This window comes from Macrotis lagotis, chromosome X (genome assembly GCF_037893015.1).
Source record: "Macrotis lagotis isolate mMagLag1 chromosome X, bilby.v1.9.chrom.fasta, whole genome shotgun sequence".
Classification (NCBI taxonomy): Eukaryota; Metazoa; Chordata; class Mammalia; order Peramelemorphia; family Peramelidae; genus Macrotis; species Macrotis lagotis.
Window position 1 is genome coordinate 402612730 of NC_133666.1, and position 72089 is coordinate 402684818.

The 72089-nt window shown below is 34.9% G+C and overlaps 1 protein-coding gene across 3 annotated transcripts; it reads right to left on the reverse strand.

Moving 5' to 3' along the window:
• Positions 1 to 8650: 8650 nt before the first annotated feature.
• GDAP1 (ganglioside induced differentiation associated protein 1) lies at positions 8651 to 48121 on the reverse strand. 3 transcript variants are annotated; one of them, XM_074203761.1, is made up of 8 exons: positions 48057 to 48121; positions 47021 to 47092; positions 41839 to 41952; positions 35326 to 35518; positions 17187 to 17360; positions 14856 to 14950; positions 13586 to 13700; positions 8651 to 12217 (listed from the first exon to the last, which is right to left on the reverse strand). In XM_074203761.1, exons 3-8 carry the CDS (start codon positions 41902 to 41904, stop codon positions 11835 to 11837), a joined length of 1026 nt encoding a protein of 341 aa, XP_074059862.1. In that variant the 5' UTR covers positions 41905 to 41952; positions 47021 to 47092; positions 48057 to 48121; the 3' UTR covers positions 8651 to 11834. The 3 variants fall into 3 exon arrangements, with proteins under 3 accessions (XP_074059862.1, XP_074059863.1, XP_074059860.1); XM_074203762.1 differs by lacking the exons at positions 47021 to 47092; positions 48057 to 48121 and adding an exon at positions 43738 to 43867; XM_074203759.1 differs by lacking the exons at positions 41839 to 41952; positions 47021 to 47092; positions 48057 to 48121 and adding an exon at positions 36312 to 36458.
• Positions 48122 to 72089: the final 23968 nt, after the last annotated feature.

Sequence of the window (72089 nt, forward strand, 5' to 3'; positions counted from 1 at the left end):
GCTGGGTGGCCTGCCTGGGGCCACATAGCAGGGTGATCTTTGGGTGTCTGGGGCCGGATTCAGACCCAGGTGCTCCTGGCTCAAGGGCCAATGCTCTGTCTGCCACCCAGCCACCCCTACTATTATTACTATTTTATTTTATTTTGGGTCTTTTTTTTTCTTCTTTTTGGTTTTTGCAGGGCAGTGGGGATCAGGTGGCTTGCATGTCACATGGCTGGGTGATTATTGGGTTTTCGAGGCTGGATATGGACTTGGGTGCTCGTGGCTCCAGGGCTGGTGCTTCGTCCATTGCACCACCTGGCCATACCTACAATTATTACTATTTTTTTTAATTTTAATTTTTTTTCTCTCCCCTTTACTTTTTCGCCCAAGCAAGTCTATCTATATTCATGGGGGGGAGGGGTATTTTGTTTACTTGTAAACAAGTATATTTTATTAATGTAAAACAAAAACATTTGTACAAAATGAGAATAAAAAATAAAAAAAAAACACTGAGCTTGGAGTCAAGGAATTTGTCTTTTAATCTAACCTGAGTGCATACACACATCCCCAGTTCCCTACCCTGACTAATAATGAATGGTCAGTACTTCCTCATAATAATTTTTCACTTTTCATATGCTACTAGAACTACTACAACATTTATTTGTTTGCCCCTAGTAGCTCCAAACCTCCAAGTTCACTGATAGGAGAAAGGGACTTTAAAATATATCTATGTATATGTATATGTATATGTATATGTATATGTATATGTATATGTATATGTATATGTATATGTATATGTATATGTATATGTATATGTATATGTATATGTATATGTATATGTATGTGTATGTGTATGTGTATATGTATGTGTGTATGTGTATGTGTATGTGTGTATATGTATGTATATATGAGTATAGGCTGTCTTTCATCATCTATTGATATAATCATATTATTTCTGATAGGTTATTGATATAGTTAATTACACTAACAGTTTTCCTAATATTGAACCAACCCTGCATTCTTGAGATAAATCCTGCTTGGTCATAGTGTATTATCCTAGTGATAACCTGCTGTACTCACTTTGCTAAGATTTTATTTAAGATTTTTCCATCTATATTTATTAGGGAGATAGGTCTATCATTTTCTTTCTCTGTTTTGACTCTTCTTGGTTTGGGTATCAGCACAATATTATTGTCAACAGAAAGAGTTAGGCAGAGTTCCATTTTCACCTATTTTTCCAAAGAGTTTATATAAAATTGTAACAATTGTTCCTTAAATGTTTGATAGAATTCTCTCATTAATCCATCCGGCCCTGGAGATTTTTCCTTAGGGAGTTCAATAATAGTTTGTTTATTTCTTTTTCCGAGATGGATTATTTAGGTATTTAATCTCCTCTTCATTTAACTTGGTAAACAAATTTTTGTTAAATATTCATCAATTTCACTTAGATTATCAAATTTATTGGCATACAATTGGGCAAAATAATTCCAAATTATAACTTTAATTTCCTCCTCATTGGTGGTGAGTTCACATTTTTCATTTATTATCCTAGCAATTTGGTTTTCTTCTTTCTTTTTATAATCAAATTAACTTGAGGTTTATCAATTTTATTGGTTTTTCATAAACCAACTCTTGGTTTTATGTATTAGTTCAATAGTTTTCTTGCTTTCAATCTTATTAATTTCTCCTTTAATTTTTAGAAGTTCTAATTTGGTATTTAATTGGGGGGGCTTAATTTGTTCTTTCTCTAATTTTTTTAGTTATATATTTAGTTCATTGATTTCCTCTTTCTCTAATTTATTCATGTAAGCATTTAAAGATATAATATATCCCCTGATTACTGCTTTAGCTATATCCCATAAGTTTTGGTATGTTGTCTTATTATTATCATTTTCCAGGATGAAATTATTAATTCTTTCTAAAATTTGTTGTTTGATCCACTCATTCTTTAAAATGAAGTTATTTAGTTTCCAATTAGTTTTAGGTGTATCTCTCCATGACCTTTTATTACATTATGATCTGAGAAGGATGCATTTACTATTTCTGTCTTTCTGTATATGACTATAAGGTTTTTATGCCCTAGTACATGGTCAATTTTTCTGTAAATGCAGAAAAAAAGTATATCTATTCCCATTCAGCTTTCTCCAAAGGTCTAGCATATCTAGGCTTTATAATAATCTATTTACCTCTTTAACTGCCTTCTTGTTTACTCAAGGTGGTTCTGGTAACTGAGATATTTATATTTTAATAAATTAATCTTAGGGTGACCTGTATAAGTATTAAAACATCCCCACAACCAACCCTAAAAAATAGGACTCCCACAACCCTGATCCTTGAGAACTTGACCACCTACCAAAGGTCTATGCCTTCTGTTTATTCCAATTTCTGACCTCATTGCTGTATGCCTGGGAACCTGGACAGTCTACAAGCACCATGCCCGGAAACCAAATTGCTTCCATTTAAATTGTCTTAGTAAGATTCTGAAGATCACCTGGCAGGAGAAGATACCAGACACTAAGGTCCTTTCTCAGGCTAAACTGCCAAGCACTCAGTTTCTACAGAGAGCACAACTATGATAGGTTGACCACATTGTGAGAATGCCAGACATAACCTTGCCAAAAAGATTATTTTATGGATAACTCACACAGGACAAGTGCTCACAGAGGGGTCAGAAGAAGCAACACAGAAGAAGCAATACCTGAAAGTCTCTCTTATGAACTTTAGAATTGATTGTGCAACATGGGAAACACTGGCACAGGACTATCCAGCATGACACGCCCTCCTTAGAGAGAGAGTGCTGCATTCTATGAGCTAGGTAGAATTGAAGCAGCTCAAAGGACAGGTAAAATACCTAAGCCTCAGGTGTTCACATTTAACTATTTGTACCCAATCTGTGGGAGTATTCCAAGCTCATATTGGTCTTATCAGTCATGGTCAGACACACTGTAATTTATTTCTAACATAGTAATATCATTCTAATCTTATCCAATAACAAAGAACACAAATCAACCAACTCCTAGATTGTTGTACAATATTCACTAAATTCACATTTTCAGAATTTATTAATAATTTACTTTGTTGGAACTTGGACAAACATTTACCTTGACAAGAAATCATTTTGCACAGATAAAATATTAAGAGTCCTGCCTATCATTACCGCTATACACATCCCTTCTTCCCCATACCAGAATACTAAATTCACTTAAATATATAAAGTTTATAAGCTGGCTTTTTCATTTAGATAAATGTATTTTTAGTAGTATGCCTAGTAAAGAATAATTTTCCTTTGTTATATTATTTAAGAAACAAAACATTTCTTCATCTGGGTTGATCTATAATGCAGTAACTTATTTGACTCTTTATATACTAAAAGGGAGCTAATCCTTAAAATAGGTTGTAAGATAATTCATATAGAGGTGGGAGGAAACCAATCACCAATCTGTGAAAATGGGGTTTAATTCCCCCTCAAGTGACTAAGGCCAATAGTAACATATTTCTGCATCTATCCAACACTCTTACACATGGTAGTTCTCAGTAAGCTTTGTTGAATTAAAATTAATATTTTGTTAATATATACTAACCCAAAATAAACCCTTTTTTCATAAAATGTTATGATTTATTAAAGGAAGTGATTGATTTTAATACTCAAAATAATTAGATCTATAACATAAAAAACAATGCTAACAAATTAACATAAAATAGTATAACTAAAATTTTAAAGACAGTTTCATAAAAATCCATGATTAAATATTTGTGTGTATATATATATATATATATATATATATGTATGTATATATATATATACACACACACACAATAAGATGTAAAAGAATGAACAACAATTGGTAAACATTAAAAATATAAATGACTTTTTTCTTTTAAAAAAACAGTCATATAAGAAATAGATGTATATAGGAAAACTCCATGTACTTTAAAAACCTTTTGAGTTACCTGTCACTACACAAATTTTAATTTATACCAATTTTGTTTCTATAAAAGAATGCTTTATTTAGCTCTATATAAAATATAGAAATATATGATATAGTAATCCACAATAGGTTAAAAAACAAAAACAAAGAATGAAAACATATCTGTACAGGAGTATATTAAGTCACAAGAGTATAGTAAGTCAAGAGGAATGTCCACTTTGCTGGCTTGTTGCCTTAGGAGGCAGTGATTCGGGAGCTCAGTAGAATATCTAAGATTCCACAGTAAATCACTAGCTAGAAAAATAAAGATGCAAGCTTCAAACTTACCTACTTCTTACAAAGTGTACATGTTAATCTTGGAATTACTGAAGTGTACCTAGAACCCTCTTGCACAGTTGTAACAATATGTAGTATAAGTGTCCTGAACCAATCCTTTCCCATGATTCATGACAGATGACAAATCGTAGACATAGCAATCTGATCTGAGGGTCTTGAAAATCTTTCAGTAACAACAGGGATCCATGTTTAGAATTTCATCAAAACCAAAATATACTCCTGAGACAGTTGGTGATACAATAGATAAAGTTCAAGGTCTAGAGTCAAAAAGACTCATTTTTCTGAGTTAAAAATCTGGTCTCAAACACTTACCAGTTGTATGACCCTGGATAAGTCACTTAACCCTATCCTCATCTGTGAAAAAAGCTGGACCAGGAAATGGTGAACCATTCTAGTATCTGTACCAAGAAAACCCCAAATAAAGTCCTGAAGAGTCAGATACACTCAAAATGATTAAACAACATGTATTCTAAGGCTTCAGTTTCTATGAAGTTTGTTGATGTTTCAATAACCAAGCAGGGACACTATCAAATCATTTTTTTCCAATTAAGTGGTATCTTTCAGGAAATTCCAGGACAGGTCTAATGTTCTGTGGTATTTGATCTATTATCCCATGTAAGACAAGCAACCTGCCACATCCAAGCAGCCATCTTGCAAGCTTACCAACATATCCAACCACAGCTCCAACAGCAAAAGCAGCAACCATGGTGAAGAAGTTTCAGGCTCAGGTGATGAGCTAGGGTGATAAGGGACAGATAAATTTTATTTCTCAGGTATAAAGTTATTGCATTCAGACTCTATCCCAGTGGATAAAAAGCCCCTAGCAAAGGAGAAAACTAGGATGTCTATAGGGGGTGAGGGAGTGGTCTACATTCTAGAAAGGGTATAAGATTCTGTGCAGGCATAGAGCAAAGAATTATGTCAGAGTATTCAGGGGTAACAAAGAGCTAACAATTTGCTATCACGTTGGACTTCTGCCTCTATTTCCCTGATCTGGTAGACTACTCCCTGTGGTGGGTTCCTCTCTATTTGATAGAAATAGGGTACCCAGAAGGCTATTATTAATTCAAGGTCTGGTATAAGGGAGGACTTTCTCAAGAGTGGTAGCAAGCTTTTCCCATTAACATTATTTTTGTATAATCTACTTTGCACAAGGTCAACATAGTTCATGATATAGTCTACTCTTAAGGCACAGAATTTAACTATTTGCTTTCTGTCTCTCATTTCCATAGCAACAATGGAAATGGAGGAACTAGTGCCAGATGAGACTTTGAAGTCCAAGGTCATTATTTTACAAACACATATGTTTTTTTCATTGCTTTTTACATTGCTTCCTCTAAATTTCTATAGGTTTCCACTCTTAGGTTAACTTTCATTTATTCTTTAAGTATTTTATATCTATCTGTTTATAGATAGATATAGATAGATAGATAGATAGATAGATAGATAGATAGATAGATGATAGATAGATAGATGTACGCATCAAATGAATGAATAATAAAAAAAGTTATTAATCACTTACTATGTACCAGACTATTCTAAGTACTAGGGATATATATATATACATATATATACACAAAAGTGCTTCCATATTCTGAACTGTAGAATTCTACCCAAGATATAAGGCTACAGATGCAGTATTAAACTCTCAACCTATGTAAGATGAAGTATGAAAACACTAATAAGCCACAATAATTCTGAGAAAGAAATTATAATAAAGGAAAACTGAGATGAGATAAATAAACCTTTTTAAATGCATAATCACTGGAAATATGCTTTATGTCATTTGAGGATGTATTATGAAGCCTTAGCAGAGAAAAACATTGGAAAACAAAGGATTATGACTGATGAATAGCTAAAATGGTTAAATCAAATGAAACTAACATAAAGTCTACCAAAAGTGTACCGCTCAACAAGAAAGAAAATAACTTTTCAAATTCCATATATGATCAACAGGCTAACTTAAAAAAATAAGAATGTATATCTAATTTACCTTAACTATTTATAATCAAAAACATCTGGTTTTCATCTGTAATGTTATTTTTTCATTCTAGGAGGCATAAACTTGAAGTTACAAAGAAAAATCATCCTCATGTTATATTTGTGAGCAATTTCTGATGTCTTCTATGATTGGGGAAACTTACAAAAACCTAAAGGAATCTGAAGATTTTCTGTGCTTTTTTTATCCCACAGAATAAAAATGTATTATTTGGCTTTAGAAATAATTGTTAATACAGCAACATTTTCTATCTGGTGAAAAAGCACTAGCTTTGGATTCAAGGGATCCAAGCTCAAACTCTATCTCTAGTACTATGTGACCTTAGGCAATTCACTTAATCAGTGAATCAGAAAACAACTTCTATCACTGCTTCTATCTGCCTCAACATTCCCAATCCCCAATTCTGCTCTCTTTTCCTGATGGTCATATTGTCTGTCCCATTCAGTTTGACCTGCTTCTCTTGGTGTCTCAAATCTGTCTATCCAACTTGACTCATGTTTGATTTCCACAGCCTATCTGATCCTGTGAATTTAGTTTTTCTGGAACCCTTATCTCCATCCTCAAAAAAAGCAGAATACTAACCTCCTACAAAAACTTCTGTCCTCTGACCCCAGGCTAGAGTTACTTTGCCCCTTAGTCTCAGCTGCTCATCTCTGACTACACAGTGGGGAGGGCTTTGGCACTATTAAGAGCTCTCTTCCAAAGTATTTATTTCTGCTGTGTTAAGAGAAATTTTGCAGAAGAAAACCATATTAGTGATCGCATGCCAGTATATAAATGTTCTAAAAAAAAACAAAACAAACAAAGACAAAAGAACAGAATCAGAGTTGCATCTTTTGATTTAACTTTAGGAAAGGGGGTTTAAGGTAAAGTGTCAAATCAGATTGCATACTTGCATGAAATTGAGACAGTTTTGGCACCAGATATTAAGATTGGCTTTCTCTGCACCTCAGGCCCTGGTTGCTCCTTTGCCTACACTCTGTACTCTAGTATCTTTCCATCTGTCAGTCCTTGGATCAAACTGAGGTCAGGGCTCAGCTCTTGAACAAACAATATGCTTTTCTGAACCTGAGTACTGCCCACCTTCCACAGCAACCCATGGCTTCTGAGCTCTCCTCTCTCCTCCCCTCTCTTCATTATCAGTCTATTACCACCAACGCTTTGCTTTCTCATTCTTTAGAAGGGCCTCTGAGTATGAATTTTCCTCAGTAGATGTGGGGGACCTCATTCCCTGGTTAAACACAAGAAATTTAGAAATGTAGGTAGGTGTTGCAGCAAATGGAAAAGATCAGGCAACTCCAGTGTCATAAATATACAAAGGAAAACATTTTTAAAGTCAAATCACAGCATAGGCAAAAACCAGTTTGTGAAGATATGGCTGTGCCAGAATCAGTATGGGGTGCTGCTCCATGTAGAGTTGTACTGTATTATTTCATTCTTAATTCAGTAGAAGGGAAAAGGAATGATCAAAAATAGCTAAAAAGAAGACTTGAAATATCTTAAAATCTACCAGAGATAAAAGAATGTAAATTACTTTAAAAAATACTTCCTTGTTAATATGCTGATATTTGTAGTTTGGAAGGAAAGAATAGTATTTTTAGTTAAGATCATTTGTTTTAGACTTCCTCTTCTTGTCTCCTCTTGTTCTCACAACCCTTTGATCTCAAATGCCTTTTCTCCAAGGAGGATTCAGCTCTTCACCTCTACAAGTCATGCCTTTGCATTTATACTCTTGATCCCATTTCTTTCCATTTTCAGCAGCAGATCATCCATGCCTTTGATCTCTCTCTCTCTCTCTCTCTCTCTCTCTCTCTCTCTCTCTCTCTCCTTCCCTCCATCATTCAATCTCTCCTCCTTCTTCCCCTCTCCCTCTCTCACACATTTTTCAATCCCTCCCCCATCTATTAGTTCCTTCTCTACTTTCTATCTACTGGTCCAAGTATCCAGAATCCTTAAAAATTTTTCACTAGATCATATTCCCATAAGTTTATTCCACATTTCCTCTCCCTTTTGCAACCAAATTCCTAGTACTTCTATTTAGTGAGGTGACTCAATGGATAGAGTGCCAAGTCTGGAATCAGGAAAAACTCTTCTTCCTAAGTTCAAATATGGCCTTAGACATTTAGTAGTTGTAATGACTCTGGGTAAGTCATTAACCCTGTTTGCCTCTATAAAATGAACTGGAGAAGAAAATGAGAAAATTCTCCAGTATCTTTGACAAGAAAGCACAAAAATGAGATCATGAATAGTCAGACATGACTGAAACAGTTAAATAACAACAAATGTCAACTTTGTCGGCTCTCATTTTCTCCTGAACTTAAAATCTTAAATGTCAGTCTTATTCCCAACACAGTACCTTTCATATAGAAACTTAACAAATGGTTTAATTGAATCAAGTGTTTAGTTACTTTATTTCCTCTATTTCAATATTCGTTAATTTACAAAATAACAATGAATACCTTTTATGGAAGTAGTAATAGTGCAAGATAAAGAATTAGAGACAAAAATACATAAAGTCCTGCTCTTATTATTTATTATCTGTGTGACTTTGGATAAGTTATCTTTCTAAGTTTCCTCTCTGTTAAATGGGAGCTATAATTATCAAATGAAAGGAAGCATCTAAATACCAAAACATTGTTAATAATAATAATAATGCCATTTATAGAATACTTTAAGATTTGAAACATATTCACACAAATATTATCTCACTTTATTCTCACAACAGCTCAAAGAAGGCAGAGTTTAGGTTCCCTTACTCACAATAACAGTTAGTAAGTGTCTGTGGCTAAATCTGCACTCAAGTTTTTCTGACTCCAAGTCCACCGCACTATCCATTAGCTTCTAACCATAAAGTATTCTATATGAATCTGAAAAATAATCTACTACAATGATTTTTATTTTAAAATTCATGTTTATTGGCCAATTACACCTAAAGGGATTACACTGAAAATATTACCTAGCACTTCTACTTTTTTTATTTATGTTGTTTTGTTTAATCAAGAAGAGATGACAGAAAAAAAATGGCTGAGGACTATATCTATTCCATAAGTGATCATCAGCACCCAGAATCACCAAAAATTGCACAAGAGATTCAGAAAATAAAACCAAAATATGTGTAACTGCAAAAGCAAGAAAATGATATTATAGTGATGAGACTTCAGCAACCAACCTAAAATGAAGTTCCTTCTCAGTATGTTCAATATTTTACAACCTTTGATCTTTAGGGGACTTTTTTTATATTAAAAAAAATACTGGTGCCTCAGCTGTATGAATTGTGTGCTAATTAAGCCAAGTCCATACTCCTGAACAGGAACATGAATAAGGAGTTTAAGGCAAGCAAAGTTATTCTGATTACAATTTGTATAGATAACAGGTATTGGGTATTACAACGGTGCAGTACAACTCTGGGTTTTCCAGTGTGGAAGTGCCTTTCTTGAGTATGAGAAATGAATAGCACTTGTGGTCATCTAATAGTTTGATGTCAAGAAAATGTCTGTCCCTTTTAGACCAACTCTAGGGAAACCAGTGCTTCTCTTTTGTTTATCCTGATTATCATCTGAGTAGTACTAGATGAAGAGCGACATCTTGTGGTTATTTCAATCCATCAGCTAGTTACTATATAACTTGTATCAAATGATATCCCAGAAAAGAGGTCCATGGCATCAATCTTTGCAGGTGGAGGACTGCAAATTTTTCATAAAAACACTATTGGTCTTGCCTTGACCATGTTAATAATTAAAAACTGGGAGACTAACCTGCACCAAATAACTACTCTATGTCCTAGTCAAGGAATTTTTTTAGTGAAAGTTTTTTCCTGATTTTCATAAAAATAAAATTTTATTTTGCCATTCTGAAGTTCCCATTTTTAATATGACAGTGACCTGAATAGGCAAGAAATAGTGCAAACAACTTACTAATGCCTACAGTGATGGGTTACATTATAAATGCATGCAGTAAGATTTTCCAAAGGTAAAATCAATACAGATGCATCATACATAATACATTTTGATACAAAGCACAAACATAATATTGTTGGATTAAGTTTAGTCTAGAGGCAGTATTCAGTTTTTGTAAATGGGACTATATCCAATTCATCAAGATCTCCCCAGTTATTGAATCATGCCATGGAATTACAGAAATGTGTTGTTTTTACCATTAACAAGAAAATATAGCTTTCTAGCACTATTCATGAAGAGGAAGAGAGAAGAATAATTTCATTGTTTGGCCATTTCTATATGACCAGCCTGAAGCTGACATGGGGCAAATTTTTCACAGAAACTTTGGAGCCAAAAGAGACCATAAAGATCATATAGTCTCATCCTCTTTTTTAAAGATGAGATAACAGAGGCCCAGAAAGGTCAAAAGTTTTTACAAAGGCAAAAACTGAAGTCTTTTAAGTACAGGCCCACAACTCATTCCATTACACCAAATTACTCCTTACTGAATACCGAAATATACTTCAGTTCAGATTTCTTGTATTTATTCATGGTACCCAACACAAGAAAAACCAAGAAACTTCCCTAAGCCTCTCTTAGGCTCAAGTTTGGAAAGTAAGACTGCTTTGCTTCATCACTAATGGAAATATAACCCTTAAACAGACATGTTCCACTGTTTTTCTAGGCAAGAAGAACATATTCTGTTTGGTAATCTTAGCCAAATTTCCAACTGGAAAAGCAATTGACATTATTAAGATTTGAATGCATTTCTTAAAAAACAAACCAGGTTTAAATGCAATGTAGAGGTAAATTTCATACTCTTCTCCAAACCACTACCTTCAGAAATACTTTCATCCTTTCTATCACAAGCCCAAGAGCTCTAGTGAGACATCTGGGTAAATGTATTATTTAGGCAAGGGGACAAGCAACTTCTGGCCCTGGTGGACTAACAGAATAAACTGCTTGTCCAAACATTCCACATGGTGATATTTGTATCTTTTTCTTCTATTTACCTCTTATTTCTTCCCCCCCCCCCATTTCTACCTTAGGTATTTACCAGTAAATTATCAATGATATAAAAGGGTATAAGTGAGTGTTTGATAGCATTCCTGATGACCCTCCAAGCTAAGGAGGTGGATATCAACTGGCCTTAAAGCACTGGAATGAATTTCTGGTTTATATGGATAATGCTCATTGATGTGATATTACAAGGACAAATGAAATCAAGTTCTGAAAGCACTTTGAGATGCTCAGAAAAAGGAATGCATGCAAGCACAGGTTACTACTATTGGCTGCTTACAATAATAAACTCGGTAAATAATTCAGTAGCACATCCTTTTATTTATGTTGCAAGGGGATATTGCAATTTTGAAACACTGGTCTAGCTCTATATCTTTTAAATAAATTCACCTTGCCCATTGTTTTTAAAGATGGATTAATTCAACCTTGCAAACAAGTACTTAAAATTTACCAAAATACAAAAAAAAAAAAAGCCTATAACTTGCCCTCACCTCATGAGCTAGCCAGAGAGTAAAGGAAATTAAATCAGCACGCTTTCCTGCTCACTTGGGATAATTCTTTACCAGCCCTAGGAGAGCAGCAAGTGTCAATTGGAAAGGCTGCATCAGTTGCCATAGCCAACACACCACAAGCCTAGAAATAATTTTGTCTTGCTCTCAGTGCTAAAAACACATTGCCAAATCTCTTTCTGAAAAGCACAAAAGCAAAATATCCCATTCCTGCAAGCAGACCAACCACAAATGTGGTGCCAAGAACTTTTGGGGCCCTTTTCTTGGCCACCCGGAATGCTGTTGGCAACACTGCCGAGATTAATATATTGTTGACATGTCCTAAAACCTTGTTAAATGTTTTTCTCTTCAAGACACGCTCATAATAGGTTTCCAAGTTTGGTCGCTTTCCGCTTCCCCAGTTTCTCCTTGCAAACCCCAGGAACTTCAGTCGATGCAATGTGACAGCAAGTGATACGTCTGCCAGCGTGAAAGATTCACCACAGAGCCAAGGCTGGCAGCCCTCCTCTAATCAAGAAAAAGACACAGAGAATTAGCTGCAAGCACTATACAGGGAGAATGCAGGGTATATATGCTGCCTGATTACATTATTCCCTCATCTTTAAGAATGGCTATAAAGTTATCAACATTTAAAACTTCTATATTACTCCTAATGAAACATACTTGGCCAAGTTATATGATGCTTTAAAAAAAGTTAAGTTATTCTAAGCTAAAGGGATTTTTGTAAAACAGCTAATAGCTGCCCAAGTCTCTGGGTGAAAGATGAAGCCCCCTGGTATTTAAAACCTGCCTGACGGTTCATAAGGGACCCCAAGTGGCTTAAGGCCTCCAAGAAGCAGCACATTCCCCAGACACTCCCTGCTCATTCCAAGTAAACAACAGGTGTGCTTGAGGTAACAGGATCAAGTTTAGTCTGTAACTAGTCAATGGCATCACTGTATTTTTTTTAAACAGGGACACTCTGTCACCTAGTGCAAGGAAAGTTTCAGGTGACAGAACTACCATCTAAAGACTGGCATGCTGCAAAGGTAGGACTAACACATTTGGGAACATTAAAATTGTTTTATTCATAATACTTAGTCCACAAATGATCATGACTAGACCAAAATTCAGATTTTCTATATAAGGTATCTGAGTGACAACTCAAGATGTAGCAAATAGATCAGGCTAAACAGCAAGAAGACTTGAGTTCAAGTGTTCCTTCTGACACACACACAGTAACTTTATGACCATGCACCAGCCTCTAGTTAACTCTAAAATAGGGATCTTAGCCTAAGCTAATGAAGGTTTTGACTTATTTTTTTACATTTTTAAATACAATAAAACTTTATTTTTAAATGTAAAAAAACTATTCTTAGTTTGCCACCCATACAAAAACAGGTTGTAAACCCAACTCTAAGACTGAAAATTACAGAATAGTTGTTGATATGCATTAATAGAATTATTTCTACACTGGGAGTCCCCCATATTGATGAAATCACAGGTTCTGAGGTCAAAAAGATATGAATGTTTGCTGATCCAAATGATTTCCTCACATGTACTTTTTGTGATAGAAGTTATGCCTGGACAGGCAAAGTGTAAAATCTTTAAGCAGATTAATGCCCAAGAGTAAAAAACAAAACAAAACACTACAACTAATTTGAAAGAGCGCTATCAAATCTGCTTACTATTGGTTGCCATCTCTTTCACTAAAAAACTCTTACATTTTCTTCTTTCTGAGTGGCCATTAAGTCACTGGTTTTGCTCATTTCCTTCAAGTTACTATGGTCATAATTAAAATGTGAGCAGAAAACAGAGAAACAAATTAATTCTATCAAGATGAACACAATAGCTTTGGCAGGAGGGGACAGGAGATACACTTAAACCAGCACTTACCTGGGGTCTCTTCATTTCTCCTTTGCAATTCAGTTTCAACTTGATCCAGAACCTTCTCAAGTTCATCAAGTATTTTCTTCAAATATTTTACATTGTCATGGTCCAGTAGCTTTGACTAAGTAAACAAAAAAAGCACTCTGAACATGGTCAGTTTCTATGAGGGATGCACACAAATACAAAGTCTTCATCTTTTGAATCTACACATGTTATTCTAAAGGGCAGCAAGAGGGAATAGAATAACTTAGATAAAGTGAAAAAGATTGTTAGGAGGAAACTTCAGCTCAGAAAAGAAACTTCCTTTTCTCAATTGCAAGCAGGTTCAAATGACTACAGCAAGGAAAGGCTGGGGTCTAGCCAATAGAGAGAGGCATCAGAATGAACATTATATACAATCTATATAGAAACAAAAACCTCTTTAGGTCTAGATGAACTAGGATGGGAAAGTAAAGTATATGGTTAATGATGGTTATCTGATTTAATTTATTAAACATTTGTTGAATGCTTAATATTTGTAAGGTATTATATTAGGCATTTTGGAGATAGAAAAATGAAAAATTACAGTGCCTATTCTAAAAATTCTTTTAACTTAATAAAGACAAAAGGACCACCAAATTAGAATGCTATAAAATAGAGTGATAAAAAAAGAAATTTCCCCAAAAATGATCAGAAAAAAATATAAAGGACAGATCATTTTCACCTTGTAAAAAATAGTGATTCTTTATGGGGGGTGGGGGGGGTGGGAGGGAGTTGTTAGGGAAAACAGGTGCCACAGTCAGGCAAAGCACTTAGGTAGAAAGTAAGAGATTGTGGTGGTGGTAGTGGTGGTGATGAAAATGTTTTCCCAATAAAGTAGGATCAAAAAAGGAGAAAAGAAAACAAAGAGAGTAGGAGATAAGGTCATATGGAAGGGAATGAGGGGAGTTGTTGATCAATGCATCTGATGAGATCTAGGAATTGACTTTCTTTGAACTAGAGTCTTTTCTGCAGAGCTGGACATGCACACTTGGCCCTTTGTTAAGGGAGAGCACTTTGCAAGCAGGACACAGAATTACTCTGGTTCCCAATGACTGAAACTTTCTCCTGATTATAGTGACAGATTTGGAAAGGGGATGGAGGAGGTGAGAAACTCTTTATGGAAGGCTCCCATGGAAGCAAAGGAAGAAAGGAGAGAAAATACAGGGAGGGAGGAAGAGGAGGAATTAAAGAAAAAGATAAGAAATTGTACTTTAACAATTGTCATGATAGCTGTTGATAACCCTGGGTTACTCACTTTGAGCCGTTTCTGCTTTGCTATATATGCGTCCTGAAGGTCTGGATTTTCTTGAGCAAGTTTCTTTAATTCAGACTCAGTGTTACCTATTTGACCTGAAGTTAGGAACATTTTCCAAAAACAAAACAAAAACAATTTTTTTCCATAGAATACAACATAACACAGCATGGTGTACCTATAAAGGTGCAATCCAGTAAAACTGATATTTGCTTTTGAATTCATTCCCCATTAAATGTTTTACAAATACAATTATTTAGAAATAATAAATGTATAGAAAAGAGTAGAAAGAGGTTTCTTAAGTCTTTAGACTACCTCAGACTGTACTGACATGAACACTAAATAAGAGGAAATTTTGGGACAACTTGATCAGTTCATTTCCACAATATTTCCCCTTCTCCCTAAGTCCCCCATCAAGGGAACCATTCCACCCCTAGATAGAAATAGTGAAAGACAGGGAAATAAAGAACTCTGAAAATTACTGTAAAAAAGAGCAGAAAGATTTTGTTTTATTTAAACTATCCCAGACTTTATTGACTGGAACAGCAAACAAGAGTAAGTTTTGGGACAACTAGATCAGAACAGTTTCACAATATTTTTTCTTCTCCCTAAGTCTTCCATTCAGGGAACCATTACACCCCTAGATAGAAATTCTTTTCTGACTTCACATCCCGTTCCATCCCTAGACAGAAATTTTTTCCTGATTTCACAGCCCAGTGAGAGGTAGGGGATAAATAACTCTGAAAAATATTGTAAAAGTGATTAGAATACACCTACTCCTAGTTGGAGGTCGAAAAAATCAATATTTAATAGGAACAATAAAGTAATTCTAGAAGTTATCATCATAATTGCATATCCACAAATATATAAAGCAAATAATATCAAAACTCTAGAAACATATAAACTTAAGAAGGAACTGGGAAAAGGAATGTAGTGAGTAATATCATTATAGTGTATAATGTCAAGGAAATGCTCTGCCAATACTCTGCCAATTGCATGGCCAAGGCTTATGGGACAGAATATCACAGACTCTAAGTTTTGTCTGGACATCAATAATCTATCAGGAAGAATAAAGCTTGGACCTATCATTTTATTGATATAGAGAAGAAACTCCCTCTACAAATGCAGTTTTATAATCTTAGAGAGTTGCCTAGGACACTGAAAGATTAGATAACTGCCTCGGATCTCACAGTACTGTGTCAGAGGCAGATTTGAACCCAGGTCTTCCTGCATTTAAGATCACCTCTCTAGACACTGCACTCCATTGCTTTTCAAAGCATGAGCAAAATTTTTAATAATCTTATTATGCCCAAATAAAATAGCAACTCTTTATAATATTGGAGAAACAGAATCAAAGGTTAAGGTGAGGCATCAAATGAGGGGAGGTAAAGTATAGGGAAGACTAGAGCTAGAAGTTAGGAAGATTAATATTAAAAGAAGAATTGGGGCAGCTAAGTGGTACAATAGATAGAGCACTGGCTAGGAATTCCGGAGGACCTGAGTTCAAATCTTACCTCAAATACTTAACAATTGCTTCACTGTGTGGCCTTGGGCAAGTCACTTAGCCCTATTGCCTTAAATAAATAAAATTTTAAAAAATACTACAAGGCAAATAAAAATAGCCTTTCATTTTCCTACCTAAGAGTGACAAATTTTCGATTAATTTCTTTTGTTTAACATTACCTAGTATAACCATAGGTCAAGGATGTCCAACCTTTTAGCTCTTCTGGACCAATGCCCAACAAAATCCCCTCAAGGGCTACATACAGAATTCAATGCTCATTCATGAATATAATGCAACCAATACCACCAACTAGCAAAACAACAAATGCCAACAGTCACAAGTTGGACACACCTGACATAAGTCTCTATGGTAAAGCTAATAAACTCTATTGAAATATCACAGAATAAGTTAGATGTTCATTCCTCATAGGTCAACACTTGAGATCATGATGGAATTGTAGCATGTGCCCAATATCCCACAGTTAATCAGTGGAAAAGCAGGGCAAGAACCTAGTTATCAAATTACTAGTCCAACCCTTTTCCACTACATCAATGTATCTTTCCACAAAAGACTCCTATTTTTGTGGTGTATGTAGCCTTGACCTCTAAAATAAACATGAGGAATTGGGATAATCAAAAAAACAAGTATTTACTTAATATAAGGCACAGATTGGTGAAACTGAAGCATCTATTTTCTATGTTAATTTGGGGGATATATGTGAAATAAATTGAAATGCCCTACCCATGACCATAAGAAATGGTAGAAATCAGACAAATGAGTTGTAAAAGAAATGTGAAACAAATCCCAAGGTCCCTGAAGTCCTTACATACTTCGAATCCTTGTTGTTGCATAAGCAGGAATCATGGAGTCCACTGTTAGTTCTGGGTGTAAGATGCAGCCATGTGTATAGGCATCCATAGGTAAGGAGTCAAGGAGTTCTCGGTAGTGCTGAACTCGTGGATAATACATGCTTTCTTTTTCAGGTATTAACCTGGGTGTCTTTTCTAAGATATTCATGTATAAAGGAAAAAAACTTAAAATTAGGTACCGTAATCAAAAAGAAACAATTATGATAAAAATTATAAGCATTATCTCAGTAGAATTTAAATGATAATAGGAATTATTAAGAGTTTTAAGAAGTAGAAATTATAATTGTAAATCATGAATTCTTAATTAGGCAATTGAAATGACATTATACACAAGATTACAAATATAAACATTATAATGAACAAGGATGAGAGGACCTCCAAAGAGGAGGGGTTTTCTTTAAATTTTCTTTAAATTTTTAAATGTAAATTCATTATACTTAATGTTGGATCTTTAGGAAACAGGAAAGGTTTCTAAGCCCCACAGAAATTGCCACTTTTAGCTATTCCTTCCCAAGAACTGTCCAAAAATTCAAATATGAAATTTGGATTCACCATAAATTCTTTTTTGTCTATGGAGTGCCCCTTTGAATCCATCAGACCCTCCAGCACATTGCTACTCTTTACAGTGAATATTTGCCTGAGAATGGCATCAGAAACTAAAAAGATAACCCAGACACAATAGAGTATCCCATTCAGCATCCATTTCAGAGACATGTTTGAGGATAAACAATGACAATAGCAGTCCAAAAGGGTATGAACTTCATATCAACAATCAGTCAGACAGGACAGAGAAAATTAGCCATTGTGAAAGCTTCCATATATCCTAAATCTACCCAGCTCTAGAGTCTATCTTCCACATGATAAGTCACAATCCAGAGCTCCTTGGAGTTTCTCTATTGGCATTAAAAGAAAATCCCAGCTGGATGTGTGAGTTTAAGTCAATCATATGCTCCCTTGTCTACTCACAAAGATATAGCCACAGGAAAGGAATTTCAAACTGTGCATGTCTTAGAACTCCTAGAATGGCAAAGTAGCTTCTATACTCCCTAGGGTTCCCACAGTTTTGGGAAGTCGGCATATGGCTGCTTGGTAGATTTCATAGTTTTATACATTGTGTGCTAGTTGTTATTTGGTTATAGAGTTAATGCTGAGTAAAATCCACTGAATGCAGAATTCAAGCATCAGTTTCTGTAGAGAGCCAACTGCATTATGCCAAAATTATATGTCTAGAACTCTTTGAATAATATTAAGTACAAGAATGCTCTACAGTTTCCCAGTTTCTAGTTGGGTAAATCTATAAATTCACATATTCCTTGACAGTAAATTGTTGCTGTCTTATAGAGAGAGGCAAAGATAGAGGAGAAAAGATAGCAGACTTTCTGAGAATCATGGAGAATACTTCTATCTTGAGGGTCCAGTCAGTCAACTGCCAACAGATTCCCCACAACCCAGAGTTTCAAAACTTAATAGATAAACAGACAATTATTGATTCATTAAATGCTGCTGTTTAAGACATGAGGTATTATTGAATCTTATTATTTCATTTTATAGATTAAGAAATGGAACCTCAGAATGATTAAATGGCTCCAAGGTACCATAGCTAGTTAGCGGAAAGGAAATGACTTTCTATTTCTAAGCCAGCCCTCTTTCAACCACACAGCTATGTATCTCTTGAGATGTTTTTTCAAAAAATACAAATTCCAAAGATCATCCAAAGAGAAGGAAGTAATTATAACGTCACTTCAAAAATCGAGTCTCTACAGCATTCCCAAAAGAGTATAAGTAAAGAATAGGTAAAGTACAATCTCCTTAGTCAACTCCATAATTAATACTGTTTCAGCTAACCTGCTTAACTATTCCTTTATTACTTTAATGAATGATACTCCATTCCAGGATACAGTTCTGACAGTCCAGACTTTCCCATGCCCCTATCAGGGTATTTCTCTCTTTTTCAATTTCCTTTATATGTTGTCTTCCCCAAAAAGAATATAAATTCCTTAAGGACAGGTATGATTATTCTTTCTGATGGTTGGTTGGTTCTTGTTCTTCATTGTTGAAGAGGCCCAAAATGACATCACCATGTTTGAGACAAATTACAGACCAATATGAACTCAGAATGCTCTACCACGGGTTGGGCACAAATAGTCCATGTGAACACCTGGGGTGGGTAATCTAAACTTATGGATGTCACATTTCCTTTGAGCTGCTTCAATTCTGCCTTCCTCATAGAGCACAGTCCCCTCACCGTTGAGGGCTCACCATGCTGGGTGGTCCAGTGCTAGTATCTCCTATGCTGTACAATCAATTCAAAGTTCTTCAATAAGATCTTCAGGGTGTCTCAGTATCGATTCTTCTGACTCCTGTGTGAGCATTTGCCCTGTGTGAGTTCACCATAAAATAGTTTTTTTGGAAAGCATATGTCTGACATTCTAATAATGTATCCAGCCCATCATAATTGCACTCTCTGTAGTAATTTGGAATGCTAGGCAGTTTAGCTACAGAAAGGACCTCAGTGTCTGGTATCTTCTCCTGCCAGGTGATCTTCACAATTTAAATACAAGAGATTCAGTTTCCTGACGTGGAGCTAATAGGCTTATAGCACTGAGGTCAGCACAATGGCTCTGTTGACCTTAAGTTTGGTGGTCAGTCTAACACCTCTTCTCTCCCTTACTTTCTCTCAGAGTTTCCCAAATACTGAGCTAGCTCTGGCAATGCAAGTGTCAACCTCATTGTCAATGTGTACCTCCTTAGAAAGGATGCTGCCAAGGGAAGTGAACTTGTCCACAGCACTCAAAACTTCTCCTTTTGCTGTAATCAATGGTTCCACATATGGATGGTGTGGTGCTGGCTGATGAAACACCTGTGTTTTCTTGGAGTTAATTGATAGACCAAAATTAGCACCAAAAATAGCAGAGAATTGATCCATATTTTGTTGCATCTCAGCTTCAGAGTCTGCATTGAGTGCACAATCATCTGCAAACAGGGGTAGCCAGTTGGCATAGTGGATAGAGCACCAGCCCTGGAGTCAGGAAGACCTGAGTTCCAATTCAGCCTCAGATACTTAATATTTCTGATGACATGTGTATTCCCAAATTGTTGAGCTAAGTGGCATAGTGGATAAAGTATTGGACCTGAATGTCAGGAAGACTCCTCTTTCTGATTTCAAATCCAGTCACAAACATTTTTGGTGTTCCTGGGAAAGTCACTTAACCTATTTGCCTCTGTTTCCTCATTTGTAAAATGAGTTAGAGAAGGAAATGGAAAACCATTCCAGTATCTTTGACAGGAAAACCCCCAGTGAAGTCATGAATAGTCAGATGTGAGTGAAAAATAACTAAACAACAACAAAAAGAAATATTTCCAAAACTAAGCATAGTGCCTAGCACCTTGTAAATGCCCAATAAATGCTTGTTTTTTGTTGATTTCACAGGTCCTTTATTAATGTCAATAACATAAAAACTTCAATAAACATGTATTAAGTATTTATTATATATTTAGTTGAGATTTTGAAAGTCTCACACTGGTTCAGAAAATGTTGAAAATTCAGTATTAAACAATTTCCATAGAGTAACAAGGCAAAGTTTCACCATGCTAGCTCAATAAGCACAATTTCTAGAGGGCAATAGGTTGTTTTTATTCTTCCTTTCTCCTCCCACATCTACAAAAATGCAGGCTCCAATACAAAACACTAGAAATATGCTTAACTTCCCCTTCAATACACTCCAAAACTGTCAGCCAGAATAATTTTACCAAGAAAGAAACTTCCAATGCATATAACTCTCTCCAACAAGTCTTGATACAAGATGCAGTAAGACATGTTTCTTCATTCTTGATATTACCCTCCGGGAAAGAAAAAGGGGGCTAAGCACTCAAACTCCAGGTGACTCATTTGCAAAAATTTATGGCCACATTTCAATATCCAGCCTTCAATCTCTGCAAATCAACCAGCACTTCCAACATACCTGACCACTTATTTGGAACAAAAGTGTCATCTGGCTTCAATGAAAAAAAAAATGGCAACATGTAAAGAAATCTCTGCTTGATTTTTTTCCCTGCCTCTAATTTCTCTCCTTTCCAATTCATCTACCACACAGCTGCCAGTGATTTTCCTAAAGTATAGATATAGTAACATCATCTCCTCCATTCCTCAAGTAGCTCCCTACTACCTCTAGCATTAATTTTGAACTATTCTATTGGTACCAATGACTCTTCACCACCTGGTCTTTTCCCATCATCTCAACTTCTTACATATGCATTCTACTATCCAGTCATACTGGTCTAGTTGCCTCTTAGACCTCACTTCATTCATACATAATGCTCTTCCATCAGAAGAAGCAAGAACCAAGACCTGAAGATCTCATTGAAGAACTTTAGAATTGGTTGTATAGCATGGGAAACATTAACACAGGACCACCCAGCATGGAGAGCCCTCATCAGTGAGGGTGCTGCACTCTATGAGAAGGGCAGAATTGAAACAGCACAAAGGAAACATAACATATATAAATACACACCCCAGATGTTCACATGGACTTTTGTGCCCAAACTTTGGTACAGCATTCTGAGCTCATATTGGTCTGATTAGCCACAATCAGACTCAATGTAATTTGTCTCAAACATGGTAATGTTGTTTTGGTCTTCTTTAATGAAGGGAAAGAACTATATGCTACACTATACTTTCTACCTCTGAGCCTTTAAACTGCCCGTGCCTTTTGTGATTTCCCTCATCTCCTTCTCTTAGAATCCCTGGCTTCTGTCAAGACTCATTTGAAATACCACCTTTCACAGGAGGTCAGTCTTAGTACTCTCTCTCCCCAAATACCTCCTGAAAAAAAATCCATTTTGGTTAGGAAACTTTAATAACATGTTAAATTAATCTCTTTACAACTTATCCATTGCACCTAATGCTAATATCTAAACTCTTTTCCATTCACATTATACCTTTCATATTTTATTAAATTTCATCTTCTTAAATTAAGCTCAAAGTTCTATAGAGAACTTTTAAAATCCTGACACTGCCATTCTTTGAGTTAACCCTCCCAACTTATGTTGACAATTTGACAAGCATTTCTATTCACATCATTATCCAAATCCCAAACTACATCAAAACATGATTATTCTTTGTCTGGTTACTTAACCAATTCTAAATACATTTAATTGTGCTATAGTCTCTTCTTTACTACTAGAATACCTGAGAAATTTAAACAAATACTTTGCCAAAATATATCTACAGTAAATAATCTTAATCTGTGTCCATATGATCACTGCCTCCTTTTCTAGACATTCATTACTGAAACTTTTAAACATTATAGAATTTTGGCTGGAATTAAAGTCAGAATTCACTGACCAATAGTTTTAAATACAATTCTCTGCTTTTTTTTTCCAAAAAAAAATCCGGACAATAGAAATTTAATTAGTTGGTTACATTTGTGAAACATTTTTCCCTCTTTCTTTTATATTTTGTTAAAAGGGTTGCCTCACCAAACAGAAAAGGTGAGGAGAGAACATTTTAGAAATAGAAATGATGTAAAAATTATATATTGATATTTTAATTAAGAAATTCAAAAACTTTGCCTCTTTCTGATATTGGAATATTTCTCCCATTCTCCACAATCTTTCAGAGATCATTGGCAATAGATCAGCAATCAAGTCTACCAATTCTTTCAGAACTCAAAGAAGTCATCTGGATGAAGTAATTTGAATTCATAAAGAGAAACTGTTTGTTCTCTTACTATATCCTTTTTCATCTTTGGTATTCATTTCCAACTAATCATTGTGTGTTCTACTTTTGGTCCAAAGGCCATTTCTCTTTGCATACAAAATAGAAGCAAAGAACTTTTGATTATATTAAATTAAAAACTTTTATATAAATAAAACAAATATAACCAAGATAAGAAAGAAAGCAAAAAATTGGGGAAAAATTTGTCTATTTATCAGATAAACCTCGAATATCTAAAATATATAAAGAAATTTATCAAAATTAATCCCCAAATGATAATTAGTCAAAGATTATAAACAGGCAGTATTCTAATGAAAAAATCAGAAAATTTATAATCCTGTAAAATGCTCTAAATCATTATTGATTAAAGAATAACAAATTAAAATAACCTTAAGATACCATTTTATACCAATTCAGATTGGTAAAATGATAGAAGGGGAAAGTATCAAATGCTGAGGAGACTATGAGGAAAAAAATGGGTTATCAATTCATTATTGGTGGAATTGTGAACTGATCTTACCATTTTAGAGAGCAATCTAGAATTATGCCCAAAGAATTATTAAACTACCTCTGCCCTTCAGCAAATAGACATTGCTTAGTCTATTTTCAAAGGTAATTAAGGGAAAAGGAAAATTACAAGGATGTTCAACAATAGGGAACAGCTGAACAAGTTATGGTTTATGATTGCGATGGAAAACTACTCTAAAATAAGAAATGATGAGCTCAAATGATTTTAGAAAAACATGAAAATGCATACATGAAATAAGGAAGACTGAAAAGATTAAAAGCAAGAGAATATTAAATACAGTAAAAGCTGTATTGCTTTAAAAATGACTTTAGGTGAAGGCAGCATTTCCTGGAAACTTCTTCACCAAAAAAAACTCCAAAAGCTGACTCTAGCCAAAATTTAGAGGGGCAGAACGCAAGAAAGACTGAGTGATACATTTTCCCAGTCCAAGATAACTTAGAAATTCCATGGGAAAGGCATATTTCACCAGGACCGGGAGTTGAAAAAAGCCCCAGCCTCAGAGCAGCACATCCCAGCCCAGCCCAGCCCAGCCCATTCCAGGGATCACTGGGAACAGCTTAAAGGCAGTGAGAGAACTCTGCTACACCAGAATGAGTGTGGCGTGAGGAGCACCAGCCACAGAACCTGCAGCGAGAATCAGGGAAAACCAGCCTGCACCTCCAGAGCACAACCCACAGATGGTAAGGGGGTCAGGGGACACTACAAAAATCTCTCTGCTCTCCCTGGGACAGGACTCAGCTGTCTGCTCACACTCAAATCCAGGTTGCAGTTTGGCCTTCCATACTAAGATAGAAGGGACCCTCCTCACAGCTCCAGGACAGAGGGGTGTGCCTGTGGTCATCTACATATCAAAGCACAGGTAAGAGAGCATAAGACCTTGGAGGAATAAAGGTCCCAGTAGGGTGTCCCAAAAAAACCCCAAGGTCTTGGAAGTGCTGTAAATTAGTCTTGGGCTGAGGAAATGAGTAAACAACAGAAAAAGAAGAATCTGACCATAGAAAATTACTTTGGTCCCATGGAAGATCAAAACACATACTCAGATGATGACAAAAATTGAATCTTCTGTATCCAAAATCTCCAAAAGAAATAGAAAATAGGCACAGACTTTGGAAGAACTCGAAAAAGACTTTGGGGAAGAGAAATGAGAGCCATGGAGAAAAATCATGAAAATCAAATCAGCAGCGTAGTAGAAAAAATACTGAAGAAAATAATATGTTAAAAACCAGTTTAGGTCTAATGGAAAAAAGCAAAACAAAAGGCAAATGAGGAGAACAAAGCCTTAAAAAACAGAATTGTCCAGCTGGAAAAGGAGATAAAAAAGCTCTCTAAAGAAAATGACTCCTTCAAATGCAGAATGGAACTAAAGGAAGCTGATGACTTTGTGAGAAATCAGGAAGAAATAAAACTCTTCCAAAAAAGACAAAAATTAGAAGAAAGTATGAAATATCTCATTGGAAAAATTATTGACCTCGAAAACAGATCCAGGAGAAATAATTCAAAAATTATTGGGCTACCTGAAAGTCATGACCAGGAAAAAAAGCCTAGACTTCATTTTTCAAGAAATAATACAGCAAAATTGCCCTCAGATCCTAGAAGCAGAGGGTAAAATAGAAATTGAGGGAATTCACCAGTCACCTCCTGAAAGAGATCCCAAAATTGACTTTAAACACATCTCTCTGACTATCAAAAATACCCAAATTAACTATAAAGGATATATGTATAAAGAATCATCCAGAGAAAGACAGCATCCAGAGAAAAAAGATGATAAATAGAAGTATATATAGAATAATTATACATATATATCTATACATATGTATAGATGTATATCAATCTACCTGTTTGTGTCTAATAGTAGCCATTTCTAGGACAGGGGATGGGGAAGGAAAGAAAAAAAGAAACTTATATGATAATTTTGTTGTATATTTGAAAGAAATAGTAAGTTGTGCATAGTAGATATTCAGTTTCATGTATAATCATCTTTTTATTGTATTATAATATAGAAATCCTTTTCTTATTCCATAAATTAAAAATAGATGCATTTAGATATGGATTTTCAGGAAGGCAAAGTCCTTACATTCATCAGACTATATAAAAAAGAATCCTGGGAGGATTTTTCGCCCAGAAGGATGGTCTGTCACTTCTTTGAGCTTTGATTTGAATGGGAGGTGGGAAGGACATTTTCCTAAAGAAAGAAACACTGTGAACCAAAAGTCAAGGTCTTCAAAGCAGAATAGAGTCCTAACTAATTAGTGTTCTTTGGTTTAAATTCATTCTTTTAACTGTTCATGTTTACCAAGGGCAGAGTGTCTATCAAAGATCCATTGACTTGGATTTAGAAATTCTTTGTTATTTCCTGTTTAATTTCCAATGATTAAATTTCACCTATTCAACAGCAGTATAGAAACTTCCAACAAATTATCAAGAGTTTTTTAGGAAGTAGGAGAAAGTAGTTTTTCCACTAGAAGATTCTTCTGGTCACCTGTGCAAATTAATGGGGGGGGGGGGGCGGTAATAAAAAGAAAGCTAAGTGCATGAAACAAAGTAAATTATTTTTCTCCTATATAACCCAATACCTTCATTTAATATTTTTATGTGACTAGCCTAATCTTTTTGAGTCTCATACTTTGCACTTTTTTTAAAGTTTATTGATGTATTCTGTTTTTATATCACCATAGTTTCTCCCAATATCCCTCCCCATCCCATCCCAGATAGCTATTCCATACAGCAAAAAGTATTATTTTGGAGTGGCTAGGTGGTACAGTGGATAGAGCACCAGCCCTGAAGTCAGGAGTACCTGAGTTCAAATCCGGCCTCAGACATTTAATAATTACCTAGCTGTGTGGCCTTGGGCAAGCCACTTAACCCCATTTGCCTTGCAAAAAAAAAAAAAAACCTAAAAAAAGTATTATTTTTCAAAGACACAGAATCATACTGTAAAAAATTAGAATAGAAGCAAATCATATACATCTCTCTGCTATGGATAGGAGATGTATTCTTAACTAAGCAAGACATAAAGGCAATTATGAAAGATAAAGTAGATAAATGTAGAATTATTTAGCACTCAAAGTTCAGACATGTCAATTTAATAAAAGTGAAAATCTGACAAGACTATAAAATTAATTTACACTTTTAATTCTATACTAGTGATTTAGAACAGCAACCCTCTCACTCAAACCCAATGACCAAGAGATTATATACTATTTTTCCAACCTCTCATTTTAATTCTTTTTATATCTGTCTTTGTTAAATGCATTCCACCTAAGCAACAGATTATGGAGTTCAGTTTTCTTATCTAATCTCTTGATCATTTTCATTTTATTTTATTGCTTAATCTATGCTAGGTAGTGCAGTGGATAGATCACTGGCCTTGGAATCAGGATGATGGGAATTCAAATACTGCCTCAGACACTTGCCACTTGCTAGTGTGTAACCTTGCCAAGCCTCATTACCTTGCATCCAGGGCCATTTCCAATCATCCTAATTCATATCTGTCTGTTGGACCTAGGTGACTCTGAAGGAGAAAGTGCAACTGGTGACTTAACACAGCATCCCCTTACTCAAATCCAAACCCTATGTGCTTGTCATGGCATCACCTCCCTGGTGTCATGGTCTTCTTTGATAATGAAGGACAAACATCATCAAAGCTATGAGAATTGCATTTGTTTTCATGCATTCATCTCTGATTTTTTTTTCAAAATTAGAATTTTTTTTCTCTTTCCCTATAAACACAGACTTATGTCTCTTCACTTATTTTACCTTAATTAATTCTAAGGCCAATCCTATATCTACTGTCTCACTTTCCCTTATCCTGCTTCCTTTCTGTTTATTATTCCCTGCCTCCCTAGTTTTGGAATTTTGTTAATTCCTTTTTTCTTGTTTTTATCTAGTCATTTAATTCTTCCTCTCTTTTATCCCCTTAGTCAATTAAAATTCTCTTTCCTTTCTTCCCCTTCGATGTCTTAAGTTTATTAGAGTTTTAAATTTCATTTCCTGTACCTAGGATTTTTCCTTTATTCTCTTCTTTATATTTTCTTTCTGTTTTGACTTTTTATTCTTTAATTCATGAATTACATACTTATTTAAATGTTCCTTAGTCTCCATAATCTTCAGGGAATTAAAACTTCTAAAGTATCATCTATCTGCAGTTCCTTCTTCTAAACAATTTCTAAGATATTGTCTTGTAGATCTTGTCCCTTAGACTTTTTGTTTCTTTTAAACCTCATTCTTATAAATTTTAGTTCCTGAAAGTTAAAAGTACCCCAAAGTGTTCCTGATTATACTCTTCATAATAACCCTTTGCTGCCCTTCCACTCTTCTACTGTCAGTTGACTGCAGGAACTCTGATTCACCTTCTCCTGAGGCAATATAAAGGGTCTCTCGAAGTATTAAATTCCTGAACATGATAACTATTGTAAAGTCCTGAACTTCCCTTATAAAATATCTCTCCTCCTATATTTCCTTCTCTTCTTTCCTTCTTAATGGTCTCATTTTTATTTTACAATCATTCTTGGTTATTCTATTTCTTTAGCTTAATTATATTTCTGTTGACTGAGGTATTTCAGAAGCAAATAACTTCTTTTTAGACCTGGCTTTCCTTAAAGGAATATTTTGAATCTTTCTCTTATTTTAAATGTTCATCTTTTTCATTACTGGTTAGACTCATAATTGCAGAGTAGGTCCCCTTAGGTTGCATCTTGATCTCCTATGCTCTTCAGAACATATTCCATTTTCTCCTAAGGGTTTTGTGGCTGGGGGGGAGGGGGAGAAGTGAAGAATAGTTATATTATTTGAATTCCCTTTCTTTTATATTTGGAGAGCTCCTGGGACCTTGTAACATTTTTTAATCAATAGAAATGTCAGATTTAATCACTATTTGTCTTGGAGTTTGCAGGTATTTTTCTGAAGGTGATTTATGGATTCTTTGGATTGATACTTTGTTTCCTATGTTCAGAAGTTCAAAGTAGTTTTTGTTATCATTTTTGGTTATCATTTTGCTGATCAGGTTTTTTGACTTGTATTCTTTTTAGATTGCTATAATCCTTAAATTGACTCCATCCATTTTATCTTTGATATCAGTCTATTTTGTTTGAATAAAGTGCTTACTTTAGTTAACATAATTGTTTTTCTTTCTCTCCCTCCAGATTAAATTTTGTTTCTATGTTTTTATATACCCAATTATTCTTGCATTTGTTTCTTTGGTTAGATTTATCATCATAGATTCAAGTTTTTCTATTCTGATAATCATTTCTGCTGGGCAGGACATAAATTCTGCCTTTACAATTCTTATTTCTCTATTAAGCCATTCAGAAGTATCCTGCTGTTGTTCCAAGCTTTCTTCATATTATTAAGGGTCCTCCATATCATCTAGTTTTGATTCATTTTCCTTTGTCTTACAATACATTTTCTTACTGATGCCTGAATTCTTTTCTCTGATCTGGAGGCAATTTGCCCTTCTCTTATTAATATCTTCCCATTGGTTTATCTGTTCATGCTCAAAGTCTTTAACTGGGAGTATTCTTCCTCAAATTCCTGCTGAGATTGTTGATGGTTTATCTTTTTTCCTTTATTTTATCCTATTGCTCACTTTCTGACTCTTTCTCCTTTAATGACAATTTCCATTGGGAGGACTAGATCTCAAAACTGTCTCAGTCTCCTACCATGCTGGGGAAGTCATGGTTCACCAGCCCAATTCTCTGCCCCAAGTGACTTCAGGAGAAACATTACTGTTCCCATCTAGATGCTCTTTTCTTTCCCTCTCACTAAGTGAATACACACACACACACACACACACACACACACACACACACACACATAAAAACACTCTGCCCCATTTCCCTCTGTCCCTCATATCTCTGACCAAGCTCTTTTATTCCACAAAATACTACCTCTCCTTGTTAGTGTCATATATCTCACTCCTGTTGCAACCTGAGCAAATTTCTATGTGGCACTTGAGGGAATATCCAGAAAGAGGTACAGAGTACTATTGCAAGCATAAATCATCTTGGAGTCCTGCTCCTGGGAGCTTGTTGGGCTCTTCACAAAAATCAGAAGTTATCCTACATTATTCTTAAAGGACTCTGTCATTTCTTATTTTTAATACAGTGGTTAGTAAGTGATCAGTGCACTATATCAGTCTCATTAGTCTTTTCATTCTGTTTCTCTTGGTATCTTCAGAATTCCATTCTTGAGATCTTCCAAATTATCCTGGACAAACTTCCCCTATAAGATTTTAATACATGAGATCCTATCTATCCTTTCTTTGAATTCTTTGAAATCTCCTTTACTAAAACATAGGCAACATGGTAGGATATTCATAGTTTTCCTGTCCTATGTGACAAATTCTAAAAAGAAATTGTCACTTCTCCCAAAAGTTCCCATCATTTCCACATAACCAACTAATCTTTCACTGTAAAACACAACCCCAAATCAAATTTTTCTTGTTTTGTTTCTCCCCTCCCCATTTGAAAAGTGGAATTGTCATTAAGGCAAATCAGCTTTCAACAGCTGTTCTATCTTTCAAAGGAAGTTAACTCTAGACTTTATTGATGTAATTGAAGTGTATCATCCTTACTGTCTCATACCTCTGTGCCAGACTGTTCATCTGTATCATAAACTCTGCATGCAGTTCCTATTTTTGAATAATATCATTATAATATTGCTTATATTTCCATTGATTTCCACCCAAATGCTCTCTACCATGCTTCCAGGGTCTGGTTTCAGAATTTCCTTATCTAAGTGTCTCTTCTTAACGTACAATTCCATATATTTTCTCCAATCAAAGCCTTTTTACCTCTCCTGTGTCTTTTTTGAATAAGACTTTGTTTCTTTTAGAACCATATTCATTTCTTAGGTCTCATTTAACTATATCAAAGTGACTTATATAAATTCAAATTTGCTTCTTCAAATTAGGACATCTAGTTCAACTTCCAAGTTAACACATATTTTGTGAATCTTTCTATATATATAGATATTTGAGACCATGTTTTGTTTTGTTTTGTAATTATTGGCTCCTTTCTAGGACACTTCTATGTCTCTGTTGTTACTGTTATTTCTGTTATGGCTCTTCTCTAAAGTATCTGGCTTAGTAGCTGCATATAGTTTTCTCTTCCTCATCTTTCTTTTCAGGTTAAAACTCTTTTTTTTTTAGGTTTTTTTTTTTTTTGCAAGGCAAATGGGGTTAAGTGGCTTGCCCAAGGCCACACATCTAGGTAATTATTAAGTGTCTGAGACCGGATTTGAACCCAGGTACTCCTGATTCCAGAGCTGGTGCTTTATCCACCACGCCACCTAGCTGCCCCTAAAACTCTTTTGATTAGATTTTCAAGACTCAAAACAAATATTTTCCTGTCAGTCCTTATTAGAGTCATCCTTGGTCAAGAACCTTATGTTCTTATATTTAGGCCATGTTTCAGAATATAAATCCTATGTTCAAACATCTTCTTAATAGCTGACTACTTCCAATATATTACTTTCTCTTCTGAATCCCTTACTTTCAGCAACAAAAAACATAAATATCACAAAAAAGGCCTTTAGTTTCTTGTCAAATATTTCAAAAACTTTCTAGACAATTTTAAATGATGATTGATTATTTCAATATTAGTCTTGAAGCTTTGCCCTAGTATCATAATGCCCATATGAATCTCCAAAACTCAGGAGAAATCACAATAAGGGTATCAAAGTAAATAGCGGTTACAAAGACTCAGCTTCAGAGGAATGACTCTTGTCCATTAAAAAAAACTAGAGCTACTAGACAAAATTTCATTATCACCATAATTAGGATATCAAACAAGGAACAAACAAAAATTCAAGCACAACAAACCAATTATTAGAAGTAAGGTATAAGGTCAGAATCTTTTGTATACAAAATTTAGCCAAAAAATTGCTGATAAAATATTCTTTATATCCTTCCCACACATAATTGGTTCCAGAATCTGCTAAGAAGTTGAACCTACAGTTAAGAACCTACAGTTGAAATGTATTTGATTCAAATTTAGCTTCAAAATTTAGAGGAATAAAGAGGCAAGGATTACATTGTAACATCTTTATTCAGAGATCTGAAGGTTGAAACCATTACTATAAACTCAGAAATAAATGAAAATTATGAAGAAACTAACTCTAAACAAAATTCTCACAAATTTGACAAGTAGCAGCTAGATGATATAATAGTGTACTGGAACTGAGTTCAAATTCAGTCTCAGATATTTTCTAGCTGTGTGGCTTTGGTCAAGTCCCTTAAAACTCTATCTGCCTCAGTCTGCTAAGCTACAAAATGAGGAAAATGATAGAATCTACCTCACAGGGTTACTTTCAGGATCAAATAATATATACAAAGTATTTTAGCATAAAGACTGGCACATTATAACTGCCATATAAAATCCCAGTTATAATATTATTATTAGAGAAAGGGTAAAATAAGGCAAAAAATTAGATGTTGAAAGGATACTTTGGAGGCAGCTAGGTGGCACAATGGATAGAGCACTGGCCCTGGAGTCAGGAGGATCTGAGTTCAAATCCAGCCTCAGACATGTAATAATTGCCTAGTTGTGTGACCTTGGGCAAATCACTTAACACCATTGCCTGAAGTAAAAAAATATATATTAAATTTTTCGAAAAGAAAGGATACATTGAAAAGAAGTAGTGACACAATGTAGAAATTATGAAAAGATAGAAAATTCCATTATATAAATCAAAAGTCATATATATATATATATGTATATATATATATAGTTACTCCTACTCCTGTACCCAAGAATAAAGTTTAACCCTTATTTCATATGACCTTTTAAGTATACTGATACTACCACTACCACATCTCACTTTAGTTACCCCTTCCCCAAACTAAATATCATCAATTTATTTAGACATTTCTCATATGATATTAATTTAAGGTTCCTCCCATTAATATTACTATGCTCTGCACATCTCTTTTTGTTCTCATTTAAATATAGTACCCAAGTAGGAATATAATGCTTAAAGTGTAATCTGATTTTGCCAAGGTTACAATGGAACTATACTGCCAATATTGCATTTATCGTCTTGACTTTTTATGTCACTATAGAATCATTAAGTTTGTGGTCCACTAAAATTCTTAGGTCTTTTTTTTAATATAAATTACTTTCTAAACATATGTGGCCTAGCTTATGCATTTGAAGTTTATTCAAAAAAACATATGAACAACTTTAATTTTTTTCTATTAAATTTCATTTTATTAAATTAAATTAAATGTTCTAGTCTGTTAAAATATTTTGGAATACTACTCTACCAAAACAGAATGTTATCTTTTTTTTCCTCCTACCTCTATATCATCTGAAATATTGATACATACACTACTTTCCTTCAAATAATTGATTAAAAAAACAGACACCTGGGACACTTTAATAGAGATTTAATTTAATTATTCTATTGAATCCATCTATTTGGATCCATTTTTCAATTATTTCTAAGTGGACATAACTTGTTGTCTAGGTAACATCTTCTCCAAGAAATTCAGATTGCTTTATATGATTAACCTTACTCAGCAACAAGCACATTGGCAGTGAAAACATTTAATGGAATTTTTCTGAATCAAAAGAAAATTGAGAAATTTTCTTCAGGTTATATTGTAACAGTAATACTAGAAACTATTTCTAAACTAGATACCCAGTTTTATATTTATAATGAATGACTGATAAATTCAAGTACACCTCTGTTTTGGTTGGGCTTCATTCAAACCAGTCCTCTGGTTGTTTAGGTTTAATATCGGAACAAAGTAAAATACTTGAAAATCATTCAACTGTTAACAAAAAGTTATTTACTTAGCCATACCAAGAGAATAGCCAACAAGAAAAGCATCGAGAACATTTCTGGTTTATTTAATTGAGGGAAGCTCCCTTGTCTGGGAAAACCATAATTTTCAGCCATTCAATCATCAGAGAACTACTTGAATCCCTTGTGGCTATTCTGTGACATAAAAATGATTTCAGCATTCTAAGATTTTAGTCCTCTGATTCAATCAAATTTCAAAAATGGTTCCAATACCTTATAGGGAAAATTATCTTCCTTTGTACCATGGGATGTGTTTAGGATATTGTTCCTACCATATCTACTATAGCATTCCCTCTTTTAGTTCATTTGAATGAAGGGTGATTTTAAAAATAACCTCTCATTAGAGCAATCAGAAAAAGTTTTCTCTGAATGTATTGAAGCACCTAAAGTAAATATGTTGGTCCATTTCTTATCTACCTCTCTGACTTCATACGCATTCAGCTTCCATAAAAGGCACCTTGTTTCTCAGTACTTCAGATGTTTATCTGACCTAACAATTTTAATTTTCTGTGTCATTTTGTCAATTTCATGTCACATTTTTTTTCCTATAGTGAATATCACTATAGAAATCACTATATCACTATATATCCCCATCTGGTAGCCACCGAAGAATAATGTGACATGTTTGGGAAATAGAATCAAAAAATTTCCAAAGATAGCAAAACATGGAAATAATCAATGTTGGAGTTGCCATGCTAAGATATGTACACTAGTATACCATTGCTAGAGTTGTAACTTGATCCAACCATTCTGGGAAGCAATTAGGAATTTTGTTTTTAAAAAATCAGAGTGTTCATATCCTTTGATCTTCAGATCCCATTGTTGGACATATACCAAAAGGAAATAAAAGACAGAAATAAAGGTCTCACATACACAAAAATAGTCATCTAAGTGTTTTCCCTGGTAGCTAAAAAAACTGAAAACAATTGAGAAATTACCCAAAAAATGTAATTTTTATGTAACAGAACATTATTGTACCATAAGAATTGATCTTTGAATGAATAATTCAGAAAATCAGAAGAAGATATATGAACGGATACATAATGTAGTAAGGAGACCTAGGGGAAATGAAAATGTAAAACTATATGGAAATGATAGAAGAAACAAATGAAACATAAATGTTATGCCATTACAGTGACCGAGTTTAGGCCCAGAAAAGAGTTGCGAAAATTCCTATCTTTCCTTTCATTACAAAAATAGGATTATATTTAGTATAGAATATAACATACCATTAGACACAATGAATGTGTTGTTCAATTTTGCTAAACTGTTTTTCCTCTTTCTTTTTTTACAAAGATTGGTTTTCTGGTTAAAAGAAGGAAGAATATTTGAAATTAAATGAGATAATGAAATAAAAACAATAAAAATGAGATAATAAATTTTAAATGAGGAATTTTTAAAAGAAAAAGGGAAATAGTGTTGAAGTTATCTAGGTAATTCCCCTTACAAAATTGTGAGGACAATATATATTCAAGCACATTTTCCTCAAAGCATTCTTAACTTAGCATCATGAAAAGATGGATTTGTCTTTTGAAAATAAAGGAGCAAAACGCATACTTTTCAGAACTAGCAATGTCTCCAAATTTAAAAGCCAAATTCTTTTCTCACCACCTTAAAATTTGATCTCCCCCTCTAGCCTGACACATTCTTGAGACATATTGGCTAGGAAATAATTAACATTTCACTGAAAATGAAGAGATCAATTTTTCCTTACAATATATCATACTTAGAAGTGAAAACATGAGTTTAATTTCAATTACTATAATTATATTAGCAAACAATCATATTTATTCTAAGAATTTGCATAATTTGGAGTTTTTTGTCAAAATGGATTTAAATGGAAAGCCATTCAATGAAAAGTACTTGACATATAGCAACTATTTGATAAATGTTGAAGGTTTGATTTTCCATGGACAAGATAAAATGGAGTTTCATTGGTTGAGATAAAACTTACAGTATTTGTTGCTGAATCTATCAATGTGTACTTATAGAAATGGAAAATGCAACTTCTACTAAAATCAAAATGAAATCACAAATAGCCTTAACATTACCATCCACGAAAGTCTGTTCAAGATAATCAATGATCTGAGTTGCCTCACAAAGAATGTTTTCCCCATGGATAAGGACAGGCACTTCTCCAGAAGAGTTCAAACGCATAAACCATGGTTCGTTGTGTTCACTCAGGGGAAGACTTACATCATGTTCCTCACACTTCAGTTTCTTTTCAGCGATTACTAAGCGTACCTGAAAGAGTTTACATTGATTATAAATTTATTCTAGATTAAATTCCTTCTCTTGATCCTACTAAGCAGCTTCTGAATCTCTTAGTAAGTTATATCCATTTAATTTCTACCTATATAGATCCAAGGACTGTGAAAAAAGTTCTGAAAAAGTCTACATTTCCAGTTTTATAATCCTGGTTTTTATAGAATTTGTTTTCATATTCTAAAGTTCTATTTTATACTATAATTTAAGACAACAAACTTTTATGAAACAACTCCTATGTACCAAACATTGGATTAGGCTCTCAGAATCAAAATTAAAAATTGAAAGCAGTTACTGTCCTCAAGGACCATGTGCAATCTTAACCTACCACTTCTGCCTGATTCCATTTGTACAAGCATAAGACATTTCCAAGAATCTGAAACTAAGGTAAATAATGCTGTATAGGAACTAAGAAGAAGAATGAAAACAAGGTGGCATTTAGAAGTTAGTGTATGAGCAAGATTATAACTAGTTTAAGTAAAGTGTCTTCTTTGACCCTTTTCTCCCAACTCTGAACCTTATAGTTTCTGCTCCTACAAAAGGCCAGGCATTCAAGGCCTACTAACCTGCACTACTTTTGTCTATTCTGCTTAGAGCTAAATAGGGCACACCCTTTCATTCCTGCATTCTCTTCTATTCTGGACCAATAAAAGCCCAACTGGAGCGGCAGAGGCGGCTGATGGCCGCTTCTTCCAGTCCAGGTGGACTAGCACAAATAAGCAACCCAAGGGAGCTGTCCCAGTGCTGAAACCCAATATCCCCGAACATTTACCTTTTGGGAACTAAAGGAATGAGTCCAGTGGTAGAGAATGAGCTTAACCTCTGAGTCCAACTCCCCTTTAGTCGGCAGCATATCCTCTGCTTGCTCATCTTTCTTCAGAGCCATTTCTGAGTATGTTTATCTCTCCTCTTGCACCCACACTGCTCTGCGCTTTGTCCTTTTTTTTTATAGATTCCTCTCAGGGAAGAGAAAAGTGAGTTCTTGCCTTCGAACAGGCTACTGGGAGCTGTAGTTTTTTTGCCTGTGAATATACAAAGGCTATCTGTTCCGGTAGAGGAAAAGCCTTTGGAAAGCAGAAAATCTGACAGTTCTGTAACTGAACCGTTTATCAAGTTTAGTTGAATCTGTAGGGGGTTTTTTATGTGAATGTAGGCACAGAAACCAAAAGGCAGAACTAATAACACTAAATGGAAATTTTCCCATGAGTTGAGCAAATACTGCTCAGGCAAAAGTTTTCCTCTTGACTTGGGGCTACTGTTAATTGGTCCATTTCAGTTCGTGGTAAATAACTAGCTAAAAGGTAGCAGAAGACTGAAGTTTCATCTTGGACCACTAAAGAGCTGTGGAAAATCTATTCTTAAACAAAAAGTATGTTGTTTTCTTATTAATTATTACACAATTATTAATTATTATACAATGGTAACTGTCATGATGTCATTGGAGAAAGGGTAAAGTATCACTTTGCCTGAAATTATCTTAGGTTTACTTTTCTTTTCTTTGGGTTTTTTTTGTTTTACTTTGCAACTATTGCTATATAGTGTTCACAAGTATCTTGGGGATTAGTTTATTCTAGTCCTTATAAATGAACATAATATTGAAAAACTGTTTTATAGTATTAGTATTTTACTTAAGGGAAATACAGATTTGCTCTGATTTGCTTCTACCAAACCATAATCTGTTATCTATGCAGCCAAAAATCAAATTTATTTACAAATGTAACATTTCTAATTCTCTTATTCATTTCTCCATCCACTATATGCCCATTAATATTCATAAAGATAGTTTCACTGTAATAAATTGCTATCAAGTTTGCATTTTTTACTTTCTAAATATTTCCTTATCATCTATTTTTAGAATTTTTACAAATATATTAACTTGAATTGTAGGTTATAGTTTTCTTATGAAATGAAAGGCATGAGAAGCAGTATGACCTAATCATTTAATAACCTCTCAGTGCCCCCCCAAGTAACTTTCTAAAACTCTAAGTTGCACAGTACATGTCCTTTTGTGTTATACTGAAAGTTTTCTTATTGAAAATTCCCTATACCAGTGAATAATTATAGCACACCTCATACATATTATCTAATTTTATTCTCACAGCACCCTTGTGAAGTAAAGGTTACTATCCCCATTTTGCAGGTAAGGAAACTAAGGCTCAGAGTCACAAGCCAGTAAGTGACAATGACATCTCAGATATTCCTGCCTCCAAGCCCAATACACTGACCACCATGCCATCTTAGCCATGAAACAATAAAGCTGAATAAAAAGGAAAATTAGGTTTTTTGCATGTTGTCTAATGATTTTATCCTATTTCATTTGATATTATCAATCTTTTATTTTACCATAAGATTATATTTTAGAATTGTTTAATAGTTCATTCATTCAACAAATATTTATTGAATAATATAAGGTAAAATGAGCTTGGATATCTTTTTATGAGATCACTTGCAGCCCTAAAATGTATTTAATTAATTCACTCTAAGATAGCTATGCTATCCTCTCTGAGGTAAGTTGGACTCAAGGAGGGGAAAAAATGCTGGAAACTAGGGAAATGGGCAAGGGAAGGAGTTCAGAAATAATTTCCTTTCACACAAAGGTGTTTATCTTAAACCTAGGTGTGGTTAATCTATTGATAAGGGTAAGAATACAGTTATCATAGTGTAAAATTATAAAGTTCTTGAGACAACACACTAAGAATAACCATAGAAATTAGAGCTTAGAGATCACTTCGTTCAATACCTTCATTTTACAGATGAGGAAAATGAAAGATTAAGAGCTAAAGTGTCTAACTCAAGTTCAGAGGATAGTTAACAAGACCAAAATTGAAACACAGGTGTTCCAACTCCAATAGATGAAGGTAAATTACACTATCTTAACCAAAAGAAAATTTAGAAACTCAAAAAACAAGATTTTTGTTTCACTCATCATTTTTCTAAAATAGCTAATTAAATAGATTTCATTTTTCCACAGAATCAGCTTCTTAGTTTGGCATTGTGTTATTCCAGTAGGGTCAAACTCAAATAAAAATAGATCCCTATGAATCACATATTAACTTGGAAAACCACAAATTAACATTATAAATTAATATATTTTATTTATTTTGTTCAAAATTTCCCAAATTAAATTTCAGTCTGGTTTGGGCCTCACTCCAAAATTTTGTGGTACATTTGCCAACTTCAGGCTATGAGTTTGACACTTTTGGTATAGATACAAGATCCAGGAATGTATTGTATTTAATACAAAAATTAAGTCCTTTGAGGAATTTGGTGCTTGGTATGCCAACTAAAGTTCAAGAAAAGGCTTGAAAATTCATAGATACTAAGAATTTGTTTAAAACAGATATTTCCAGATAATTTCTCCCTACTCTGAACCCTATTAAAGTATAAATTTAATATGGCAAACCATTATGGTATGTTCACCAATAAAATCTCAAATGGGTCATGATTGAAACAACTGAACAAAAACAAGAAATAATCTTAATAGGAACTATGTCTTACTCATCATTGTAACCACCTTTTGTAACTAGTAAAGTGAACTAAATAAAATATCACTGATGAATTGAATGTAATAGATAATGAATAAAGTCAGAAATGTTTGATATGTATCTCTCAAACCACTTCTTCCACAGAAGTCCCTTTGGTATATCTATCAAAAACAGATTGTTAAACTGAAAGTACAATTAGTTCAAGCCAACATAGAAATGTTTATGTTCTCAAATAATTCAAAAACAATACCATAATTTCTATGTCATGATACACAGACATTTTTCCTAAAGAGAATCACAGCCTGAAAATTATTCTTGAAAATTGTTCTGTTTGCAAAGGTCAACAATGTATTTTTGTAAATGATCACAAGAGGGCCCTATTTTCCCAAAAATAGAAAAGTTGTTTTCTTGAAAGCAATGTAGCTTAGAAAGCAATGCTCTCTGAATTATAAATTTAAATAATCTTATATTTGGAAACAATAACAATTCTTATCTTTACTAATTAGTAATTTTCAAAGTCATATTTTTCATACTAAGAGAAGGCTTTTTTGTACTGATAGGAGATATGGTATCCATTTGCCTCTTTGAGTCTCCATTTTCACATCAATAAAATGTAATAATATATGTATCTACCTCATAGGATTGATGTAAAACTTGAATGAAATTATATATGTAATGTGTTCTTCAAAATCTAAAGCTAAATGTTTATCACTATCATCCTTTTTTCTTGATTAAAAGGAACCTTTTTTTCATGTGTTCCCCAAACTCATTGCCAATGTCTTGACCTACCATATTAGCCTGCTCTCTGGTCAATAGGTGAAATTTAAGATGGGCCCCTCCAAAAAAAATCTGATTTTGTAAAAAATTAAATTTGAGAATATTTCAATTGAATATGAATAATTTTTTCTAGCCATCTCAAGCACAGATTTGGCTCCATAAATATTTCTCCACAAACCTAGGAAGACCCAGGGCACCAAGAACCTTGATTTAGTAAAGAAAGTAGAATGACTTTGGTTAAGAGAAACAAAGTCTAGGATTTCTATATATTAGAATCTTCTTTTGATTTGCTACTTGGATCCCTAGACCAGTTTCTTTGCCAGTGAGATGTGCTCATTCTGCAGATATATAATGCAATACTTTATGAAAGTTGAAGAGATCTGGCTAGGAGAAGAGGTTAAACAATCTCTGAACAAAATTGCATAGCCTCCACAAAGCAGGGTCAATAAATCCCCATGATACCAGATTACTAAGCAGAGTTTCCAGGTGAGACAGACCACTAGTATACCTTACTCCCCCAGGAAACGTATGGATTATCTCAGAACATCTGAGAAAATACAAAAATACTGGGTAGTTTATCCAGGCTTCTGAAACTCTCAGATGTAGTCTATGATATTTAATTCAACCAGTGATAAAGAATCAAATACATATTAAATTAAAGCAAATAACATGGAGTATTGAGTTGAAGTGTAACTTTGAAACAAATAAAACCCACATTCAAATCTACCTGAGATACTTAGCAAAACCACACACACACACACACACACACACACACACACACACACACACACACAAAGATATCACCTAAAGTTCTCAGTATTCACCCAAGCAGCATATTAGAATAAGGGTTTCAAACCCAGGATCAATGACCTTTTAGATATCATTATTTGGGGGAAAAGTCTATAGACTATAAGAGTTCCAATGGTGATCATGACACACAAATAAGGTTAAAAACCCCTGCTCTCGAACTATAGCTTAAAAAATATTAAGGCCATTCATTATGTCCAACTGTTTCATTTTACAGATGAGGAAAATAAAGCACTGAGATATTAAAACTGCCAAAGTCCATAAAGATTGTAAATATCTGTGGCAGTATTTTGGCCCAAGCTTTCTTGACTCCACATCTAGTACTCTGTCCGCCTGCTTTTCTTCATTCTTCATTACATTTCTCCTATCAATAATTATATATATAATATAATAATTGTAATATATTATATAATACATAATATATAATAACAATATAATGAGTTAGGAATTTTTTTAAATGATTTTAATAGATAAAATTGCTGAGCTCATCTAAAACCATTTATATCCTTTGATCCTCCATCAATTAGGGAATGTCTCCTATAATTTGACTCAATTTTTACAAATTTTGACTCAAATTTGACTCAATTCAATGGAGAAATGAGGTCTTTATCAGAGAAACTAGTTTCATTATCTTTCCCATAGTTACTATTACTAACTGAATTTCCCTCTATCCTATTCTCCCCACCATTTATTCTAGTCTGTCTCTCTCCTTTCACTCTGTCCCTTCTCAAAAGTGTTTTGCACCTGACTAACCCCTCTCAACTATTTTCCTCCTTTCTATCACCTACCTTGCCCACTCCCTTTCTCCCATTACTTTCTTCTCCCACTTTTCTCTAGGGAAAAAATTTCTGTAACCAGTTGAATTTTTATGTTATTTCCTCTCTGAGGCAATTCCTATGAGAGTAAGGCTCAATTACCTCCCACCCTTATCCCCCTTTTACTCCATTACAAAAGCTTTTTTCTTGCCTCTTTTATGTAAAATAAATTATCCCCATTTTATCTCTCCCTTTCCCTTTCTCCTAGTACATTCTTCTCTTACCCATTAATTCCATCTTTTTAATATCATATCCCTTCATATTCAGTTCCCACCTGTTCCTTGACTATATATGCTCCTTCTAACTGCCTTAATACATGATAAAGTTCATATTAACTATCAGTATCATCTTCCCATGAAGGCATATAAGCAGTTCAACATCATTAGGTCCCTGATGATTTGCCTTTTCTGTTTACCTTTTTATGCTTCACTTGAGTCTTGTATTTGAAGATAAGTTTTCTGTTCAACTCTGGTTGTTTCATCAAGAAAGTTTGAAAGTCCTCTATTTCATTGAATATACATCTTTTCCCCTGAAAGAGAACATTCAATTTTGCTGGGTTGTTGATTCTTGGTTGTAATCAAAGTTCTTTTGTCTTCTGGAATATCATATTCCAAATCCTACAATCCCTTAATGTAGAGGTTACTAAATCTTGTGGTATTCAAACTGGCTCCACATATTTGAATTGTTTCTTTATGACTGCTTGCAATATTTTCTCCTTCACTTGGAAACTCTGAAATTTGGCTATAATATTCCTGGCAGTTTTCATTCAGGAAGTGATCAATGGATTCTTTCAAATGCAATGTTACTCTCTATTTCTAGAATATCAGAGAAGTTTTCCTTAATAATTTCATTTAAAATGATGTCTAAGGGCAGCTAGGTGGCGTAGTAGATAAAACACCAGCCCTGGAGTCAGGAGTACTTGGGTTCAAATCTGACCTCAGATACTGAATAATTACCTAGTTGTGTGGCCTTGGGCAAGCCACTTAACCCTGTTTGCCTTGCAAAAACCTAAAAACAAAAAATAAAATAAAATAAAATAAAATAAAATGATGTCTAGGTTCTTTTTTTTTTTTTGTCCTGGCTTTCAAGTAGTTCTAGGGATACCATTAACTTAGGAAAGCTTTGTTAGGATAAACCTATTCATGCACTATCCTTCTTCTTCAAAGATAAAAGTTTCTGACTATCAATAGAAAAATTCTCTCTGAGCTTTTTCATTAGTGGTAGATTTTCAATTATATATTTTGTCTTATGTTTAGATGATACTTTAGAGAGACAATGCAACATGGCACAATGGATAAAGATTTAGCTTCGAAGTCAGTCTTTAAACATCTATTAAGTGCCTGCCAATAGTCAGGCACTATGCTAAGTATTAAGGATGTAAAGGAAGGCAAAAGATTCTCTGTTCTCAAAAAACTCACAATTTAATAAAGTAGACAAAATGAAAGTAACTTGATTTGAATTCTCTCTCAGACACTTTCGTCTTGTCTACCCTGTTAAATTGTGAGTTTCTTTAGTTTCTTAGCTCTCTCTAGGTCACTCTTTAAGGTCATAAGTTATAGATAAAGAACCAACCTGTATTGGTAAAGAAAGTTTCCTAAAACAATAAAATCACAAGTCCTGTTTCTATCCTCATTCCTATTATTCAATCTTTCTAATAACCTTGTGAGTTATGTGGTAACGATAAGCTTTAAGGACATTAAACTTCAGTTTCCTCATTTGTACAGAAGCCTGATTTATTGTGTGAATTTTGTAACAATCCCATAAGCAGAGAACTTTGACCAAAGGGTAATTCCCATCTCTATTTGCCTTATCAACTTGTTGAATGGAAGCATAGAATTCTTCTGAGCTCTGTGAGACCACAACCAGAAAATTTGCAACTGAATCAAAGAAGATGAACTCTTATAGTAAGAACTGGCTTTTCCTCAAGCCCCTAAAAGGGTTGTAAAAACATTTACCCTTTCTTTTTTGTACCATGAGGATAAGGATGTGAAGCAGATAAATATTTGGATCTTGCAATTCTGTTTTTGTTGTGACTTGCTCAGAGTGTACAAATTGAAAACAAATTGGAACTATCTCTATAGCAGTACTGCACAATGATTTTACCTTCAAGGAAAATGGAATGGACTATTCTTGGGCTTTTTATTTTCATATTTTTAAGAGTTCCTATAAATCCTTTCCAGTTACATACTTTCTGTTGATGGGACTAAAAGCAATTCAATAGCTAATATCTATATTGTACATTTACAGCCTGTGTGTTGAGTTAAGGATGCTATTACACATATTTTAGGAAACTTAGAAAGAAACAATATCTAACCTTTATTTGGGGGACTTCCCTAGAAAAACTTTATGTAGGCAAAAACCAAAGAGAAACTGTACTTCTTTGATCAGAATGTCAGAAACAAACCAAATCCACATGAGCACAGAGACTCTTAAGGGACATTGAGACATGGGATATCTGTAAAATAAAAATAAAAATATTTGTAATACCTACTTCAAGGGTTGTTGAGATGAGATAATAATATAAAGAGCTCAGAAAATGTTGAAGTGCTATATAATTCTCATTTAATATGATGATAATGAAGATGATGGTGATGGCAAATTTATCCATAAGCATACACAATTCACTAAACGTGGACTAACATAATTATTATAAAAAAAGTCACGTTCTTTATTAGAAAGTAGAATTATAATATTGAAGTCACAAATAAATCTGCTAGTTACTCAGTTCAGGAAAAGTTTCATAGAGGAAATGATTATATAAAGTGGAAGAGAACTTCTACTGTCTAAATCAGGGTAAAATGACAACTAATATAGAACTTTCTTGTTTATTCTTCCCAAAGGTGTTACTAAGCAAGTCAGGATGCTAGAGATGAATGCCTATACACCCCAGACTTACTCTTCATTTTTCCTCTGTTTTTCAGTGATCTTGAGGTTAATATGACCCACAAGCTCACTCCTCCCACCTTTAGACTTAGAGAAAGAAGAAATGAACCTCGGAAGCCAGAAAGCCAGAAGTTCATAGGAAGTAAAGGCAGGCACTCCAGAGCCAAGAAGTTGTGGATGAATTTTTTTGGACAAATGAGTCAGCAATAGTGGCTGAGCAGCTAACTGGCTGAGCTAAGCAATGAAGCAAGCATCTGCCCTAACATTCCTTGTGCATGATTCATTTACACCATCTTGGCTCTGGAGCTCTTGCGTCCAGTCTTCATGGCAACAGCCCCCTCCACAAGTTCCACCTCTCTGGCTCTTGAGACTTCTTCTCTTCTTCTTTCCACAAGTCCAAGTGTGAGAGGGAATGATTATGTGAGTTTAAGTGCCTTTATCAGCCCCAAGGTCAGGTAAATCTCCCTGGTCAGGGCAAGGAAGAGGACAAAGAGAAGTACACTGGAAAATTTCTGCCTAAACCATCGGTCAATTTCCTTCAGAAACACTGCTGTTTTTTGGTATCTGAACATTCAACCATTTCTGAATCCACTTGAATTATCATCAAGTCCATATCTCTCACCTTATGGTCCTCAAGAATATTACATGAAACTTTGTCAAAATACTTACTTTAAAATCTGTTCTCCAAACTGTCAACTAATAAATTAAATACCCACTATATACCAAGTATTGTGCTAGAAATTGCATAAACAAGAAAAAGCAAAAGATTTTATCCTCAAGGAGCTTACACTTGAACAGAGAATATAACAAACATACGTAGGGATATACAAGATACAAAACAAGTAGATAGAAGAGGAGAAAGCATTAATAACTAGAGGGACCAGAAAAGGTCACATAGAGAGGTGATGCTTGAAGAGTATCTTGAACAAATCCAGATTCCAAGAGGCAGAAATGAGGAGAAAGAACATTCCAGACAAGAGGAACAATAGCCAGAACAAAGACAAATGTATAGGAGATGGCATGCTTTGTGTGAAGAATAACAAGAAGACTAAAGTGGTTCATAGAATTCATGAAAGGAAATAATATGTGATAAGGTAGAAAACATTTTGAAGAGCTTCAAATGTCAATCAAAAGTGTTTATATTTGATCCTAAAGATACAAAGGAGTTGATAAAAAAAAAAAAGCTGGAGGACAATAAGAGCTATAAATGGCACATGGTACAGTGGATAAAGAACTGACCTCAAACCAGGAGTTGGTCAGTCAGTCAGTCAATAAGCATCTATGCATTATGTTAAGCACCAAGGATGCAAAGGAAGGTAAAAGACAAACATGAATTGTGAGTCCTATGAATTGGAGGAGGAAGAGATTTATTCAGGGATACTGATTAGGAGGATATTAGAATATTCTGGTTGTACATATACATAGAAGGGAGCATATACAAAAGATTTTGTGGAGGTAAAATTATAAAAACTTTAACAATTAAGTATATGAGGTTGAAGCAGGGGAAATGTGGGGCAGAGAAATGTTTTATATTATTAATCTGTACCCTCTGTATTGATCATGTCTGCCCACCACCACCACCACTACATCTACCCACCCCCCCAGTCCATTGTCCAAGCTATGAGATGAAGTCAATGAACTTTTAGTAAAGTACCTTGTCCCTCCCTGACAAGGACACAGTGAATTCCTGCCCCCAGACACAAAAGCAAATCCCTATCAACAAAACAATGGATCCCTGCCTTAGCCTGAAAGGATTTAGTCTTCAGTCAAGTCTCTGATACATTTCTCAGTTACCTCATCTCTGCTCTCTGAGTTATTACCCCTATCAATATAGACCTAAATTATCTCACCTCTAACACACCCCTACCTACCTCTCCCTATGTCCTCCTTAAAAACTCTACCCACTTGTCAGTTTAGCTGCTCCTCTGCCTTTGGAGGGTATCAATATCTCCTAAACTCTCCTGCTCCTATACCTTTCCTTACTGCTCTGCCTTTCAGTAGTTGAGATGCTTGTCTCCCTGTGAAACTAGCCCACTCTGGAGGAGTATGATCCCCTGCCCCTTTGCTCTTCTCTGCTACTTATCCCCGACTTGTTTGTCTTCCTGTGGGAAACCAGCCATTCTCCGGGGGAGAATGATTCCCCAAACTCACCCACCTTCTTCCTACTTTTGAAGTCACCTACGAATTTTATGTAGTAGCATAAACATTTTTATAATAACTTGTAAACCTTTTGAGCAATCTGTGAATTAAAAGTCTATGCCCTTCTTACCTCCCTGAGTCTCACAGATTGGCAAATTCTTCACATAATTAACTCCCACAGACTGATCTTTAAGTCCCCATTACCCAAAGCCCATTTCCTTCTGTCTTCAAAGTCAGAGTAAGGAGTCGAAGACTGAAGTTTTGAACCTGGATGACTGAAAAAATGATGGTATCCTCAACAAAAATAGCAAAGTTCAGAACAGAAGTGAAATTTAAAGGATAGCTTTATTTTATTTTGGACATATGAGTTTAAGGTGTCTATGGACAACCAGTTGAAATGTCTAATAAGCAAAGTATAGAGAGAAAAGGGAAAAGAAACAAGTAGTGTGATAGGTACTGTGCTCCATAATTCATTAACATTATCTCATTTGATCCTTCAACAATTTTGTGAGATTGAAGCTACTACTGTTTCCATTATACAATGAAAAATCTGAGACAGAGGTTAAATGACTTACCCAAAATCATACAACCGAGGCTGAATTCGAACCCAGATCTTCCTAACTCCAAGCCCTATGTGTTATATCAGCCTTTAGAGGAAAAAAAAAAGAGAATCAAGAGAGATTCTTGGGATGTTAATGGATGTTACACAGATGATCCAAAAAAGAATAGTGTATCATGCTCTTGGTGACCTTTCCAAGTCCATTCACATAGATCAGCTCTCCAGATCACAGTTACCCTAGCTTTTCTAAGGGTCTTTTGACTTTCTGAGGGTTTTTAGTGTAAGTCAACAGATATTTTTTTACATATTTAACTATGTGTCAAGATCTATGCTAAGCTAAACTAATAATAATATGGCTCAGGAGTCTACTATGTTGCACTTCCTCACATGATAATCAGTTGATATTCATCAAAAATTATTTAATAAAAGATAATTCCAAAGTTTTGAGCCTGTATCAATAGGAATACCATACATAAATAAAAAAAGTTTAGAAGGTTTAGTAGGAAGATGATGAATTCCATTTTGCATAGATGGAGTTTGGGATGCCAATGAGATATCCAGATGGAAATATCCAGCAGGCATTTGTAAATGTCTGACTGCAACTCAGGGGTATGATATAGATTTAGTCATCTTTACAAAGATTTTAATCAAAGCATTGGACACAGGGAGAACGGGAGAAGGAGCAAAAGGTCCAAAGACAGTATCTCAGAGGACAGCCACATTGGAGAGAGAATAGAAGAAAAACAAGTTCAGTGTTCCTGAAGCCAGCAAAGGAGAGAATAACACCGCCCCCACCAAAAAAAAAAAAGGAGGGCTATTGAACTGGGTCATATATTTTTTTAAAAAAAGGTCAAAGAATATGAACTAAAAAACCTGAAAATAATTTGATGTTTAGGGAATTATATAGTGAACTCACAAAAAACAAATTCAGTAAATTTGTCATTTAAGAAACTAAATCACAGTAGACTGAATCAAGAAAAAAGGAGAATGAGGTCACAAAACTATGACTGGGGAAATTATATCTCCCCACCTCCCACCAAGCCCTGAAATACCTCTCAATTCAGTTTTCGGGTGAAACGATTCTAAGAATCGTTTCACCCTCAGCCTTCTAGAGTCCATTGCTGCTTGGGGACAAGGCAGCTTGAGTTGCCAGTGACTCAGGCTCCCAGCAGGTGGGAGAGGGGGAGGAGGAGGTAGTGCTGCCAGCTGGTGCTAAAAAACCAAGAGAGTAAGTATTCCAGATACCACACAATCAGCACAGACTCTAACTAGCTTCAAAAGCAGTAGCACCCACCTCCCTACTAACAGGCACAGGCATATCCACCCTGGGGTTATGTACCCTCTTTTTTATTAATTCTCCTCTTCCTTTTCAAGGATGCCCTTATGTTAATCAGATTTTACCTTAGAAAAGCAATAACTATTGCTCTTGGATGTTCCTCTTTTCCTCAGTGTTTTATTAGGAAACTGGGCTCTTCTAAATAGTTATCCAGTTAATGGACATATATTAATTCATGATAAACTATTAATCATAATTAACCTTCTTAGGTCAAAACATTTGCATTTCAACTTTTCTGAAAATAATCCCTTAACCCAACAGAGTAACTAAAAGGGTAGGAAGTTCAGACCTGAAACAGGATGAATATGGTATTTTGATATAGATTTCTACGTACTCCTAATCTTATACACCATAGGTACTCTCAATCAATGTATAATGCCAGCACCAAAGTCTTCACCTTATTGTTGACCACAATCAAATCTGTCTCCTATCTTCATTTTCCAGATTTAAATAATAAATTTGATATTCAATTTTCTACAATCAAACTAGAGGACCACTAGAATTCTTCTAGGCTTTTGGTCCTGCATTTTCTTGTCTAATATTTGATTTGATTTAGTTTTCCCTTAAAGTCATTTAGTCTTGGGGCTCTAGGTAGCACAGTGGATAGAGCACAATTCCTGGAGTCAGGAGGACCTGAGTTCAAATCCAGTCTCAGACATGGAATAATTACCTAGCTGTATAACCTTGGGCAAGTTACTTAACCCCATTGACTTAAATTTTTTTAAAAAAATTAAAAATTAAAGTTATTCAGTTTTCCTAGAATTTGGTCATACTTTTTTTAGCTTGTCATATAGGAGCTATATTGATATTCCAATGTTATTCTTTTGCCCATCAGAATACTAGATTCACTGTATTCTATAAATTCATTCTTGGTGCACTTACTGTTTAATACTATCAGACTAAGTCAACATTCTACTGGATCTAGATGACTCAGGAGGAGAAAATGAGGCTGGTGACTTTACATAGCCTTCCCTCACTTAAATCCAATTTACTTGCAAGTCATGGTGATAAGGAGAGAACCAATTAAAGAAATTTTAAAATGAGGTTTAAAAATGTTTTTGGCAAATGTTTTTAGGATGGTCTAGTTTCAAGTTCAAATGTGATGAATTCATGAAGTACCAAGCTCTGACCCACATGTATTTAGGGACAAAAAAGGTTTATTTAAGTATTGCTGTGGTAGGCAGAAGCTAAGGAAGAGAGAGATTAGCAGCAACAGGAACAGCAGTCACCCTGAAGGATAAGAAAAATGGAAAGGTATAGGAACATGAGAGTTACCTGAGGGATCATGCTCCCCATTGGTGGACTCACCTCCTAAAAGAAGATGAGCAGCTCAACTAAGGAAAGATGAACTTTTTATGTTTGTCATTCATTTTTGAAGATGACCACAAAGTCAGGGAGGTGATGCCATGACAAGCATGTGAATTGGATTTGAGTGAGGAGATTTTGTCTTAAGTCACCAGTCTCACTTTCTCTTCCAGAGCCATCTGGTCCAGTGGCCAGATATAAATCAAGAAACTAGAGATGGCCCGGAATAGGAGGTAAACAGGGTTAAGTGACTTGCCCAAGGTCACACAGCTAGTAAGACATCAGACTGGATTCTAACTCCTATCCTCCTAACTCCAAGACAAATACACTGTTCAATACACTGTACCACATAGCTACCTTTATGAATTTTTAAAGGGGCAGGAGAATGAGATAATTAGGAATACACAAATGGGGACAGTAACTCAGAGAGCTGAGCTAAGGGATTTGTAGAAGAGGAGTGTAGTTCAAAAAGCAAAGATGAAGTAATTAAGAGCATGTAGATGAAGGGCTGTGGCTCAAAGTCTTAATCTTTTCAGGCTAAGGAATGAATCCATTGTTTTGTTGATGGAGCTTGCTTGGGCCTAGTGGTAGGGGGTGGGGGTGGGGAGTTGGAGGGGTACTGAGTCCTTCCCAGGAAGGGGCAGGAACTTTACTAAAAGTTCCTTGACCTCATTTTGATAACTTGGACATTGAGAAAGGGGTCAGTGTTAATGTAAGAGTATTTGACATTGTCTGCACAGAAGAAACAGTTTATAGAATATTTTTCTTGTTTAATATTTCGGCTACTACAATGGAATCACTTTCCTGATGGTCCTCTTCAAGAACAAAGGATAAACAGGAGGCAGCTAAGGGGATGTGGATAGAGCACTTGCACTGGAGTCAGAAGGATCTGAGTTCAAATCTAACCTCAGACACTTAATAATTACCTGGTTGTGTGACCTTGGGCATTTAACCTCATTGCCTTGCAAAAAAAAAAAAGAAGAACTAAGGACAAACTACAACCTGTGAGTAGTATGAGCTTGCCCCACTGGGGATTCAACTGGCCAGTTCACTTGGGCAAAGCTCCTTCCTTCTTTCTTTTTATTCCTTTCCTGTCCTCCTTCATTTCCCTCTCTCCATAAAGGATATCATACCCTTACCTACAGTTGCTTTTCCTAAAAATATATATAAATTTTGATTGTTGAAATCTTGAAAGATATCTTGGGGTTTTCAGGCTAAATTTTTTTTCTTTTGGATCATGCCTTTGAATTCAAATCCCTCTGGCTAATTGATTGGCCAACAATAAGCCCCACCCCAACCCCCACTGGGTAATTGTTTGGACCCTGAAGGCTCAGAGTAATGTAAATAGCAATTATTTTTTGTGTTGGTCAGAAATACTGAGGGTCTTCCCCTCCCAGAAAGATTTTTTTGACTTCTTTATCTCATTTCTTACTTATCCTTTACAGAACTAGATTGCCTCAGTCAAATTGAAATCTGGGAAAAACCTCAACTTAAAAAGGCCAAGGTCTCCCACTGTCTGGGGCATCTCCTGATCTATTTCTTGACACAGGACTCAAATGGCTTCAGAGGAGAAAGTGAGGCTGGTAACTTTGAACTGTCCTTCCTCACTTAAATTCAATTCACTTGCAAGTATAGTATCACTTTCCTGAAGTCAAGATTCTCTTCTTAGAACAAAAGACAAACAACATGAAATGAGCAATGGATCAGTCAGGAGTGCTAGGTTCAAATCATATCTGGGTAAACTTAGTATGGTTAATTTAATTTCTTTGGGTTTCAGTGACATCTACAAAACAAGAGATTTGTAAAGAGGTCAATGTCAATAGAAAGGGCAGATAGACAGATACAGATATAACCAAATATTTTAATATTAGTTTTTCTTGTAGCAAAGAACTTTGAACAAAGGTGTTAATCAATTAAGGAATAAGTGAGCAAAATATGGCATATGAATGAAATGGAATATTATTGTACAATAGGAAAATGAATGGATGAAGAAGTATTTTTTTGGACTATTTTTTTAAGTTTTTTTTGTAAGGCAATGGGGGATTAAGTGGCTTCCCCAAGGCCACATGGCTAGGTAATTATTAAGTGTCTGAGGCTGGATTTGAACTCAGGTACTACTGACTCCAGGGTCGGTGCTGTGTCCACTGCGCCACCTAGCTGTCCCTAAAGAAGTATTTATTAAAAATTGTGTCCAAGACACTGTGCAGAGCACTGGATATACAACACATATATGTTTGGAACTATCTGGGAAGCATTGTGATGACCTGATTCCAGGAAAGATAATAAAAAAGCTCACCTATTAGAGTCCAGGACTCTAAATGCAGGAGTCCCAAAATCAGAGGGAAGAGAATTGTCAGGAAATAAATGCTTTAGGGTGGCCTAGTCTAGGGTTCAAGAATATAAATGAATGCACTTAAAAGAATGACTCTTGAGTCAGAGTTATTTAAGGATCAAAAATTATTGTGAATATTAAAATAACAAAGAAATCAAGCAGAAATGTGGACCAGATTCCTTTAGGAAATTTTAGCAAAAATTAAAAGAGAGGAAGTAAAGGGAGTTACAAGGTTATTGTATCTGGGCTAATACCCTGAGGGAATAAGCAGCAGCTAGGGAAATTTAGCAGAGTAAAGAGAAAGAACAATTGCAATAGTATTGTTACTTGGGCTGATCAGCAATAGCCAGCAAGGAAAAAGTCCAGAATTTATATAGAGGAACAGGACATGGTGTACAAGCTGGGAAAGAGGTAAGAGAGGAGTTAAGTTGGTACTGGGGGAATGGGGGGGGGGGGTCAGGATGGTCCCTGTTATCTCAGTGAGTCTACATACTTCATCAATCCCCTTTGATGTTGGCCAGTCTCTGAGGTTGCCAGCAAGAAACACTACATGAGAGCCCCCATCTCCCTTTTTGGTAAAATACATTTGAACAATGGATTAGGTCAGTGTTAATGTAAGGCCAGTTCAGAAAGAAAAAGTAACTATTTAACATGGTGCTTTAAGGCTAACACAGGAAAAAATAGGTTAACTATTTGTCATGATCTGCACAAAGAGAAGAGATTAATTATTCATTAGCATAACATTTTCCTCTACCTAATATTTCCTCTGCTACAAGAGAAGGGTCAAAGTGGTGACAATATGGGTATGGAGTCAGAGAAACTTAGGAAGATTTACATAAATTGTTGCAGAATAAAATGAGGAGAACCAGAATAACAATTTATATAATGATGATGACAATAATGTAAGGAGAAACAATTTTGAAAAAATTAAGAACTATAATCCATATAATAACAAATAAGATATCAGGAGTCTGGTATGAAGCATGTTGCCTCCTTTAAGTAGAGAAGTGAAGCACTAAAGATGCGAGAATGAGACATTTGTTTTCAGACATAGCCATTGTCCAAAATTATTTTGCTTATTAGAAGAGGTAGGAGGAGGAGAAGGAAAAGGAAAACAAGAAAAGGAAGAAGGAGGAGGAAGAGGAGGAGGAGAGAAGAAGAAGAGGAAGAAGAAGAAGAGGAAGAAGAAGAAGAAAAAGAAGAAAAGAAGAAAAAGGCAGACAATCGATAATAGCTTCATGTGTGACAAGTGTAAATCAATAAAGGAACTTTTTTAAAAATGAGAAGGTCAAACTAAATCACCCTTAGGGTACTCTTGAGCTCTAAATCTCTGATCCTATGATCATAAGTCTGCTATTGGTAAAGAATGTTTCCACAAATCAAGGAAATCAAAGATTATTCCTTTTTTTTAATAACTGTCATTTTTCAATCTTGTTCTATACTTTGTGACCCCACTTGAGGTTTTCTTGGTAAAGATACTGAAGTGGTTTGCCATTTTCTTCTCCAACTTATTTTAGAGATAAGGAAACTGAGGAAAACAGAATGAAGTGACTTACCCAGAGTCACACTGCTATTACCTCAAGTCAGATTTGAACTCACAAAGAAAGATGACTGTTCCTGATATCAAGTCCAGAACTCTAACTTCTGTTTCACTCAGCTGTCCAATAGATCATTCCTACATTTGCATCATAATTTTTCATCATAGCATTTCATCATAATTTTAAATACATAAATTAATCACTTCAATACCTCACGTATTTTTTGATTTGGTGATATGCCTGCTCCCAAGGATTATTAAAAGAAATACTTAAAGATGTTGTCAGTGTAATTCAAATAGCTTGTAAAGTTTTGAGATAAGAGAAGTTAAAGACAAAAAAGCTGTTTTCTAAGGATCATAAAGACATCTAAAAGAAGTAATTAATGTAATAACTAATATAATCCATTATTGTTTCACTCCAACAAAAAAGTGATTTTTAAAAAATGCATTTGACAACTTTTCTCTACCCCCTCCTTATTGTATACTCTTTTGATATTTGGCTTCAGCGATACTTTTTGCTTCTCTTCCTACTTGACCAAAAGACTCCTTCTCAGTCATCTTTACCTACTCATTTTTTCTTCTACATATGTCATAAGCATGACCAATTTTCAATGTCCTCAGCCAATTATCCCCACACTTACCCCACATTTGCTTCAATTACTAACTCTATTGAGATGACTCCAAAGTCTACACATACTCCAGTTCCACATACTGGAACTCCAGTTTCACATTTCTGAATATTTATTTGACATGTCCATCTTAATGTTACATGGGCATCTCAAACTCAAAAAGTCAAAAATTGAACTTAATCTTCTGCCCAATTTTTTTCATCCTTTGAACTTCCCTATTTATGTTAATAATGCCACAATCTCACCAGTTGTCTAGGTTCAAACCCTCAGAAACCTTTTGACTACCAACATCTCATCAATTTAATACCTATTGCTTCTATCTTGGCAATTTCTCTCACATCTTCCCCTTTCTTTTTACTTTCATTAGTACCTCCTGATCACCTCTTGACTGGATTATTTAATAGGATTATGACTGTCTTCCTACCTTCAGCCTCAACCACTGACAATTCATCCTTTACACAATTTCCAAAATAATCTTCCTTATTTATAGGTCTATATATGCTTATGCCCAAAACATTCATTGGCTCCTTATTATTTGTTTTATATGTTTTGGGCATATATCAAGAAGATTAATTTTTAAAGTACATGAATATTTCTGAAAAGCATTAAGTCAAGTTCTCGTCTTCTAATTGTACAGATCAGAAAAAGGCCCAAGGGCACATACACTTGAGAAGGAAGAAAATAAAGGACATATGCATTATTTATTTAATAGTTTGTTTTCCCCCAATCACATGAAAAATAATTTTCAACATTTGTTTTTCAAAATATTGAATTCCAAATTCTCTATATTTGTTCTTCCCCCATTATTGAGAAGGCAAGCAATTTGATATTAGTTTGATATGTACAGTCACATAAAACATAGCATGATTTTAAAGTGCAGAAGCCAGGAACTCACAATTGGAAGAAAAGGGGGTTATCATCATTGAGACATATTCCAGGTTGAGGTCATGTGAATGGTTACAGGGCGAAGAAATCTCAGTGCTAAGGAAATTTTCAGGATGAGTTAGCATTAGAATCACAGTTTTGGAATCTGTAAGTCAGGAACAGGGCCATGAGAAGAATAAGATCTCAGAAGAAGATCTGGGAGACCAACCACCCAGAAGATAGATTATGGATCTTCTAGGTGGAGTGGCCTTGAGTAATTCAGAATTGACATCATATAAAAACCAACAGTTATTTAAAAGCCTAAGATTTCCAGAGCTAAGTCAGAGATTGGGGGAATGACAGTGATCTATGTGTAACAAATTAAACCTCAAGATCTATAGGACATGATGAGAAAGAGTAACTTAGAAAGGTTGTACCAGTAGTGAGATGAGCAAGGACTTCTGAGAGAAATCAGCAAATATCGGGTCAGAGGCTTCCTTTTACAAATGATTATGACTACATTGACAAGGAAGCAATTTCACTTCTTGATTTGGTGAGGACTGTTACTGTCTGAGGATGGGGTTGAGAAATTTATTTCAACAGATGGGCAGCTATAACTAGAGTTTCAGTAAAGAGATTTAGACATGATTCCCTTTTTTAAGTTCTTTTACATTCCATTAATAAACTTAGTTTATGGTTCTTGTTTTAGAACCTAATGCTTGAGGGAAATGAGGACCACTAAAAAACTATGAGCCAGATTCTGATATTCCTATGATATTTCTAGCCACTTTTAGGTGTTGTGTCTCCCTATTAGGATTAGGAATGTAAGTTCCCTGTGAGGAAGGATTGTTTTTCTTTTTGTTTTTGTATCCCTAGTGCTAATATTAGATATTAATAAACAAATCTTCATTTATTCATTCCCTTGTACCCACAAACTGAAAATAACCTCTTCTTGATTTTTATACCACTTTATCTAAATGCCTCTTTTGCCTTTATCACATTCTATGAAGTATGCCTTCTATCTGATCTACTTGAGGAAATGAATGGTACTATTTTTACAACATGAGTATCCCCTCCACCACTGTAGATTGTTGTTTTTGTTCAGCCATTTTTTCCAGTTATGTCTAACACTTGACAAAGATACTGGAGTGGTTTGCTTTTTTCCTTATCCAACTCATTTGAAGATGAGTGAACTAAGCAGAGTTAAGTGACTTGCCCCGGGTCACACATTAGTAAGTATCTGAGGTCAGATTTTTAACTCAGGAAGATGAGGCTTCCTGACTCCAGGTTCAGCACTTTTATCCAACATGCCACCTAGCTGCTCTGTAGACTATAACTCCTCCATTACAAAAGACATACCCAAAGATTGATACTGTAGAAATTTTTTAAAAAAAATGCTTTATGAGAGAGAAAAAGCTAGATTTCTCATTACAGACTCTCTTGTATTGGAAAGGTGATGCCTTAGTCAACAAAATGATATCAAACATAGCCTCAGTTAACAGAGTTGCCTGGCAAGAAAAACAAAACATAGTTTGTCTGGCTGTCTTCCCCAGACAGCATAATGGGAAAGTATCCAGGCACTGTTCTAAATTGTGGATATTAAAAAAAAAAGATGGGTTGCAACTAGGTGGTGACAGCTAGGTGACTAGAATCCCTGGAGTCAGGAGGACCTTCATCCAAATTTGGTTCAGACCCTTGATACTTACTAGCTCCATGACTTTGGGCAGGTCATCTAACACCATTGCCCCCCCCCAAAAAAAAGGGGGGAAGAAAGGCAGAAGATAGCCCCTGCCTTCATGGAACTCACAATCTAATGTGGGAGACAACAAGCAAAGAAATATGACATGATATGTGTATTTGCAGGCTATCCCAAACCATAGAGTTACATCATTCCCAAACCTCAGACCCTTACCTGGTTTGAATCTCTCTGCATATATAATACAAAAAACCTAAAATCCTATATAATTGTGACCGATTTCACCACTATTAACATCAATTTTTTCTCTTTTTTCAATAGTCATCCCATACCTTCATAATGGTAGCCCAATACAGTTCATCTAGGCCTTTCATTAATAAGCTGACCAAAGTAACTGAAGAAAGCCCCCAAGTTTTCTGTGGTCATGGTGCTGTTTTTAGAACAATTAGTTCTGCTATAATATGGTACATTCATTCTCCAAAGCACAGTAATATGGAAAAATGCATAATAAAAATCATAGGACATTGAGGGGAAATGGAGTTAAGGGACCAAAGTTCAAAAACATTACCAGTGACACCTAAAAAGAGACAGGAACCTAATTTTAAAATGGCAGCAGAGTTTCATACATGTTAAATGATTAAGAAAAGTATGAATACTACAAAAAATAGTGGTTGAGTGGGGGGGGCCTTTAGAAGATTTGTAATAAATCAATGTTGAATCGAATGGAATGTATGTAAATGAGTAAGTTGCTGGCATGTGTTGAAATCTTAACTGTTATTAAAGAAAATTTGATAGAAGTACAATTTGGAGGAGACACTTCATTTGTCCATTATGTTCAACTAGTCAACAAGCATTTTTAAGAACTTTTGTATGCTACACATTGTTAAGAGATGGGAATAAAGGGCAGCTAGGTGGCGCAGTGGCCCTGGAGTCAGGAGTACCTGAGTTCAAATCTGACCTCAGACACTTCATAATTACCTAGTTGTGTGGCCTTGGGCAAGCCACTTAACCCCATTGCCTTGCAAAAAAAAAAAAACAACCTAAAAGAGATGGGAATAAAAATACAAGTAGAAAAAAAAAGACAGTTCTTAAGAACTTATAGTCTAATGGAAGAAAATAACACCTAAAAGGGAGCTGAAAAGAGGCAAGAGGAAATGAAGGTACCTATAATAGAACATTGTTCAGAAGGAAGAGTGATAAATCAGAGGAAGGAATCACAGGTATGGAATGAGGAGGTCCCAGAGGCAGAGTATTATAGTCTCCAGTAATTTGTTTTCTATAGTTAAATTCATAGTTACTAATTTTAAAATATGTTGATATAAGTTGAAAAGGCTTTAGCAACACTATGTAATATGTTGCTCCACTGGTTTGTTTATTTTGGGGGAGGAGGAGTAGGGAAATCCAGACCTATGATTTCATGAGAACACTTATACCAAATTGTATTGTAATTGTAAACTATTCTGTAATTTATAGTCTTAGAAAGTTGTTAGGCACTAAGAGGTTAAGTGACTTGCCAATGGTCATGAAGCCAACATGTGTCAGATGCAAAATCTGGACCCAAGTCTTCCTGACTCCAAGATCATCAATGTGCAACTGTTAGAATTTTGTTAGAGACATTCTTTCAGTGGAAGATTATTCAGTTAGGAGTTCAAGACAGCTGATTTTATTCAGTTTTGGAAATCTTCTGAGGGCTTTGAGATCAAGAATTATATCCATCTTTGTAATTTGAATTAGAACACATTTAATATAGCAATGATGTTTGTTTTTCAGATTTCCCTGTCTTTGTGATCTGCTTATTGATTCTCTGAGTAATGAATGCAGAAGTTAATTTGCATTTGTTTCCTCTGTTGCCCACTTGAGTAAAAATGAAGGAAAAACTCAACAGTATGAAATTTAAGGAAAGAAAATGTTAATGTTGCAAGTACTGCTCTAAAAAGGAATTTGGTTTGTGAATGTATAAATAGGACAAGATAAGGTTCTGGGCAACAGCAGCAGCAGATACTGGGCACTGAATCACTGTCTATGTTCCCTTGGCACTGACTTTGAAACACTGATGTGACTTTTTCTTAACTACCCAACGTCACTGAAGAGGAATAGAGAACAAATAGCAGAGTTAGTGGTATGAAAAGATATTTCCTTTATCATGTTGTTTTTAATAAGATTTTTAAAGAAGAAAAACATAGAGATGACAATGGAACAAATGGCTCAAATTTTTTTGTTCAAGACAAAAGTATAAGAAGAATTCAGCTTTATTTTTTTTTAACAGACATCATCTGGAAGCAGAATTGGGGCCCGTGGAAAGGATGAATTTAAATCCTGAGCATGTAACTGATACAAATGAAAGCATGAAGTTGACTCTGTGCCCTGTTAAAGATTGCAAGGGAGAAATGAGTGACGTGGGTGATGGTATGTGTCTGAAATAACAAACCCTCTTCCAGAGCAACTCTTTGAGTGGCATCAAAACTAGGCAAGAGAAGCGAGAAAACCACAGAGATAAAGAATTAAGTTCAGCTCAGGAAGACAGGGTACAAACTTAGAGAAATGAAGAATAACTAAAAAAAAATAAAGCAGAAATAGAATGGGGTTTGTGGCATAAGGAGATGCAATGAATCTTTGAAATAATGATTAAATTTATTATGAACTGATTGGGGGAGAGAAGGGCTCACCCTGACTTCTGTTACTTCTAGAGAAATCACCTACAAATAATGTATATAGGAGTTCCTCCAAAAACAGCCAGGTAGCATTACTAAAGGTCTATTAAGAGCTCCAAGACACTCCAAAGAAAGTAGATGATCCAGTCCCTTGTCTAACAGAAGATAGACAGACAGATTTATAGATTATATAACCACAGTAATTGAACAGACATGAGCATATCTGCTAAGAATTCAGAAAATGAGAAAAGAAAAAAGGATCAAGCATGGTAAGACTTGTTGGAATGACTGATTCTAGGTGAATTTAGTCTAGTAAAATCAAATATTTCTTGAAGTGACTTGGGGGTAGGAAAAGAGAAATCCTTTCCTTCAAGAGTGCTGAGTAAAACGTGCTGATTCAGCAGAACAAAGTGGCTGAAATCTGATGGGACCTCTTTAAATAACCAGAGATGGGGGGGAGAGAGAGCCCTCTTTTGCACTTTTATCATTACGCATGTGCCTTGATGGCTGTGTCAGCTGCAGATAAGAGTGAGTTCCCAGGCAGACGTGCTGGGAAGTTCTCAGCTCAGCTCTCAAGAGCCCTGAGCCAGCTGTCTTAGAAGCTGATTTAGAACCTGGTCCCCGCTACTATTAGGGTGCAGAGCCCACACTGGCCCTCTGATATGTGAGTTTCTCCTTTCTGTTTTATGTCAAAGCAATATGTTTTGGAATCAAGTCTCTCCAAATGACAGCAACATTTGTCCAGTTTTCCTCTAAGTCTCCAGGTCCAGGTTTCCTCCAAGTCCCCAGGCACCTGGTAGCCAATGAGACTGTTAGGTCTGTGAATGTGATCTGTGTCTATCATCTGTGTCTCAGTAGAGGAGAAACATGACCATATTTACTGCTGTTGCTATTCTGGGGTCCATGTGACGTTCTTCTCCCCTTGTGGCAGAGCACTGCCTGTTCATCTTTCATCACTAGCTCCAAGGATAAACTCACTTAAATATCAGGAGGAAATCTAACATAAGGAATATTGAAAAACTTTCAATATTTTCTGCTATGTGCTCTTAAACCATTAAAATCTGATAGGTCTGAAAGCACAAACTATCAGTTGTAATCCTGGTGAAGAAAGGAAAAAAGCAATATGAAAATCTCTAGAGACAACAAACTGAACTATCTCCAACTCATTGTTAGGCGAGTCTAAATGTTATTAGAATGATGTTTTTAGGTTGATCAATACTCTGTAAGCTGATCTATCAATTCTTGACCTAAAACTTATAGAGGAACAACCATAGTTGGCAAAAGAAATTACCTTGTGTCCATCCTGTTGCACATGACGCAGTGCAACTTTTTGGGTTAGCAAAAATTGGAAAGAAAATAAATGCTTTTCAATTTGGCAAATTGACAACAAATTGTGGTACATGGATTTAACAGAATATTACTGCACCATAAGCAATGGAAAATATATGAAGAATCCAGAGAAGCATAGGAAGACTTATATGAACTTGTATGAAGTGTAAAATCAGGGAGGAGAAAAATCATCCTCTACACATCTACCAAAGTGATTTTCCTAAAGCATAGATCATGTTATCTTCCTTCTCAATAAACTGCAGTGGTTCTCTGTTACAGGATCAAATATAAAGTCCTTTGGCATTTAAAGCTATTCACAACTTGGCTCCTTCTTACCTTTCCAGTCTTCTAAGACTTTAGTTCCCTCCTTAAACTCTACAATCCAGCTATACTTACCTGCTTGCTTTTCCTCACACATAATACTCCATCTCCTGTTTACACTAGCTATGCCCTGTTTCTGGAATGCTCTCCTGCCTTACCTTGTCCTCTTAGAACCCCTCAATTTTTCAAGATTCAGCTCAAAGACAACCTTAAGCAGCATGGTATAATCAACCCAGCTGCTAGAACCTTCTGTCTAGTTTATATGTATCTTAAATATGTAGCCCCATAAAAATTGTAGGGATCTTTATTCCAACTTCTCTTACACATGAGTTGGGTTTCCATGTAAGGATAGCTCTCCCCATAAGAATTCTGTGAGTGCCCCTAAGGAACTAGTTGTCTTTCTCTAATGCTAAAAGCTTAGACTCTCATTCTGAAAAATCTTTCCCAATATCAATTTCCAGTAATTAGCTTCAGTATCATTTAACCAATCAACACCAATAAAATTTTACAAAGGGATATTTCTTGAGAAGCTATAGAAAGAAAAGAAGTATAAATATTCTTCTCAAACAACCAAAGAGTTGCTTTACTACCATACTTGTCCCTAGGGGAATGAACGCAAAATTAAAATAATTTCTATACAGCATTTATCTCCCACTTCACAATGTTCAATTTGGGTTAACTGTTGCTTCCTCTTGCCTGCCTTCAATCCACTTCTACACTGGATCAGAGAGGTCACACTTTTGGATCACTCCTCACTGAACCTGGTTGTCCACAAAATCTGGCAAGACATTTATCAGTTCACTCTCCCAACTTTTTAAAATTTACAAGGTCACAGCCTGATCCAAAACTCCTTCACCTCAGAGCAAGAAAGATCTAGTGCCAAGAGGAAAAGAACAGACACTTGTATTCATAGCCACAAGTGGACCTATGTCCACAAAAGGACAAAGACCTTAGGCATTACTTAGCATGCCTTTTCTGCTTGGGAAAAAAAGGAGACCAAATCATCCAACTAGTGCATTTAGTAAGCTTTCTCTTTTGAATGCACTAAAGGCCAGATGAAGATTGTAACAGAAGAAAATGCTTTGCATCCTCATAAGGATTAGGTTCAGTGGCCAGTGCCCCAATTGCATATGTATCTATTTATTTATTTACATATTGTCTTCCACAATAAAATGTAAGCTCCTTGAGGTCAAGGACAATATTCTTCCCTTACTCTTTGTCCCCAGTGCTGAGTTTTTAGTGCTTGGGACATAGTAAATGCTTAATAAATGAGTATTTATTGATTTATTGATTGATCTGACAAACAAAAAAGCAATAAATTGAATGGTATGTAATTATAATGACCAAGTTTAACCCAGGAGAAGAGATGAGAAAATATACTTCCCTCTATTCTTTGTGTGGGGGACTATAGCTTTGGAAAATTATATAAGCCATCAGATCTTCTTGATGGGTCTTTTTTTTTTTTGCAGTAAATGACTTGATGGGAAAGAAGAAAGGGTGATTTTGGAAATAAAGTTGACCTAAAAACAAATTATATTAAAAAAATTATTTTAAAGAATATCATTCTACCATTGTATGTAATTGGAAAACAAAATGTTTATATAATTTTAAAAAATAAAGAATATCATTCTCTTATTGACTTCTTAGAAGTAATTAGCCACAAATGTAGCCAATATACAACAATCAATCTAAGATCATCAAGATACAACAATCAATTCATGTCTATTTTAAGTGGATATCACCTCATGTCCTTAAGAATAATGGAAATCTCACAAACAGAAAAAATATTTATAAATTTATCTTTAGAAACCATGGTCATCTTCAGTCTTGAAGATCTTAAGATCAGTCTATTTAGCAAAATTGAGATATATAAATTAACACAGAAAAGTCTTAAAGTAACAACAAGAATGGGTTAAATAATCTTTGAAATGTACTAGTTATTTGACTATGATCAAATTATTAACCTCTATGAGGCCCTGTTTACTCATATATAAAATGGGAATAAATAAAATAATGTGAAAAGTGTCTCCCTGTCCTATATAAATGTCACATTATTTTCTTTAACTATGTAAGATTATAAGAGAACCACCTGTCCTTTAACAAGAAATAATGAAGAGAATCTTAGGTTCCCTTCTGATTATTGAAAAACCCTCTATTTGTGGATTTAGAATGCAGTCATACATACATTTTGTATGCTTAGCTTCAACCATATTCTGACTCAGTGCCCTAGTACCCTGCCCAAATCTGGTTCTAACTAAGAAAGAGTTCCTCCATTCCTAGATCTCAGCTCCAGTGGCAATGCCTCCACCCCTACAATCTCCTCCTCTGATTGATAAATTCAACCAGAAGCTCCATTTGAGAAAGCCCCACACCAACTAGTTCCATTCTGTGTGTTATCTTACCTTATTAGAATATAAGCTTTTTTGAGGGCAAGATCTGTCTTTCTTTTTCACTTTTATTTATATTTCCAGTACTTAGAACAGTTCCTGGCACATAGAAAGCACTTAAGAAATGCTGTTTTCCACAATACATAGTTAGGGAATGATAGGAAGGAGGCTGAGCTAGTCCCTATACAAGAACAATTCACTAAGTATTATTCACATAATGGGTTGGTTTGAACACTTTCAGAATCCAGAGTAGCTGCCACCATGCCTATAATGATTCAAGGCTGTGGGAATTTCCCCCAAGGGATCACAATTACAGTTCCAAATCAGCTGAAAGCTTCAGCAGATAGGGAACTGAGGTTCCTTGCTAAGGAAGTGATGGATGAACAGTAAAAAGCTTCCCAGATTACCTTCCCTGCCAGCTGTTCAGTATAGCTGGATAAAGGATGCAAATATAGCTGTTGGGAGCCAGGGTCTCTAAGCTGTTTGACACAGTCTCGGCAAGAAGACTGAAGGCAGCCACACTGCCCAATGGAACAACATTTCCTTCTTCAATATATATAGGGATTCCATGTATACCCATATTTATAGGTCTACTATTGATTGCAAAACTTACTCATCCTAATAGTGGAATGACTATAAAGGAAGGATTTCAGAGAAATTCCTTGAATAAAATTGATTGTGAACTCTGTCCAAATTTAACAGGACTGCCTCTCCCTGAGACATACAAAAGGCTTCAACATTATGAAATCTTTGGAAAATACAGCACTGGGAGTTCCAGGGAGACGTCAAAATATATACAGGGAAAACAGATACAAGATGAATCAGATAGAATTCCAGGTAAATTAACAGTTTTTGCCCCCCTTATCATACACAGGAATATATGATAAAGATGGTGAGAAAATAGTTAGTATAGGTGACCAATATATGAACTCTAACAACCTTAGTTTATTGGGAAAGAATAAAAAGTCATAGAAACCATAGCGTCTACCAACAAGGGCTGAAAGGAAAATTGGTTATTGAAGGAGTCAACGGATGGGTGGACAAACATAACTACCCTCACTATAGGTTGTCAAGGTAGCATATCGAAAAACATTACATATGTGGCACAAAAACATAAAAGCATTCCATTAAACAAGTTATATCAAAGATTATTATCAGGAAAGTTCTGCCTAATTAATAACTTTACTATGCAGCAACAAACTAGGCAACAGGCAGGTTGAGGTCATCATTGTCTGAGCAGGGACAAGAAAATTAACTACATGATTGATAATCACACTTGTAACCACTACATGATCAAACTTGTAACCATATGAACTATATGATTAATGATGAAAATTGTACACTTTTGTAACCAAGGAAATGATTTTAGTTTGCTTCTTTGATATGATTCTGAGACTATAAAAAATAAATCCAAGCAGCTGACAGTCAACCTGCTCCTGCCTTTACCCCCTTGTTGACTCATTTCACCGACTCTATCCCTCCTGTCAGGTTCCAAGGACCCCTCGGAGGCTGGACCCCCGCATATAACCACCATTCCCAGAACATTGTAGGCAATAGTTCCCATAGTAGAATGCCAACAACAACTTTAAAGGCACTAAATATGAGGATTTAGGAAATCTCATTAATTCATGTTCAAGTGTGGTCCAAAGTAATCAGATTTTTTTTATTACATGAGTTTAATTCCCACCTCATACTACCATTTTTATAAACTCATTGAATGCCTATCACTTCTTTTTGTCATTGTCAATTTCAATTTATAGATATTTCTATAAAGGATGTTACGTGTCAATAAACAATTACATTTACAAACAAAACAAAAATGCAATAGTAGTTGAGAAATACTACCAGTCACTTAGGGCTTCTTAAAGAGATTAGGCTCAGGCTATTATTGAATTAAATTTTTAAACATTACCATAAAATTTGCATGTGTATAATACATTTCTCTTTTTGAAGAGCCTTGGAAATTTCACAAAGGTCAAGGCTTAATATGTTCATTAATCCATGCAACCAGGCAACTTAGATTTGATTTCATCAACTTAGGAAATCTTAGTTGGTCTTCTTGAGCACTCTCTAAAGAAGTCCCTTGGAAGGACTTGATTTTAGGAATGGAGATAACTAAGTCAATCTGGGAACATGAAAAGAAATAGGGTTATAGATGCCTCTACATAGAAACACCAAAACATTCAATCCATCTTAACCCCCAGAAGCTGTCTTCACAGCTACAAATTGTGAAGTTTGTAATTTTCACCATGTATTAGTTTAATCAGAGATTTTATTCCTGTTCAATTCTGCGTACACACATATTTTATTTTTTAATTAATATAAATTGTATGTGTATATAACTATATATGTATGTATGTATACATATATCTTCTAACCCTCCTACATTCTCTCATACTGGAAGAAGAAAAAGAAAAAGTAAAATAGAACTCTTGTAACTGAGCAAACAATTTCCACATTGATCAAGCCCCAAAATGTACCCAAAATCTCTCATCCTTCTGTCAGGAGCTGGGTGGTATGTATCATTATAAACACAGTCTAGCTTAAAAGGTGAATTGAAAATGATTCATAAAATTAGCTGCATTCTTATGGCAAGAGCAAACTTTTTTTCTTGGGGGTGTAGAGGGATATGAATGATTAGGTTCTTGATAATTTCATGATTTCACTAGGCAATAGCTGAATTTACTTAAATAGACTGAGGACTTTATACCATGTTATAGCTAACTAATGCAAAAAAAAAAATGAATCCTGTGAAGTGGTTAAAGTATTCTAATTTGAAGTGTTTGAAATTATAGTTATATAAAATAGTCACTGATTCCAGCAAAATGACAATATGTAGTATGAATTTGAATAATGTGACCACTTTGGATATTCATTATTCACATTAATAGGAACCAGAAGACAATTACATATAAAGAGAAGCTATATGACAAAATAGAGTCCTCACTTGATGTCAGGAAGACCTGAGTTTGAATCCTGCTTCAAATATTTGCCAACTATGTGACTACAGTGAATTCATTTAGCTTCTCTAGCCTAATTTCTTCAGTTGCCAAATGGTATAATAATAGTACCTAGATCATAGTGTTGCTTTGAGGATCAATTTTTGCAAACCCTAAATTGCAATTTAAATTTGAGCTTTTGTTGTCATTATGCAGTAATCAACCATTTTATAAATTGTTGATTCTTCCTTGTTTCTTCAATGGGTGTGGCATATGGCATATAGCTATATAGATAGATGTCTGTCTAATAAGTTTATGTTTATATGTAGATCCAGACTCAGGAAGCTAGGAAATTAAAAAAAAAATTATGTGACTATAGGGAAGACTAGTGTAATAAAGAAAGTGGGGGGGGAGAATGCAAATTGACAGAAAGTGGACAGTGGAAAGCATTCGAGAATCTCAAAGATGTCAGAATCAGTTTTTAAATATTAGTGGAATAATTGTGGAAATGGACAAGAATCATGCAAAATGGGGCAGCTAGGTGGCGTAGTGGATAAAGCACCAGCCCTGGAGTCAGGAGTACCTGGGTTCAAATCCAGTCTCAGACACTTAATAACTACCTAGCTGTGTGGCCTTGGTCAAGCCACTTAACCCTGTTTGCCTTACCAAAAAAAAAAACCTAAAAAAAAAAGAATCATGCAAAATAACAAGGAAGCACTGCCGAATTATAAACTGGCTGATTTAGAATTATAAATAAGTTGCAAACTACACCATTGCAAGACCCAAATATATGAGCTCACAGATGCATTTGTTAATGAATAGATCTTTTGGTAATAGCAATGGTGTGGAATATACTATAATACCTAGGAATAAGCATACTTGAGATGGAGTTTTGAGATGTATGATATTTGGATATTATCATGAATTTCAACATGACCAACCTTCCATCAAATATCTATGTTTGAGTTATATGGTTCTTCTTATACCCTTGAAGTTGGATAAGACATCCTCCCAATATCATCACAACATCATCCCAACATCATCCAACGTAGTCTATGTTGGAAGGGAAAATAATATTCAATAAATCAAAATGACCACACATTTATTAAGCATCTACTATGTACCAGGAACTAAATAAGCATTGAGAATAAAAATTCAAATAAAAAACAAAACTTCCTGCCTCAAGGAATTTATATTAAGGGTGGAGAAGGAAGAAATGGGAATGGAAGAGAAATTCAAAGGAATAAAGGAATGAACATGATTGTCCTGGGTCCTGTCTAAAAACAGAGCTTTCAGTAGAATCTAAATAGCTAAAATGAATTTAAATGCACCACTTCAAATGTTTTGTATTAGAAAAATGAACAAAAGTTCTGTAAACGTTTTGTTGCAGAAATTATACATTGCATATGTCTATTTTTTCTTAGCTATAGTCCCTCTTGAACTATAAAAATGTTCCCTACTCTTAGCTATCATTCAGCTCTTACTTAGTTCCTTCCTTATTCTCTTCTGAATATTTTTCAGAAAATGGCATTTTTCCTCCAAAAATTTTACCTCTTTATCAGTATGTGATCTCATCCATTTTTCTGATTTTCAGTAAGATCATAACACTTATGTTCTACAAATCTTTTTTTTGTACCACTCACCATCCCCAACCTCTGTTATTTCAATTATTCTGCTCCCTTTTAACTTTCTCTTCCAGTAGATAACACTGTGATTTTAAAAGTAACTGAGAGAAAACCAGCTCATTATATTACCTCCTCAAATTTCAAAGTGACCCCTTTTTTTAGCATCTCTATTATTGTCTTCTTTTTAAACTCACATTCATAATGTTCCTTTATTTTTTCTTTTTCTTCCCCTCTACGGAATTTTCCTTAGTTCAAGATAAATTATCTTCTATAAAATCTAGAAAAATGTCTCTTTCTCTTTGTCCTCCCAGTTTTTGTTTAAGGCTAATGATTTCAAACCCTAGTTTTTCAATAGCATAAAGTAAATAAATATCTAGAAAATGTGTCAGGAAATACTCAAAGTTTTTAAAAGTAGGTAAGCTGTAAGTGTAGAGAGCTTATCTTTGGTGCAGCTGACATATAGCTCACAGGGAGACAAAATAGACATCTCTAACTTCTTTTTCCAGTCCTCCTTCAAGGAAATTCATTCCTGACAGTAGGGAAAGCAGGATATTGAGGCTAGATGTTTGCCATCCTGCTCTCCTAAATATTATTACTCTAAGGGATATGATTAGGTTTTAGCTAACTTCTGATTATTTTGTCATTGTTATTGGTGAAAAGTTCTATATCCAAGGCTTTTAACTCCTCCAACACATACCAGTTTCATAATGAGCATGCACAGTGAATAGTAAAAAAAACCCATTTATCCAATTCAATAGCAAAATAGGACTCAGAGAGGATATGTGATGTATGATATTTAATATTTTCCTATGGCAAGGAGGAATTATATACCAGACCATTAAAGTGAAGTAGCTTTCTCATTTACTGGGAGATATCTCAACTCAACCAAGAGAGAATACTAGAGCCCCCGAAGGAATAACTCTCCCAAATCTCTACTATAGCTCATTGATAAGAGGGACATGATGGAGACTGTCAGCTTTTTTCATATTGATTTCTTCTCAGTCTTTTCTTTCAGCAACTTGAAATAGAGTTGGCCTATGTCATCTTTCAGAACAAGCCAAAATGACTTAAAACTTGAAGAGTCCTGAAGAGCTAAAGATGGCTAAAGTTATTCAGCTCTCACAAAATGCCCCATTCCTCACATAGGCCAGGGCATTCAGAAGACAGAGTTTCATATCAATGAACTTTTACACAAGAGTTGTTACATTCCTCTCTTGGTCTAAAACTTGCAGTCCCTTTGTATTGTAAACCAGTATTGTATTCTATAAATTGTTATAAATCCCTACATATTTCATAAATACCCCTTTTATCAAAGAAACTGTGTTAAAAAAATTTCCTGTTCACTGTTTTCCTTCTAATTTTGACAGTATTGGTTTTATTTATGCAAAAATTTCTCAATTCCATGTAATTAAAATGGTCATATTTACTTCCTGTAATTCTCTTTATCTTGGTTGGCCATGAATTTTTTCCCTTATCTACAAAACTAGAAGTTGGGGCAGTTAGGTGGCACAGAGGATAGAGCACTGGCCCTGGAGTCAGGAGTACATGAGTTAAAATCTGGCTTCAGATACTTAATAATTACCTAGCTGTGTGACCTTGGGCAAGTCACTTAACCCACAGCCTTATCAAAAAAAACCCCAAAACTAGAAGTTGTATTTTTCTATGTTCCTCTAATTTACTTATGATATCCTCTTTAATGTCAAAATCATTTATCCATTTTGACCTTATCTTGGTTTACAGAGTGAGGTGTTGGTCTATGTTTATTTTCTACCAAATAGTATTCCAGTTTTCCCAACAATTCTTGTCAAATGATAGATAGTTCTTACCCCCAAAATTCGCATCTCTAGCTTTAATACTAAATTACTATGGTCATTTATTACTATGTATTATATATATATGAACTATTCTGTTGATCCACCATCCTATTAGTCAGTAGCAGACTATTTTGATGATAACTGCTTTATAATATAGTTTGAAATCTGGGACTACTAGGCTACCTACCTTAACTTTTTTTTATTGATTAATATTCTTGACCTTTTTTCTTCCAGATGAATTTTGCTACTATTTTTTCTAGCTCTATAAAATAATTCTTTGGTAGTTTGGAGAATGAATAAGTAAATTAACTGAATAAGTAAAATAAATAGAATTGTCGTTTTTATTATATCAGCTCAATCTACCTATGAGCAATTAATGTTTCTCCGATTGTTTAGATCCATCATTATTTGTGTGAAAAGTGTTTTGTAACCGTGTTCATATAATTTCTTGGTTTTTCCTTGGCAGAATGACTCATAAGCATTTTATATCATCTGTAGTTATTTTAAATGGAATTTCTCTTTCTATCTCTTCATATGGGACCTTGAATGGTATTATATAGGAAGGTTGATGATTTTTTTTTAAGATTTTTGGCAAGGCAAATGGTGTTAAGTGGCTTGCCCAAGGCCACACAGCTAGGTAATTATTAAGTGTCTGAGACCAGATTTGAACCCAGGTACTCCTGACTCCAGGGCCGGTGCTTTATCCACTGCACCACCTAGCCACCCCAAGGTTGATGATCTATGTGGAATTATTTTCTATCCTGCAATTTTGCTAAAGTTGTTAATTATTTCGACTAGTTTTTAAAGTTGATTTTCCAGGATTCTCTAAGTATACCAGCATATTGCCTACAAAGAGTAATAGTTTGGTTCCTCATTGACAATTCTAATTCCTTAAATTCTTTCTTCTTCTTTTTTTGCTATAGCAAGCACTTCCAGTAAAATATTGAATAATTGTTGTGATAGTGGATGTTCTTTTTTTTTTTTAATTCTTGTTCTTATTCAGAAGACTCACAAGGAATTGATAATGGCTTCACTTCCCTTATTTGTAAAATAAAGTTCCTCTCTCAAGAAATCCTTAAGGAAGGCTGGATGATCAATTGTTTGTATAGGGAGATTGGACAAGCTATCTTCTGGAAACCTTACTCCCAAATTCTGTGATTTTGTGAGATCAGATAGCCCCTAAAGTCCTTCCAAATGTAAATCTCTGATTCTATGAACTTGCTCATCCGTGATCTTTCCCTTCAGTCTCCAACAATATGGCATCCTATAATTGTCAAGGCTAACTGTGCATTTGCATACTAAATCTAATCCTTTTTTCTCCTGGGAATATGCTACATGTACCCATTTCCCTCTTATTTTCTTATCTTCAATCATTCCCTCCCCACTGTTGCCTTTTTGTCAACTTAAAAATATATTTAGGTATTAAAAAAAACTTTCTTTGACTCTGCTATTCTCTTAAGTTATCTTCCACACTCTACTCTTACCTCTACTACTAAAAGTCTAGAAAGAATAATATATATTTGCAACTTCTACTACATCACCAATACCTACTTCTTCCTCATACTGACCTCTCCAAGTTCAATGCTAGCCTTAGTTGCTAAATTCAATAGCTATTTTTTTGGTCTTTTCCTCCTTAAATATTGGGCAAAAAGAAGTATTTTACAGCACTTCATTTTGCAGATGTTATCTTAATTTATCCTTGCAATAAAGTTAGGAAGCAGGTGACATTATTTTCCCTATTTGGAGATAAGAGAAATCACAGGTAAGTGACTTACCCAGGGACACAAAGCTATTAAATATCTGAGAGTGGGTTTGAACTCACATCTTCCTGACACCAAGATCAGCACTGTATATACTCTATAACCTAGCTTCCTGTGCATTCTTTACATTTTTTTCTCTCTTAGCTTCCAAGGTACTTTTCCTATTTGCCTGACCACATTATTAGCTCTCTTCAATGATTTATCTTCCTCCTTTCATCACCAAACTGTGGATATTTCACAATATTATTTTTCAGCCTTTTATATCTTCAAGTTCTCTACCATGGTAATCACCTCTACTTTCATGACTTTATGAAACAATTTGTGGTAGAAGAAAAGAAAAACATTGAATCAGGAGTCAGAGGGTTTGAGTACCAAATCTTTTTATTTTGTTCAATTGGTGTGTGTAAATCATTTAACCTCTAGGTCTCTCTCCATCTATAAAATAAGAGGTTTGAACTAGAAGATATATGAGATCTCTTCCAACACTAAAGTTTATGGTATCCCTTAATCTTAATGTCTTCTCTCTAAGATTATCCCCAATTTGTCCTGCAAAGGACTTG

Excerpts from the sequence above, each read along its gene's own strand:
- GDAP1 (XM_074203759.1), bottom strand. The coding sequence starts at position 36,425 with ATGGCTCTGAAGAAAGATGAGCAAGCAGAGGATATGCTGCCGACTAAA. Across the intron at positions 14,951-17,186 it reads TGCAACAACAAGGATTCGAA|GTCAAATAGGTAACACTGAG; the intron begins GTATGTAAGGAC and ends TCCTAACTTCAG. Across the intron at positions 12,218-13,585 it reads GAGAAATGAAGAGACCCCAG|AGGAGGGCTGCCAGCCTTGG; the intron begins GTAAGTGCTGGT and ends TTTCTTGATTAG.